Source organism: Pieris napi, chromosome 12, assembly GCF_905475465.1.
Source record: "Pieris napi chromosome 12, ilPieNapi1.2, whole genome shotgun sequence".
Lineage (NCBI taxonomy): Eukaryota > Metazoa > Arthropoda > Insecta > Lepidoptera > Pieridae > Pieris > Pieris napi.
Window position 1 is genome coordinate 8,464,278 of NC_062245.1, and position 72,089 is coordinate 8,536,366.

The window sequence follows — 72,089 nt, forward strand, 5'->3', positions numbered from 1 at the left end:
CCGAAATTATAAATCAAGTCAGTAATCAATATATTGCTATGATGGTAGTGATCGTGGCCATATTTCAGTCTGCTAACTTAGCCCCTCAAAATTATCCGAGTTTATCCTATGAACGATCATGTTGATGCTCTACTATATTTCTTACGTGTAGACTTCTGTACCCTTTAATAAAGATTGGTTTAGGTTTCAAAAGCATATCCTTTCCTTTTCCTAATAATAGAAAATGGGGAGTGAAAATTAAACCTTATTGCACTCTTTTAACGAAAGTACTCTTTCGTTTCTTTCTGTCAAATTTATTTGTTTATTTGTTTTTGCTGTGATGTGGTGATGAACTGTCTAAATCTTAAATATATAAGATATTAAATGTTATATGCAATTGATCAAATTGATTTTAATTTATTGATTTGATTTTATTTAAGTAGTATTTGTAGGAATTTACTATATATGATTATTTGAAAGTAGAAGTGATCATATCAAAAATAAGTAAAATACACTATTACTTTACGGTTTTTAAACTGTAAAGTAATAGTGACAAAATCTTACATTTATGTTTGATAATCGTTTGTAGAGCATACAGTCAGCCGTTCGCTCTATAAGTAGCCAATCTCGATCACAAATAATTTATGTCGGCGCATCACGAGAGGGTTTTGTCTTATGGGTTTTCATAATATCTCCTTCAGTTTGATACCTATCGTATTTTAAGTGGACTACAGAATTAATATAGTATTATACACACGAAGCAGTGTTGGCCTAGTTGCTTCGGCGTGCAACTGATTCATGAGGTCGTGGGTTCGATCCCCGGCTGTACAGTGTACACCAATGGACTTTCTATCTATATGCGCATCTAACACTCGCAAACGTCTTGTCTATGACATAAAAATGCTTAAAGAAACGCCACTGGATTATTATTATTATTTATTATATTCACTACTTCCTTGCTGTTTTAGAATTTTGTTTAATGCAGCTGAGATCCGTTTTTGCTCTACATTGACACATTGATATGTATGTTTTAATATGATGGCGTAAATAAGAATCAAATAATCAGCCTAAACAAACCTGGACTCGTATATGCCGTATCCATTAAGTTACAATTTTGATAAAACGTAAATACTACCTAATATACGATACCAGCTGACCCGGCAAACTTCCTACCGCCTAACAGTCAATGAATGTCGTGTTACAGATTAGGTGTAAATAATTTTTGATTTTACAATTTACAATGAATAAAAAACTAACATTAAGTTCATCACTTTACTAATTTTTTAACACAACAGAAATAAGCGTCTGAACGCTATTTTAAATATTTGACCAATATAAATGTCAATCCTTATTCATTACCGACATTTTTAAAATCTTAAATACGCCATTAACCGACTCTTGTGGATATATCTTTTCGATTCGAAACCTTTATTTAAATACGTTCTTTAATTTGAGGCGATTAACCGTATCGACGGGATGAACGTAAAACGTTTGACAGTTACGAAATCCAAGAACGTTTTATATTGAATTATTTTCTTGTCAATTTACCAAAAATCATGAAAATCCGTCCAGTCGTTCTCGAGTTATAAGAGTTCGGAAAAACTCGAGTTGTTTTATATATTATCATAGTACCTGAAAAGATATTACTGTAATCCATTGAAAGGGCTATTTAAGTTTATGGACTTCCAAAAGAAAATAATAAATAAAGGTCAAATAAAATCTAATATAGCGATAATAATCTTATTGCATTACCATGTATAAGAACCAGTATGGTTTTAATTCTCCAGCCCTCGGCTAATCGTCTACGTAAATATAAGATACACTTAATAAACAGCTAAACCCCGGAGAAACTTTAAATTGAATTTGAAAAATCCGGCCACGTTAGCAGTTGAGCATTTTTACTTATCTTCCTTCATAAACAGGGCTCAGAGCCTTACCCTTTCGCTATAAATCTGGTGACCCCCCCTAAGCCCCCGCCAGCCCCGGACGGGAGGTCCCGAGGTGGTTTTGAATGGAGATTGAGCCAATTAAAGTAATCGCCGTAACAGTCGGCGTTGCCTTGGATTAGTTTTGCGGGGAACAGAGCTGTGGAGTCGCCGTTCATTTGTTAATTAGGAATAGGCCTCACGATATTACCCGTGATTTTCTTCATACAAATATATTCTCCGATTTTTTTCTCGGATATGTTTTTGGTTAATATTAATAATTCAATAAAGCTGCATGGCGATATGCGTGTACAATTTTTTTTTTAGAAATTTGTGTATTGTATTCAAATTGTCATGTCATAAGTTGTTAGTTGATTGACATTCTCAAATTAAAATTTAATTGAAATTCAGTGTAGTAGAAGACATTTTAGTTTGCATAAAATAGTTTTTTTGTGTTAAATGTATGATTGTATTGTAGAAGATACTTATACAATGCAGTTATACATTTAACACAACTATCTCTAACTATATAACACTGTCAGTTTTGTGTGTACCTAATTGTATGTACACACATAAACTTTAAATTGTTTATGTTAATCTTCCTAAATCAATAACAAGTACCACGTAGTTAGAAAAAAAGATTTCCGATCAACGAAAATATTTTTTACAAATAGTCGTCTCCATGCCACTCCAGTTCCAAGGATTAGTATCATACAATACAAGCAACGAGTGAATCCTTTTATTTATTGCTATTTATTGTTATTGCATTCGCTCTGCTCATTTCTCTCATCTAATAATATTGTCTTGTAAATTTTGCTTAGCGAATAAAACATTTGTCTAATTAGCAATTATATTACCGTCTATTAATTTCTCACTATTATTCTATGGCTGATACCTCGTACCTATATATCTATGGTGATCTTTTTATATATATTCAAACACCCATTTTAGTGGTTGCGTTGCTTACCTTTGAGGAAGGAGTATACTCTTTCGTTAAACAATTGAAGGTCGAATCTCCCAGGGAAGACACCCACAGTGCACCGGTTCCACAGTTCGCTGGTTCGCAAAACTAAGTTTCTTGTGAAGCGGGCAGTGGAAGACTTCCAGCCATCCAGGTGATGTTGAAGACATTCTACTTATATAACAAAAAAAAACTATTTTTTAATGTTTTTTAAATATGAATCAAGGCAATTTTTAAAACAAAGGGTCAGAGAAGAGTCAGTACTGAGTGTTACTTCTGTTTATCAAAAGCATTGAACATCTTACCGTAAGACTAGCCAGGTTCCACATAAATCTTTTCTTACACCAAATTAAAAAAATATCTTATAATTTAGGAAGTAGGAGATTAAGAGGAAGTCACATTGAAACCTATAAAATCCTCACAGGCCACTATAATGTTACAGAAATTGAGAAGCTCTTTATTTTAAATGAAAATACACATTTGAGGGGTAGTTCTTTAAAACTTAAGACCACTCAATATAACACAAATTCCCTAAAGAACATTCTCTCAAACCGAGTAGTGGCCGTCTGGAATAGGCTTCCGGAAAGTGTAATCAGTGCACCTGATGATGTCCTCTCTTTTTTCTTTCCACTAGGGCATTCCAAGTGAGTGTCTTTCTGACCCATCATATTTCTTTCACCATACGAAAGGAAAGTTAATATAGACACTGAACTACTCGGTGAGGTAAGAATGACTGACTTAATTTACCTGATTGTGACATTTAGGTCGCTAGCAAGAAGGCCCTTTAAAAACGTTGACATTCGTAGTCACTTAAACTTACGAGAAAATAAATAGTATTATTATTATCATTGGCGAAACTCTTTTGCAACTACTTTTAATTATTCAGTTTTAATTGAATACGCTTTCCTATAATTTATTATTGGATTTTTAAGCAATCTTAAAACAAATACAGCCTAATATTGCTTAAAGTTTTAGCTATCGAATGATTCCACCCAAAATTTTTATTAAATGTAACTTTTTATTGAATTGAAAAAAATGATTTTTTTGATTCCACCCGTATTACCTGGACGTCCGTTGCTTAACAACTGAGCGTTTTTAGGGCAGTTTTTGCCGCGGTACCACCATTATGTAGAACCACTAGTGAAGTATTTCCGGATCAATTCGACTTAGGGTCCTTTGAATAAAGAGCATACTAATTCTGATAAGGCTGGCAACGCATTTGCGAGCCCTCTGGCAATGTGATTGCCTATGTCTATCACTTCACATCACATGAGTGGGGGCTCAAAAAATTAGATATATTAAAGCTTAGATTTTTTTATTTTTCAGGGCGACGCATTTACTGTGTCGAACAGTTACAATATAGGTTTTGAACTACGAAAATACTTGTAAATAAACATTATTTGTTCTCGGGCTTATTTAACATGATATGATAAAGCATAAAAAAATCGTCTACATTTATTCGAAAGCTGTTTTTATAAATAATGTTAAAAGTATAGATTACAAAAAATACGTTGGACAGTGGACATAGTGGCAATAGCGGATATAGTGAATATAGTGTGTATAGTGCTTATAAAGTAAATTGTCTTGTTAAAGTTATGCTTTAATTTCAAGTATCTCTCACATTTGGTGATTATCGAATAAGCCAACGATACATTACGCCGGAGCTGTGGCATATTATAATTTCAACATAATAATGTCCGTATTTTATGAGGACGTAAACAGTAGATCATCTGAGTACGCATTACCGGCGTTAATTTATAATAGCTGTTACATTATTTATATTGTCGTTAAGAAAATTTGCCGTGCTCGTTTTAATAGTTTTAACCTAATGTTATGTTTTTGTCTTATGAGATCTTGACAATTTATAAAATATATTTTCTACACTGTATTTCATAAACGTATTAATGTGACGGTCTGCTCCATGCTTAAGGGAAGTTCTACAAACCTAGAAGATACAAAGGTTTTTTATATATTTTAAAACAGGAGGCACAACTTGGACAAGAAGAGCTAACTTCAGAATAGGATGGAAGCAGCTGGAAGAGGCCTATGTATCACAGGACACGCTGATTACCAGAAACGGGTCATATGATGTATTAGATTAACTTAGGTTATGTTACTTAAATAAGTGTTAATAAACTGGGTGTCAGCAATAAAGGCCTAATAATAATAATATTATCTAAATCAGTAATTATATGATTTGGAAATGAATTAGGCTGACAGACAAAAAATTCTAATCACCCACAGTCATTTAAAAAAATGATAAAATGAGACGTTAGATAGATTTTTTTTTTAATTTATTTTTGTTTAATATATATATATGTATGTTTGACAGTGGGTGATTAGAATTATTTGTATATATATAAACTAACAGTACAAAAAACACTACCAAAAAACCACCAAGTGGTTTAACCTTGGTGCCTGAAGGGCTACACCACAGTACAAATTTTAAGTTCCTTATAAACTAAACTAATAAACGAGAGAGTAAAAACAATACAATTAATACAAAAAACTTAACGAAAACATTACAACAAACAGAGAGAAAGAAAAAAATTAACCTTATAGTTACATATATCTTAATTTATATTAATATTAATGTATTGCTAGAATATGGTACAAAAATGTTATGGCGGTACAATCGAAAGTTCGCATATCCTGCCATACACAATAGCGTGCAAATATGTCTTCAAAGCGATTTTACAGTATGAGTCATATCAATTAGTCAATTATTATTTTATTTGTAGAGATATTTTATCACATTGTTAAAATATATTATTAAGTTATCACATTAATATTAAATATAATGTTTCACGCAAATAATAATGTATAGAATAATACATATACTATATCTAAAGATATATTATGAACCGTTAAAACACAGAATTAAATGTACCAGGAGATCAGATATATTTTGTTATTATCGTAAAACCTCGAATAAATAGTGTAATCAAAAGCTTCCTCTGTTTTATCACTGGATCTTCCGCGGAAGCATTATCATAAAGAGAAACCCATTATTTAATCATTACGACGTCAAAAGGTCAGTGAAATGTCAGGGTGATCTTGACCGTTCAGTCGTGGGTTCAATGTAACCTGCCGTGTATGGTCCCATCCAGATCGTCAAAATCATTTTTGGAACTTATCATTAATATTCAGGCCTGTATTCTGTAACTGTCCAAAATTTAAATTACTTCCGAAATCATTTCATTTATTGTGTTGTATTTCGCGTCTTCGTAATCCGTTCTAGGATATTTCTACAAACTTGGCTTTTGTGTGGATAGAAAAAAGAATATTGAGTTGTTAAAAAGTGTCTGTTTTTATATCTTTCTTTTCCTTATTTGCGCTTAAATAAAATATATGTATTCTTTCTTTCGTTTAAAACACTCAAACAAAAAAATGTTAAATCAATTTTTCGATGGATTTCTGTGTCAAATATAAATATTTTATTTTAACAGTGATATAATATTTACAACGTAGTAGTAATAATAAATTAAAAATGTTATAAATACAAAATTAAAATAAATATAAAAAGTTTGGTCCTTGTGATAGTGTAACTTAAACGCTGGCAGGATTTAGGAGGAAAGCACCAGCTCTAGGGTCATCGGTACTATGGTAGGGGAGCCCAAGAGGGGATTTCGGGATTTACTAAAGCGCGGCAGATTAATATATAGGGGGATACCTTGTACCCGGTTAAGTACCTCCACAAAATATGAGGCCCATATATAAGGCCGCCTGTGAAGGAGACAGGATCAGATTAGTAAAAAAAAATTGACGCGTCAGATTAAGGTAGGGTGAGTATATAACTAATATCCTAAAAAGTGTATATTCCACTAATCTGACAATTTGAGAGTGACGGAAAAAAAGGGGAGGGCAACAAAGTTGTAAAAAAAAAACGTCATCTCGACATTCTCGAGCGTAGCTAATTTTTTTTTATTTTGAAGGAAATAATTCAAGAATAATGAAAATTATCTAATCTGACGATTTCCGCAAGCCGAAATAACAAAAATTCGTCGATAAAGTTAAATGCGTGCAGCTGCGTGATGCCTACATTTCCTTAAGCCGATCGGAATTTACTAAACGGCGTTCTAAATATTTCCCTCAAAATTACATTTCCTGTGAATTTGAACCGATTCGGACCGATAGATTTTGAGAAATTTTGAAAAATCTTAAAAAAATAAGAATTTTTTTTTTAAAGGTGGTTTCTTTATCGATCAACTTCAAAAACTAATCCGCCTTTGAAGATGAAAAACCACGTCGATCGCCACCAAGCTGGTCAAAAGCGGTTGATTCGTTCAAGAGATATCGTGAACGAAAGAAACCCGAAAAAGTGTTTTTTCGGGATTACTCCGAAATTTGTGGTTCGATCAATTAAAATTGCAAAATTACTTATGATGATAAAACTGCATCGAAAGCCGCCAACCGCGTGAAAATTTCTTGATCCATTCAAAAGTTATTGCGGTTTGAAAATTCCAAAAATAGTGTTCTATGAAACTTCTATCAGACTTTCGAGCTGGGAGAGCTCAAATGCATAGAAATGTTATTTCTTTGAAGTCAGCGAGCTCAAAATATCAATTTCAAGCGCCCAGGAATGGAATAAGCGGGAAGTTGCAGGGATGGTCCTTTAGGTGAACCGTTTTTCTAAAAAAAATTTGTCAGATCAGGCGAATCCCTCTAGATAATCGTCAGATTATGAGACAGTACGTTTAGAACATAAAGATGAACCATATATATCTTAATCTGACGCGCTTGAGTATTTCAAAATTGCGATTTTTTTTTGCAAATTATGAAAATGGCCGTGGGTTTGCGTCCCATCGAAATCGTCAGATTAGTGAATGAGAGCTTTTTTTTGGTGCACTTAACACTCCCTTAGAAAATCTGACGCGCTCGATAATTTTTATTTTTTTTTCATTTTCAACCCTTAAATACAACCACCCGCATCATGCAAACGATCAGATTAACATACGTACATTATTAAAAATACGTAGGGCATTGATGCTATCAATATCTGACGCGCTCGAGGATGTTCATGCAACAGTTTTTTTTTACATATTTAACAATCTATAGCCGCTTCCCCCACCGATGAAAAGGTTTATATATCATATAACATTTTTTTCTTCTTATTATCTAAGCTTTGCATCCCAATAGGTCTCTACGACGCTCGAGTAAATCCCCATTTAGCATCGTGGGCTCCCCTACCATATCTACCAGGCGCCAACTTAAATCTTATAGTAGCGCCTGTTCACTTGAACTTCACGGCCTAAGAGTCTCTACTCCACAGGGAACAAAATCAAACTTGACTCTTAAATTTGAGCCGAATATTATTTTCCGCCTGCTCTGCTTTATTATTATTACATAACCCGTTACGCAGTAAGCAAGTAGAGTAATTACCAGTTGACCTAAGTGTTAATTCAATTAGATAATATGTTTACTAGAGTTTAAAACGAGAATTACACCATTAACAACCCAAAATCTAGTACGTACAAAACAAATTAAATTATAAGTCTTGTATGAGCAGGTATTTTAATTTGTTTGCTCATCAAACACTTTAAAACAAGTTACTATTTGCATTAAAGTAACCTTGACTTATGTCTACACACAAATTAAATAGGATTTGCATTTTTTTACACGCGACTTCGTTTATCTAGAATTAATATTATCTATTTAGAACCTGTTTATTGTGTTGTCTTCATTATTATATTAATATCTACTGGGTATAGCCAAACTAATATGATAAAGAGGTAGATATGATTTGTATTTTTGTAAGAATCTCTAAAACTACTGGGCCAATTTCAACATATAGTACCGGTGACCTCAGAGGTGCTGCTTTCCTCGCGAATAAGTATCGCAATAATGCAGCCAGCGTTGAAGGTACACACACTGCCACAGGGACCAAACATTTTAAATTTGTTTTAATTTTCTTAGTAGATACTATATCATTTATTACATTTCAACATACTGTCACAATAATTATAATGCTACATTATTCCTGAGTAACAAATGCTATATTCATTCAAAAAAAATCAAAACATTAGAAATGTTATGCTTATTTTTGCACAAAATACGCAAATAGGCGTCTAAATACAATTTGAATTTATTTCATCAAAATCGGAAACTCTCTATAGAGCGAGAAGTTTTTACGAATACAAATTTGGCGCGAACAAATTCTTGGATAATTGTGTATTACTTTGCGACATGCAAAATAGATTATTTCTTAAATTAAAAATTTAAATACATGATTAGCCTTCAATACCTCCAAACCGAACTAATTATTGTCTGTGTTAACTACTTCATGTTTTTTAGGTGTCTATATAATCTATGAATCTTAATTTTTTTTCCCCAAAACCATTATCTGTATGTTTTTGCTGACATTTGGATTAATTTAATGAGCCTTTTTGATTTCCGTAGCGATTTGATTACTTAATTAGTTGTTATTTCAATATTAAACATTATTTATCCATAATATTTTTTTAAAAAATTGTAAGTAAGTAATTATTACATTTAGCATTAAGAATGTGATTTCCTCCAATTTTGATTTTTGCCCCTATAGAGTGGAAAATCTTTGGCCGTGGGGTTCAAGTGCACAGGAGATAATTAAAGATTATATTTTAAGTATGTGCCTGGTAGTTAGTACCGGAGCTGGTGCATTTGTCGCTCAACCAATAAGTATCGCAATACAGCGAGGAAATGCTGCCAGCATTAATGACTTCCACAGAAACCAAACTTTTTAAATTCGTTTTAATTTTCTAATTATTATTATTATTACTATGTAGAATGTGAAATGCAATGTTGTGTAATGTGGTTGAATAAATCCTTTCCTTCTTCTAAAATTGGATTGACCTTTATTTTTAGGATATTGTGATATTCCACACCGCTGATGTGCGATATTCCACATCTTTTATAGATATGCATAATTATCGGATAAGCGGTATTTTTGGCGACGGCATTTATAACTTTTATTATATCACAACATACATTTTTTGTTTGAGAGCGTACGGCATTTAATAATCTTTTTGGTTTTTTGCATATATGCAGTCTGTGTCATAAATATTCGCCTACATTTCGGTAGCCCCAAATGAATTTATATTTACGTAAAAAGCAACTTTCAAATAATAGTACTTTATTAGTTATGTGTATCTCCTGACCCGCTTATAAGATAAGACAATACAAATAAGTCTAAATGTACGGTGACCATTCACTTTCAACGTTGCGTCATCGTCCGGTCTTTGTTTAACAAATTGAACTTAAGGAAAGGTTTTCGCTTTCATTATCTTAATAAAAAAAAATACTTGTTCTAACTTATCAACACAGATCATAGAGACTTGAAGATTGACAGTTGACAGTTGACATTTATAACCCATTATGAATAGTTTTAGGCCTTATGGTTCAAGACTAATATTCATATTGTTAAGAGGTCATGTGTTCAGACCCCAACAATGGTTTTTCTGTCATATAACTTTTGCTTAGAAAACTCAGTCTGACAGTCGTAGTGATCATAACTACCTAACCTAACCATATTTTATATAACCCTAAGTTTCGAGTTACTACTTTTTTTCTGTTTGTTTTACCTGAACACAGAATAAACATACTAATACTATTAGTATGCGTTAAAATTATTATTTTGTTACTTTGTATCATAGCTTTGATTTTTCTAGATGGCCATGCCATGGAGAACATCGCAATGTGGCTATGCTAGAAGTATCCCTGTAGTGATAGTGTTCACCCAGTTTGAGGATCCGAGATATGGAAAGATCTCTTCGAGATAGTTTTAGAGCACGTCGGATGTAGAGAAAAACCACTCAAGAGACGTTATAGCGGTCCTCAGTTGTATTGTTTCGGAAATACGGTTCCTAACTCATATTACTTTTGATTTGAACTATCTTCAATCGGTTTGTGAAAACTTGGTACTTTAAATTAGCATCATTAGCAGGACTATGCAAAATCCGTAAAATTTTCGTCATCGTGTTGTAATTCCCCGTGACCGCACTCATAGACACGTCATACAATGTGTGAGTTTTTACGAATATTGAAGAATATATTCCCCCAACTGTAAACGTATTTCATACTAATATTGATATTTTTACATTTAACTCCATATAACAAAGAAATCGTTATTCCTATTTAAAATTTAGTAGAAGTCCATCTGACTCATAGGGTTTGTATGAGGAAAAGAAATACCGTTCTCAAAATTATTTCTTTCAGAGGGACACACTTTTGATCGCTAATTTATGTTAACCGATACGAACTTATTGTTCATACTTAAATTGTTTATATCGTATAAGATTGCATATTGCAACAAATTTGGCAATTTTATGGCCAGGTTGACCGACTATTATTTCCTTATTACATAATATATTAGATGTCTTTATATGCAAGACGCAATCCTTTGTATTTGGGCACAGTACCGAAATAAATTATGTTAATACATCCGCGGTAATAGACTTGTCCACTCTGTATTTAATTTGAATATTAATTTTTTTCTTAATTTTAGTTTATTAAAATGCTTTGGATGATTTGGTATATGTGTGCTAACGTTAATTAGTAGACAAAGGAGGGATAGTGACGCAATACACTAAACGAGTCTATGACTAATTAGATACCACAGACTAAGCATTTGTTTGAGGGTAAGATTCACACACGTATTATCACGAAATGAGTCTCTCGTCTCTTGTCTATTAAACATTTGACATATGAAAGTGATACTTCTTCGCATGATTTATTTTACAGAATATTGTACAATCTAAACTTCACATATTCTGCCACACATAATGCAAATTTGTCTTACTTAATTGAATGGTAGAATTTATGTATTATGTTGTGTTCTACATATTAAATAACATTATCAATCATATCATCATAGTAAATTTTTATATTATTTTAACACTACATCATAACATTATTAAAATATATTATTACTTTATTTTTTTCATCACAGGAGACCGAAGATCTGGCAGCTACCTTGGACAAAGAATTAGTCTTGCAATTCAAAGGGGGAACGCTGCCAGTATCTTCGGAACCTTGCCTAAAGGGACTCCTTTTAATGATATATTTTAGTTTATGTTAAGTTTAGTTATTTATTTCAATGTATATTATTTTATTATTAGTTTTATGTGTCTATAGTTACTACTTTATCAAATTAATATAATGTTTCATTCACTAAAGTATTTCCGAACCAATTTGACTCAGGGTCCTTCAAGAAAAGAGAGTACCAATTCTTAAAAAGCCAGCAACGCACTTGCGAGCCTTCGGCAATGTGAGTGTCTATGGGCGGCGGTATCACTTAACATCAGATGAGCCTCCTGCCTGTTTGCCTCCTAGCACATAAAAAAGAAACACGAAGGACAAAATTTAAGGCAAGAGACGGGCTGGTAGATGAAAGAAGTCGTCCCGTACGTTCTGCAACCACGAACCTGAAGAAGATGAAGAATATATATAAACATAGCTAAATTCGCGGTCCATGCCATTCTTACTGTATATTGTAATTACCTACTGTGTTTTATCAGACAAGGTAGAAATCTCTAATTTACAATAAATCAAATCGATCGTCGTAGACAAAGGTAGTGAATTAAAGCACTACGGAAATTTGATAATTATATTGAATTAAAATTGTGTGACTATGCTGATCAAATATAGCGTATTAGTCATTGTCTATATGTAAATGATTTATATATAGCCCTTACTTCAATACTTTTGCATTTCACACACTAATTAAATAGTTTTATTTGTCTTTCAGGCGCCACTAAAGGTTGGCTGATAACAACTTGAACTGCCGGGTATCTTGCGCTAGTCTAAACAGTTCCTCGGCGGCTGTAATGCCGCTGCACTCATGTTCCGCAATCAAGACTTCTTCGTTCTACCAGTCCGTCTTTTGCCCTGAATGTTGCCCATCATTGTGAGCTGCAACAAGTATTGATGACGATAAAAGAAATTCACGCCTGTGCTTTTAAGAAAAGACTTTATAACGACTTCTCCCCATCAAATCACCATGGCAACTTCTATGCAGGCAACGATCGGGAACGTCGTTCTAAAGAAATGATGTGCCAGTCAATACTTGTTCTAAAAAAGCGGAATACTAATGCAAGTGAATCAGGTGCACTTTCTAGTGTTACGTGATGATGAGTGAAGCGGAGATGTCGCGATACAAGCTTTTATTACGTAAACAATGACCAATTTGATCCATCTCAATCGCCACTGCACGAGACTTGCATGCAATCTGATATTCATGACATAAATAAACAACGAAGTTAGAACATCATTAATGCGCTCGACACGTATGCAAAATAAAAATCATTGCCAAAATGTTTCGCACTTCCGAGATAGAAACACGCATCGCCCGTGTCCCCACCCCAGTTAAGCTTTTATTTTAAATGAGGCGAAAATGCGCTTACGCAGGGCCGTGTCAAGGAGCTGGACGTGGGGACTGTGGGGCTGGGTATACACTCAAAGCCCTCTGCTATTCAGAAGGGTAGCGAGACGCTATCCGCTAAAAGACCTCAGATTTCCACACAGCCTTAAGTTCAGCCCTCGGGCATTCGCCAAGGCATTCAACCCAAGGGCGTATATCCGACATAGAGCCCAATCAACACCAGTTTCGCTAATCAGCCTCGGATGGATGCATGGGCGCAGTAAGAAGACCCCTGGAGTTCTAGCGTTAGTAGTATTCTATCAGATCTCACGGGCATCCTTTCTCCATTTACTTCTCTAATCCTTAGGCAATTTATTGATCAATTCTAGTGAATCTCTCTAAACTAATATACACAGCTTAAAAGATCTAAGTCTAAAGACGGCGGAAAGAAACGTCACCTTACCGTATAATGACCTACCAAATAACGAAACTTCGCCACTATGAAAGTTGATATAACCAAATAAAGACATCAGTGCCAACTAATGATGAAGCAGGAAATTGATGTGAAATCATAAAAACAAATGGTTACACATATCATAACTGTATAAAAAGATAATGCGACTTGGACATTTTATATGTTAATGGAGGTGCAAAGTATAAGTGAGAGCGTTTTATGGCTTTCGTCATAAGTTATGGCGAGTTTTAGTAATACGTAGGGCTAGATTTCATGTAATCTAACGCTCTTTGTTACATTGGGAGTATTGTATTTTATCAATCTTTCGACAGTTAGATATTATACTGTTACTAGTAAAATTGTCCAGTTTAAGGAACCAGCTGCCATTTCACATATGGGCCTTCAAGAGCATACCAATTAAGCTTAAAGACCTGCAATGCACTTGCCAACCTCCTGGTGTTGCGATGTCAATGGGCGGCGGTAAGCACTTAACACTTAACGTCGTCCAATACAAAAAAAAAACTTTTTTTACAAGTTAGGATAGGTAGTATCAGAATATAATGTGTATCATAGATGCTGTCAAAGTAATTGAAAACGTCAAAAATTGTTTAAACATTTACTTAAATTAAGTTGAAGTTGAATAATTAAAACATAATAGATAAAAAAAAATCTGGATTGTATGAAGCATAATTATTCATTTAATAAAACATTTTACCCTCCATCAATATTTCATATTAATTTTAGCAATTCCTAATTGGATTATAAGTAAGCACATCCAAAACGTAAGATGTGTATTTTTAATCTTAATATATATAAATTACGTGTCACGTTGTTTGTCCGCTATGGACTCCTAAACTACCGAACCGATATCAATCAAATTTGCACACCGTGTGTAGTTTGATCCAACTTAAAAGATAGGATAGCTTACTCAATTTATACCCGCAATATTATTTTATTGCAAAATATTTGTTTATTATTTGATAGTCACAATTCTAACAGATGGCGCTGTGTTGAAAGTACCAACGTTTCAAATAAGCTACAATTTAATGGCATTACCACCAGAAAAAGCATGATGGTCCCCATGACTGGTGTTCTCCTACCGTTTCCCTTGAATAGGTTACTACTATGTAATATAACTAAAACGTTAGCCACAGCAACGCTTGGCCGGTCTGCTAGTGTTATTCTAAATAAAGACAATTTTAGTATGATTTTCATAACATTTCTTAATACCCGTTCTGTAAGTAATTTATTAGTTTTTTAATGTCTCGCGCTGTCACCTTGTGTAAGTGAGCGTAAGGAATAACTTTTAACCTAAAATCTGTGATAAATTGCTGTAAATAATGTCAAATACTATCTTGCTTAGTTTACACACAGTGGAATATATCTGAATTAATTTATGAAATCTAATCTCATACTCATGAAAAAAGATGTGCAGGGATCTCTTTTATATGTATATACTTACCTTCTGACCTGCATTTTCAAAATGATTAACTATGGTGCGAGGCTATACGAGTAACGGATACATCAAATTATTCAACAATTTCAAAGTAAAGTGCCTGGTATATTTTTAATGACTGCATTGGGACCTAATGTAGAGGAAGTTGGGACAATAATAAGGATTGCTGAAGAAATTAGGTTCATCATCACGTGAATGTCGAGGCTATTCAAGTTCTTGTCACCACGGGCCTAGTGAGTAGATTGTAAAGGCAAAAGCTATGTGTGCTAAGTGAACTAGTTTGTTAGGGTTAAGTGCGAAACAGTGGTAAGTGAAAAAAACAAATGAACAGAGTTTCCTTAAGAAAGACTGTAAGTAGTGATATTCAAAATTTTCTCATGTTAACTATCTTAGTAAATTTGGTTAGACTTAAATTACTTATTAGTTAGGCTAGATGTCGTAATGTTCAATGGTCTCTTAGTCAACAGACATCTTATAAAAATGAGCAAGTGTCATATATATATTAATTACACTCAATAAATTCACTACACGGAAAGAAATTTCAATGCTTTTATTGTGTAACACAAAGCAAGCGTTCGTTGGCATTTTAATATTTTAAACGCGAAATAAAATAATGATAATATATAAAATTAGTATAGTAATGCTGGGATTGCCATGGCGCTGTAATGCAGAATAATAAACTCCTGCGCAGACTGAATCTGACTGATCAGGCGGAAAAATTCTGCAGACGTGCCTTAAAAATTGTGATAACCCTTCAAGCTTGGCTAAGTCAATTGAACAAAGCTCACACCACAAACAAATTTTTAGTATAGTGATTTTTCTTCTAAAGATCTTTTAAATATGGTATTTCCTTATTAGTCTATCGTGATATAGGGTTATGGGGCGTGTCGTAAGTCAATTGTTCTTTGATAGGTGTACAGTGTTGGGTCACAGGTTAATATATAGGAATAAAGTAACTTGAATTATGACGTAAATTATATACGTCAAAGTGTCAAAGGTAATCTTAAAATGATCGACAATCTTAGCAAGTTCTAATTAACTTTCTAAGTAAATGGAATGCCATATAGGGTTATCTAGACATCTATTAAACAATTATAAAGAGGAAACTTTTATATTTTTGTAGGTTTGTAAGAAGTAAACTCCAATATTTTGTTCACCATTAGAATCCATTTCGAAATATTATCCCTAAATAATATAACCCAGAATTGAATATAATTATTTTAAGATTTGCATTTTATGTAATATTTAAATACCAATTTTCAATGTATTTAATAAATTCTATAAATAACTAACCTATATAACCTAACATAAACTAAAATATATTATTAAAAGGAGTCGCTTAAGGCAAGGTTCCGAAGATACTGGCAGCGTTCCCCCTTTGAATAGCTAGACTAATTCTTTGTCCGAGGTAGCTGCCATAAGCCTATATTTATTTCCTTAATATTTTATAAGATATGTCTAGCCGTGATAGGCCGTTATATATTAAAATATTTTAACAAATTTTAAATAAAATTTAGATTTCACAACATATAATTTTTTTAAGTGAACTATTCCTTCGCCTCTTTTTGTGTTTACTTTAGTCAAACCGGTAAAATTATTTTAATTTCGTTTTATGAATACACTTTATTAAAATAATAAGTGATGTTGTATTTACCAATACTTACAATATTCTTCACCTAACAGTAATAATTAAAAATTAGATAGATAGAAAATTAAAACAAATTTGGTCCCTGTGGCAGTAAACCTTACCTTTAATGCTAGCAGCATTTCCACGCTGTATTGCGATACTTATTTGTATGAAAACTTCAATATACAGCCTGATATGATTCTATTTTTATAAACCAACTTCCAGGCAACCAGAATAAATTAAATACAAACCACCTCACGTAGATCGTGCTGACCCTTAAGCGTTGACACTTAACCTTGAAGTCGTGTGTTCGAACACCGGTAGTTCACGTATGGATAAGCATGAATATACTAAAAGAAATAAAGCAACAGATGCAATCTTTAGCACTGCTTATAAAATGCGCAGAGAAATAACTTCAATGCGCGAGATATTTATTAAAAGCATAATATATTTTTAAATTATAAGTGTTTTACCTACTTTCATTAAGAATTATAAAGGTATAATTTTTATACGTTAAACCCAAAAAATGGACTGGAGCTACCGGAAGGAGATGTATAGGAGGACAAATGCCGTTATAGAACAGAACTAGCGGGGAAAAAATAAATGTTGCTCAAAATAAAGAGAAATGGAAAAATATGGAAGAGGCTTTAACCCTAAAAATACAAATACTAGAACTAACCTTAATTTTTGGAATTCATACTAATACAACTCATCCTTATACTAGGAAAAGTATACTAAACAGTTATTATAAGGATATACGAGTAATAAAGCTTTCATAATAATAATAATTTTTACATTTTATGTTCATTAATGACAGATGGTCAGATAAACACGGATGGACAGAGTTCCTTAATACACGGAATACTTTCACATGAAGTGGACTGATTGATGGACGGAATAGATACTATTAGCTGTAATAAATTTAAATTAGTTATATACAGACGTAGAAAATATTATACGTTCACTTTTGTCTTCGAAGTAGTCATATATTTATGACTACTTCGAAGACAAAAACGCGTGGCAATAGTTCTAGTTATAATTTGTTTTGTTATCTTTGAAATGTGTAATGGTGAATGTGGTAAATCACAGAATAGATTTTAATTTTTTTTACTTTAATGACGTTGTGGTTTATGACATTTTCCTTTGAAAAATTGTAATGTAGAGGGAGGGTTTCCTGAGTTTCTTGTCGTTCTTTTCAGAACAAGGCCTCCTGGTAGTTTTGCGAACGGATGGCGTAGTCCTGCTCTTTCGCGAATTTTGTAAACGTTTTTGACATTCATAAGCATGCCCTAAGACGCATCTAAGCTTAATAAATGTATGATTTGATTGATTGATATGAATAGTTTATATTTTATTTAGATTTTTGATAATAGAGACGAGGTAATACATACAGCCAACTTATGAATGGTTTCAATGTTACCATAGTAACTACGATACTATTTTAAGTCCACGTTTCCCTTATGTCAAAAACGTATTGAATATTGTCGCATGGGAGCCATAGTTATGTGACTCTCAATCTTACCCATTTTTAAAACTTCGCTCCCATTAAGGAAAAAGTTGCAGTCACTTTCTAGTTTACTAAAAAAACTGAGATATTTTTTTTCAAAACTGGATGCTTTTTAAAATCAACAAATGGAGTTATATAATTTTTTATGTAAATAACAGAACAAGTGGTCATTAATATAGCGTAAGACAGAATTCGAAATCTATGTGAACCTTCCCAAGAATTTGCATTGAATGACTCTCATGCGAGAAAGTTATATCACTTAAGTTTTTTGCATTTTTTACATTCGCCAAATTATTGTTTGCACATTCTATAAGAGTTCAGTGAAGTGCAAGTTAAGTGATGTTTTTTATACTTAAACATTAACCCAAACTGTTAGACTTATTCAAAATTGTAAAATATATCTACTTTATATAAAAATAACGTTGTGCAACTGGTCTTGTAATAAAGCCATTTTTCCAGGCAACCCGAATGTAAGAGGATATAAAAATGATTATATAAAAAATGTGACGGTAAAAAAAGCGTAAGTTAAACTTTAACTATGAGAAATAAAATCACTAAATCAGAAAGTTGTTTCTGTCTCTGGCTCTGGCTAAACACAGTTTTGATTTATAAAAAATGGTAAAAATTTCAAATTTCGAGTTTGCTAGCCTATATTCATTACTGTTGCTGGAGTTCGTATAACTTCAGGGTTAAGAATCACATGCTTTACCAATTGACCTACTGCTCCTCGGTACAGAAGGCTGCCTTGCGATTCTGTAACTCACTTTTTCCACATTACCTATTTGGAATCTACGGAATTTCATATATAGTTTAATATAGTTCCATATATTTTCAACATGTGTTCTTAATATTATGACACGCAATTAGCAATCAGAGTAACAGTGCAACAATATCTCATACAAAACCAGTGTGACTACAATCTATAGAAAGGCGAGATGGATTGACCTGAGATCGATCCACTATTACTCATGGTTCCTATATTTAACGAATTATGAAACGTATTTACGATACGGTGCAATATAACGTAACAAGCTTAGGTTAATATATAGTTAATATATAAGTAACTTTATTATAGGATCTGCGAATATGTTCAACGGACTGCCTTTGCAGCTGCCGGAGATATTGCCCTCAGTGCTGTAATATCGTTGCCAGTGTTAACACTTAGCAAACCTTTATTTATTTATTTATTAACACTTCGTTGCATGTACATAAATAAAGTACAATTGACATAATTAAATAAAAAGGAGAGCAACTGGCGGCCTTATCGCTTTCGAGCGATCTCTTCCAGGCAACCACTGTGAGAAAATAAAAAAAATGTATTAAATTACATAAAGTAGGCATGAAGTGCAAAAATACATGTATGACATATAGTTGTTAAGAAAAAGAAACTAAACAGGAACAAAAAACAAACTAATACGGGTTCATGAAAAAAAAAAAAATAGTAATAAAAACTGCACATGAATCATTATAATTTAATTTAAGATCAGTCTCACGTCAGTTAGTAGGTATTATTTAGTTAGGGATACGATGTGGACAGGTAATGTTTGTACAGAAGAAATTTAAAGGAAGATAGAGAGGGAGCTAAGCGAATAGGGACTGGACTCGCCAAGAAAGGAGGAGTTATGACACGGGATTTCAAGGATATTGTTTTCGGAAGAGCGTAAGCTATAGTTATGGGATCCCAATTTTTTTACCGAATGTATAATGATAATAACAGGGTCTAAAGCAGTGGCAGCGCAAGTGATCTTTTGTTCACGTCCCTGTCTGTCAGAACTGAGTTTAAAAATGGAATTAAGAGTGATTATATCCAGGGGCCGCTTACTGACGTATCATTTCTAGTAATAATTGTTTGGTAGGCATGAAATGCAAAGTAAATTTTTGTAGGGACGATGTGTAAAATATTTACCTATAAATCTAAATATTCTTTTTTTTAATAGAAAACACAATACGATTTTTTTTTCTTCTTTTTTTCCGTTTATAATTAACAGATTATTTATACGTGTACATATTTTGACAAGCTTATGGAGGTAGCTCGTTTTAGGAAATAATTTTTGTCCTTAAGACCATCATCGTAATACCGATAATTAAGAAAGCAAATGCCAAAGTTTACTTTCCCATATATATGACCAAATAGAATGTTCTTCATACACTGTCGTAATCACTTTTAATCGTAATTTTATGGCATTCGTTACTTAGTACGCACTTAGCTGTAAGCCAATTCGTTTTTGACAAACGGAAATCCTACGGCTTGTCTGTAAATCTTACCCAAAGACAGAAGCATTTCTTTATATTCTGACGTGACGCCTATCTATTCTAGATATTGGAGATTTCTTTTAAAACAGTAACCAAATTCTAGCAAAACTAAAGATGCAGCCTCCGTATTCTGTAAAAAGCGATCGAATTCATTTACAAATAAACCTCAACCAGTGCAGTAATTGGTAGATTACTTTTAGATTTAATTTAACTTCTTTTCTGACTTTCATAAGTGTTCTTGTTTAGTTATATGAATAAAGTTATTTTGAGTTTCTCTCTCTATCTCTCACAATAATAGATAACATTAAGTTTATTGTGTATCATAAACCTGTATCATAAACTCGTACAATGCAATATTAGATTAGATCAAATTAGTTATAAATGTTTACTAACCGCACTTTGTACACTAATTGTAGACCAATTATACAAATAAATAAAAATAAAAAAAAAGTTTAGTTTGCCTTAGGTACTTAAAGAATCGACTGATCAGCAATCAGCCTCACTCTCTCTCTTCTGACTGGATTATGCATCTCTCTGTTATGAAGAATATTAAAAACCGTCGCACATTAAACAATTTGTGGCGATATTAAATGTATCACTTGGCGCTCATCGCCGGTGGCAAAAGTTAAAATTTTTGGCATTAATTCTGAATTGTTTTGCCAATTACCACCATGTTTGTTTTATTTCATTACAAGGTACCGTGGTAACTTGATTTATTTTACGACCAAAACTGCAAATATTTAAGTTGATCTTAACTGCTGAGTTAATGGATGAATGCAGTTTATCAATGTCATTCAATTTTCCTTGACTTATTGAGAAGATAAGTTTATACTTTGTATACAATTAAAAAAGGTCACATTTCCTGTGTCAAGTATAGTAAGTAATATACTTTTTTCGAATTATGAAGCTAAAGTTTTCCAAAAAATTTATTATAATCATTGAATTAAAACTTATTTTAAGTTTGCTAATTAATAAATTAAATAGAATTATGTATGAACTCAAGACTTTTGGACCATCTTTGTATAGAAGAATGTATAAGGTGTATGTATGTATTAGGAAAATAAATGAGATCAAATTTTAAAAGTGGTGAGCGGATTTTATGTATTTTTTTATATATAATAGAGGGGGCGAACGAGCCTGCAGGACGCCCAAAAAGGGCAGTCATCTCAGCCCATAGACACCCATTTTTAGTGGGTGTGTTGCCGGCCTTTGATGGAGGAGTACAATAAATTGTAATTCTTATTTAATAATATTTCGTTTTCTATTCGTTCAAGACAGATGCAGCTTTTAAATATGTATTAACTGAAAACACTGACTAAATAAAAATATTGACTTCGAATAAACAATTGGTACCAGATAAAACATACATTGCCCCAAATATCGCCTTTTAGCACCATTTTACGCAAGAAGGCTCGTTACACTTTCGAAAGCTCTTCGAACTTGCAGGGTCATAACTGGTTATATAACCCTATATTTGCTGGAGAAAGTGCGTTAACCTAGGTAACCTATCAATGACGCAAAACCTAACTGGTTTATATATAGGTAATGTTAAATGCAATTATGCAAGTAACGCATGTGATGGGTGTAGTTATATAATTAGCTGCAAAACTGTTATAATTCGATATAAAATTTCACACTTAGATTATACTGAGATGTATGCTTAGTACAATTTGTGCCAATGTGCGTTACAGCGATAAGTAATTATTTTAATACCTTATATTTTTCATAATGTTTCGCGTTAGGTCAGTATTTTTATGTTATGTGTGGAGTTTTATTAATAAGACTTTTTATTAGAGCGAAACGCTAAAAGTGTTATAAATCTTTTATGAATTTAATGCGATGACGCTGTATATGTGTCTAGCTAAATATAATTTACATAATTAAGATAAGTATATCGAATAAATTACGATATAATTATTGGATGAATCAAGGATTAAAACGTATAAACCAGTTGTGAGAAAGTAAAAGTAGGTTTAAAACAAAAGTGAAATGCGCAATGCCACATTTGATATGTTAATTGGATCATTATTGGCTTACTGTTTTCGATACCAAGTAGCATGTCATGATGACGATATTTTGATTATTTATAATAGGGAGATATGTAAAAATCTTTAATACAAAAATAGAAAGAATTTATTTACAGAAACTTAAAACAATTCGATCACAATTGACTAATTTGTTCAGTGGGGCACGCCGTATGATGATGATGGGGAAGGGAGGCCGTATGAACCAGAGGGGGCGTTGATGGTCGAGTAACCTTGACCGCTGGAGTAACCGCTTGGGTAGCCGCTGGAGTAACCGCTGGAGTAACCGCCGGAGTACCCGCCGGAGTATCCGCCGGAGTATCCGTTGGAGTATCCGCCGGAGTAACCACCGGAATGGTCCTCAACAGCCTGGTGGTATTGAGCAACTTGGATACCTTGTTGAAGGGATTCTAATTCCACACCAACGATTCTGTCATGGGGTACTCCGTAAACGGGAGCGCCGTAGTGAGATGAGATTCCATGGCCGGAAGAGGAAGACTGGTAAGCCTGGTTGTGGATCTCGTCCTTGAGGATGACGTGACGGATCTTCTCCAATAGGTGTGGGTCAATGTGGTAGCCTTCTGAGGTCTGGTGTCCAACTGGGACTGAGCTGTAGTGCCCACCGCCGCTTAGGAGGGATCCAGAACTGCCGTGGCTGATCCCTGGGGCAGAGTAACTGTACCCAACTGGGGGTTCGGCAACGGCACAGCCGATTAATGCCAAGGCGACCTGTTGACAAAGGGTTAATTATAATTAACATTTATTTATAAGCGAAATAATGATACCTGATTCAATTGTTTTTGACTTGATTATAAAATTATTTTTGTTCTAGAATCGAAAACTAAAATTTAAAATTCGAACGCTAAAATTCCAAACGCTTAACCCCCGATCCTTTGAAAGGATGCAAGGATATTTCACAAGGACACGGACACTGAACACTGACACTTGTCACAACACTGCAGTCCACTTACGATTGTCCACTGAGCCATGATGTGACCGGATCTGTTGCTCGTAGGTGTATGATGCCTCCAAGACTGGTCAGCGTTTATATAGCAAGTATTCTGCCTTAACTTTTACTTACATCCGCGCAGATGAAAACGAACGCTGTGTACGAATAAACTAGTAAACGTGTATTTTAAGGACTACACAAGACATATTTTATTTTTTAATGTTTGGGTGACTCAATCGAAATTGTATACTGCTTTAAATTTAATTTTGATTTTCGTTGTACATATATTTCACTCCTTTTATGTGTAAGTGAGTAATATATATAACATGAATTTAATAAAGCTCATGCATATAATAATCCTTTTAAAATTATTTATAAATTCAATTCAAGGTCAATTCTATTTTCTGTGTAAACATTCCGAAATCACAATAAATAATGTTATTGCAGATTTATAGCTTTATTTTAATTACGAATGCACATACATTAAAAATAAAATAAATAAATTATTAAATTTATCAAATTGTGTAATAACATCCAAAAGCCAATTTGTGCGAAAGTGTACCAAAAAGATTAAAAATGTATATTCTCAGCGATTGTACTAGAAAGGAGTTTTGAGTAACACAATTACGCAGTCTCACATATACTTTAATATGTATATATAATATTAAAACAAAACTAGTTGTAGATCATACGATATAGATTGAGCAAGCGTTGCTTCTTTAATACACGGTCGGGTGAACCCGCGATGATTGTATCCATGCAGTTACCAACATAAAACCTGACATGGAAATTTGAAACCAAATTCTTTGGCATGAGATTTGATCTCAAGTGGTACCGCCACCAGATGGTCAGAGATAGTCAGGGACTCTCCATTGCACTGCTGGCCTTTGACGGGGTGTTACGCTCTGTGTATACTTTAATGGGTAGCTGCTTCTACATAGCGGCGGTGCTGGCAAAAAAGTACAAAAACGCTTTCTTGTTCTGCCAAAAATCTTTATCGTCTAAAAAGGAGAGGACCTCATTTAAAACCTGGTTACATTAAATTGATTCGACAAGAACGTAGATAAGAGACGAATCTAGATATATAACCTGTAGATGCTCGGTGGTTCTGTCCAAAGTGCCAGTAATTCCATCAGAACGAAGTTCTAAGTTTAAAGAATATGTGGAAAAGCACTGAAGGTTAACGGCTGAGTTTTTTTTCATGACTTGCAGCAATTGGTCAGTATAAATATGAAAAACTGGGTCATACCTGATTTTTTTATAAAATATTGTGAACTGTATTGTCCTAGTTGTTTAGATCTTCCACTGCAGATAATTCTCTATTCTGGGTTCAAATTCTGGATTGGACTTCTACTTATGGACTACTATACTTTGCGGTTAACTGAGGTGTTAACGTTTGTAACAGTGCATTTGAATTGAGTCTAAAGACGTTAAGTTAATAGGATAATTAATGGTTCTATCCAAACATTAAAAATCTGCATATTGCGTTTAAATCTACACAAGTTTACAAAGATTTAAATGATATGCGAGAACATAATCATTAATTACCTTACATAAACAGGTGTAATTGTTTATTTTTACATAATTTCAGAGTTATGTGTTAGTTTTTATTCCACTCAAAATAAAGAGCGGAATTAAAACTAGGCTGTGTTCCAGTCAATTGTCCTTTACAAGTCTCGATCTATCTCTAGATACATGAAGTTGTTCTGGTGTAAATATAACGGTGTGTTATTGAATTTGGTGAAAAATGATAGAAAATGTGTTGCACATTTTGGACTTTCATACTCATTAACTCAGATCACACCAAGAGTGTGATATATTTTTTGATCCAATCCTTTATTTATAAAAAAAATATCAGTTATGCTTACTGATAATTTCAAAAGGCGCAAACATAATTTAAAATAAATTAAGGGACGATTTTTTTTTCTAACTGTAACAAGACTAATAAAAAATAAGCCTGCAACAAACAAAACAGCGCTGCAACCTTTTAGGTCTGGGCCTCAGATTTCTGTATCAGTGTCATGATCATTATTTAATTAATAGGCAAGTAATTGATCAACCTTCTGTGCCTGATACACGCCGTCGTCTTTTGGGCATACGAGCGCACTCGCTTGTTTTGATCAAAAAATTAAACACTTCCAATGCACACATAGAAAGTACATTAGTGCATAAGACAAGTATAGGATTTGCTCTAATCATAATACTTTATTACTAGCAACATGAAACGGGTTTAAATAAGTTTTTTTTATTATTCTGATCACGAATAAAATAACGAACTTTTATTTTACAGGACATAATGTTATTAAAACTATAGAAACTTCAAGTTTAAGTAAAGTATGTAAACATGATTTATTAAGCTATAATTTGCTATACATCTCATGCGTCAATATTTCAAATTAAAAGCAATTAAAAGTTGCTTCGAAGGTAAAAAAGTTTGTTAGTTGTCAAGGTAACCGTAAATGCGTTATGTAGTTAAATAACACCTAATTTATTCACAAGGTAACTGGTGGATTTATTCATATAAAAAATAAAGTTGATTAGATTAGGTCAACCTATAAAAAGATTATCAAAAAACATCGGTAGAAAACTGTTGTATATTTTTAATTATATTTTAATTGAGACCAGCCATATGTGTCCGCAGACACAATTAGTGTATCCTCTATACCGTAAATCTTCGGAAATGATTAGATAGAGATAGATAAGAGTAGATTCTTAGCGCTAACCATAACTCACGTTTGTCAAATTCAATACATTTTTGACGTCCGACAATACTGGTGGTATCGCGATATCGAGATTGACTGACCAACTAAATATTATTTACGTGTAAGTCAATTTAAATAATAGACAATTGTCATTAAGGCGTTGTAATCCGTTAAAAGATGTACTTTCTTTAAGTAAAATTGTAGTGTATATGGAATAAAGGTTTAGGTGGTGTTAACTCCTGTAAATAATTAATCATAATTTCCCTAATTACTTCTGTAATAATATATTGATAAATATTCTTATTTATTAAATATAAATATGAAAACAGGCTAGACATTCCAACAAACATTTCTAAAAAAATCTATTTTAGACTCCAGTTCTAAAAGAATTTATGAACTCACAACTTCTGTGACATGGAGTGCCCCCAAAAATGGAACGACAAAAAGGACATAATTAATAGATAAATCCTCAATGAAATCACTACACTTCATAGCTTACAACTAAATTACACATTAAACTTCGGAAAAAAGCAAAACGCTATGACATAACTTTTAATTACAATTAAAAAGCATATGAGTAATTGCATTGGAGTAATCTAGTTACACAAAGTGCCTTGACATACTTCGTCCATCCTATCGGATGCTGCAATCGGATATTATCTATTAATTATGTTCTAAATGGCTTTATATAATTAAGGCTGTGGTGTGGTCCTCTAGACTTCGTCACGACTTTATATTTGACAATATATTAACGTTAAATTGCGTAGGTAGGGTTTGCGCAAAATGTGGTCATCTCTATGTGCCTATACTTCCGTATAACCTCCATCAGCGTTTTGTTAATACGTAATAAAATTGAAATTTATGATGCATTAAAATTTATTAAAAATGATCTTTTGTTTGTACATTTATAATATGGAATTTAAATAATTAGACAGCTGGTAATGTTAACCCATGTTGGTTGCTAAGAAGGAGGGATCAGAGTTTTCCATGGAGAGGTCGTATTACGTATGATTCCAAAAACGTATGTTATTGACCGTTTAGTCAACTGTCAAAACGTCTGCCTTGCGATTCTGTAAGTCACTTTTCGAACTCACACAGCGGTCTCCACAGCGGCGGTCGCGCTCGAAAAGTGCTCGAGTGAGTTCGAAAAGTGAGTTACAGAATCGCAAGGCTGCTTATGTAATTTCTAATACTGTAAGAAATAGCTAGTCTTTTTGTTAATATTTGAATTACTGTTTATTATGTTGTGTAATTTTTTCTTTGTGTATGTGTGACTTTGCCGATCATAAGTTAATTTTTTTATTATTTACAAGAAAGTTCTAAAACATATTACTCCAATGCGACAACTACTTACATTTATATCACATACAAACTCGAAACCGATGCTCTAATACACAGGCTGCGTTTGATCCGTCCACCGTATCAATCAGCGATTAACAAGCACTCCCAGTCGCTGGGATTAATGAAGGGACTGGAGGAGACTATGCACTAACGTGACCAGGACTGGAGAATGCGATTGACAGACATTTCACATACATCTTATTAGGAGAAGATCAATTTCAGCAGTCATTTTACGATTTGGCATTCTGATAAGGAGGGAGCTTGTAGTTTATTGTTTATCAGAATGCCAAATCGTAAAATGACTGCTTTACGACTGATTTGAGCGCGACCGCCGCTGTGAAAACCGCTGTGAGAGTTCGAAAAGTGAGTTACAAAATCGCAAGGCTGTTTTTCATTTGGTTTTATACAAGAGATATGCGTGCAAACGATTTTCACAATTTAAATACTATATCTGTCAGTTATATCAAAATAAATTAAGATCATAACATTGTAGTTAACATGACTTCGTGTCATGTCACCAGCTACTCAGAGTAATGTGTAACGGAGGTGTATCATATAGCTATTTATTAATTTTGGGCATTGCCACAATTACTTATTTTCTATATGGCAAGTTCTTTTTCTGTATTAATTTTTGGTACTGTTAATAATTAAATGTCATGTGTCAATTGAGTGAGTGTTACTGTACTTTATATTATACTAAATATATATTTCTTTAGCGTGCTTTGCAATACTGCCCACTCCACTTCACATACTGTACGCTTTTTATCGATTTTATTGAGATTTAAATTGTATATATACTAGATTTAATAAATATCTTAGAAGGCGGGAAGATTAGTGCTACCATATTATATATTGATACTTCATATTAAGTCAAAAAACAATAGTCGTTCTAAATTAAATTTCCTGCGTTGCTTGCTGATAGCTTTCGAACCACATCGCTTTTCATATATATATGGAAAGAAATATTTAAATACCTATCTAACTTTATTCAATGCCAATAAACTTAGAACAAAGGTATAGATGGATCTAAATGCTTATTACTCTGTGCGCAGAGGCAAACGACACGCGTCCGGAGGCTCTATTGTGTCAGAGGTCAATGGCACGATCATCTCAATCATGCGATCATTCATTCGTATTTTCTATCGTATTTATTCTAATAAGAAAATTGTCTTGTAAACAGACTCAGAAATGTATTGGCATTACTCTGTTCTTCTCGATCGTCTTCCTTTATCTGCGAGGTGGACATTCCCTGTTCCCAAAGGTAACTGGGGTATGTGGGGTTACTCATACATATGAATCTCTACTAGTCAGAATGCTGGCTGGGCCCACTAAAACCACCTCGAATACTTCCAACAAGACTAGGAAAGCTGTATTGATTGGAGTATCGCATTCCATGAATCTTTAAAAAACAATTATTATAAAAATTATACTATTTCTTTGTAACTACTATAATAATGTGAGATAAAAATGATTCTTCTCAACTATAAATCCATCAAAGTTATATGGAAATTAATCATAACTTTCAAATTGCTAAATAGTTGTAAGTATGACCTCTTAAAAATGGCAATTAAACTTTTACTATCACTATTTAAATTCTCAAATATATTTATGACGGCAATTTGCGAAAGTTGAGTCTATTCTCCGAGATGAACTACAATTATTATATTAATAATAATTAAAAAATGAATAAATTATACTACTAATAAATAAACGTGAAGTATAAGGTCGTGAGTTCGAGCCCTAGCTACAGTTTTATTATATGTTTCCATGAACGCTTTAAAGTTAACACTTATACAAATTACTTAGACGTAGCCGTTGAAGAAGACATCAAAGAACTGCATCTGCCTTGTCCCGTTCCGTGTTATTTATCTATATATATATAAAAAGAAAATGGTGTTCGTTTGAGGCTCTTTCACGCTTAAACCACTGATCGTATCGACATGAAACTACCACTATTCGATGCGAAGTTTTTCCTTAATGGTTTATGGCTATTTATTTTTTTAATTCCAACGTTCCTTCATTTTTTTATTTCTGTTTTACTTTTATGAAAATTTTTCCCGCTAATAAAAACAAAAGAGGCTTCCTAGAACCGCAAAACGTCAACATCTGTTAAAAACTCGATTTTCGAAATATTTCAATTTTCTTAGCGGGAAGTTAAAAAGAAGAATAATAAAAATATGAAAAAAAATAAAATAATGAAACATAAAATTTATTTTAATTCGTCCAGCAAAGCGGGCGCGAAACGGCTAGTTACAATATATATACTTTTTTGACGTTCATAAGTGTACATTGTGTTACCAAAATGAATAAATTATTTTTGACTTTAACTTTGATATAAAAACGAATTTCTGTTCGTTTATCTCGCTAAATCTCGAGAATGGCTGGACCGATTTGGTTAATTATAATCTTGAAATATTTGTGGAAATTCTAGGAAGGTTTAAACGGCGGGAAACAATATTAACTAAAGAAAAATACTAAAAACGACAATGAAATTAAAAAAAAAAGGAAAATATTTCATGTCTTTTGTCTTTTTACTAACAAAAATTGGCACTTGGGTATTTAGATGTCGTCAGAAATTTGTGTTTCATAGCTGAAGTATGAGGTCAAACCTCTATGGTCTGTTAAAAAAAATATATAATATTAAGTTCACCGAATCAAATCAAATAATTAAACACAATAAGCCATTATTAGTTTACTTATTCCCAAGTCTTTTTTTATTTTTATTGAAATTATTTAATACATTAATTACTACTATGTATTACAACAATTCATATGTCTCTCGATAAAGGCCACCGCCAAATATAACTATTTTGATCTGACCGCTATTCATTTACACTAGAGATGGAACATATAAGGAAGAAGATACTTAAAGTACAATAGTGATATTTGTGATAATCACAGATCTATCTATAAATCTGTTTACAAAACCCCAAGTTACGTATGTATTAGTGAAAGGATATATTTATCAATTGGTTAAGCTGCTCTGTCGTGCAGTATAGAACGGCCGGTTTAGTTTGTTTTATCGTACATTTGATCTTATGAGTTCAATATTAACGTTTGGTGATATTTCAATGAATTTCTACTTATGGTTAGATTTGAGACTACTCTACAACTCCGAATTAATAGATATATTTCGAGTTTTATTCGTTTTTCTTTTATAGATATTAGCAATTATATGACATATTTATATATTAAAACCAAATAAGTCAGGCAATAGTTTAATATGTAACGGGGTTTATTAAGCTAAGCTATACGGCGTACAACATTATAGTCGATATTATTTAATTTTTTGAAAAAATTATCGAAGTTATTGCTTTTCGGTAAAATCTTCAGTAATTACGTTTGAGTGACGCGTGTACTCGGTATCGCTCTAATTACTTTCATTCGCAAGCTGAGATCATCTCAACCGGGAAGGACGTCGGTTCCATTATACGAATTCAAGCTTTTGATACAATCATTAAAAAATTGTTGATTAAGTATTAAAGGATTGTTGACTGTTGGACTTCGTACTACTGAATCTAATCTAGCTGAATCAAACCTGATTTTGCTCCAACAACGTGGCTATATCGTGTCATATATATGTATGTATGTATTCTATATAACACGGAAATATTGGAAAGATTGGGGCTGCGAGTGCACACTCGGCGTGGTACGCGGTAGCAATTGCTAGCTGTGACGCGAGTGCGTACAAATTTTCTCAGGGAATCACCGTTTCCGCGCGTCTGCGGAACCTGAATATTATTTGCATATGAGACGGTCAGACGGATATATTTAGTTGCACACTGGCTGAATTCACAAGGATTGCATTTTTTATAATTTGTTATAAAAAGGTTGAATGTTTTCTTGTTTTGTTTATAGGTATGTAATATTATGCTTTTAAAAAAATAAATTTTTCAGTAGCGCTACAACCTTTTTAGGTCTGTCCCTCAGATTTCTGTATCTAATTTATGATGATTTGTCAATCTAATAGTCAAGTAGGTGATCAGCCTCCTGTGCCTGACACGCCGTCGACGTTTTCGGTCTAAGGCAAGCCGGTTTCCTCACGACGTTTTCCTTCACCGTTCGAGCGAATGTGAAATGCGCGCACATAAATAAAGTCCATTGGTCCAACCTACGACCTCAGGGATGAGAGTCACACACTGAAGCCACTAGGCCAAACCTGCTCTGATATATGAATATTATGTTCTTAGTTAAATTTTTATGTTTATTTAGTATCAATTAAGGTACTGTAAGAATAGAAAATAAGGCAAATATACAATGATAAGTATAATTAAATATATGAAATATGAAACCGGTATATAATGGAAACACTCAATCGAAGCGATACACTCATACGCAGACCACATTCACCGATCATTATGTAAAGTGTATTTTAAGTCTGAAGGTGCGGCTTAAAATTTCGTAATAGCGATTGTTATAATTTACTAAAGTGAACGTTTTCGAATATTGTATTATCGCGTAAGGTCATAAGATTTATCTGTATTTCATTATCTATAAACTATATTGAAAGGAGAATTGTCTGTGATAAATAAAAAAGTGGCGCAAGAACCTTTAGGTCTGGGCCTAAGTTTTTTATATCCGTTTCGTGATAAGTTAGGAAAGTATGGCATTAGCAAGTGAAAGAAAAATCCATTGGCGATTTGAAGGCATGACCTCAGGCTTGAGAGGCGCACGCGCAAGCCACTAGTCCAACACTGCTCTGTCTCTGTAAGGTTGGCCAATTATTTGAACTGACAGAATTGACATCGTTAAGCGTTTTTTGAGACATATTTACGTACTTACGAAATACGCTAAGAAACACGTAACACCAATTTAGAATATTTAATTAAATACGCAAAACTCTTTATGGGGCAAAATTGGATTAGTTTCACTAATCTATTTAATAAAGAACAAATCAAACTGTTTCAGATACAGCCACAGCTAATATCTATTGAGAATTGCCGTCTGATGGAGATTTAACAGTTTACAGATCCTAGTTAGAAAGGCATACATTCCTATATATTTTGTCTAATAAAATTTTACTTTCTATATGCTCGGATACTAATGTCTGCGGCACTATTGGAATATTTCTAAAGCGCAGGAACGATTGCTTACTATGTGACCACAAACAACAAACCTTTCTTTCAAACATGGCTGACATGACAGCTAAGGAGGGGAACACCTGCAATCTTCCCTAGAGAGCTCAACATGGGTTCCTCCAAGCGCCGGACAAATAGGAATCTCCTGGATAACAGGATTGCGGCCAATGTCTTTCCAGTTTTGTATAAACGACATTTTAATAATTATTTATTTTAAATTAATCCCACACTCTATGTCCACGGGATCTGATATCTGCAGGGGAACATGTTATAATAAATAGGAAATAGATAGTATAGTTGAATAGATAGTAGGATAGATAAATAGCTAAAACTTAAACCATACACAAAGACCTTGCATAAGTGATATAAGCGTTTTGTAACAGATGTTATCTCAATCAAGAGCTGCCTGTAATGACAGCCATGACGGATTGAGCCAGCTGAAATGTTTGCAACGCCATAGAATACCTTTCCCACCGATCTTGTGCTATTATGAATTTTTATATATTATTTATCTATTGTCGTCTAGAATCGAACTATGAATCCAAATATGAACTCTCAAAAGCTTTATAACAGAGATTTAATAATATAAAGTAGTAAAACCTAAAAATTCAAATGATTAAAATTTTTGTTGGCACTATTGTTTCGCTCTATCTGCATATATATACTGTGCAAGTAAAGCACCAGCTTTGGTATCACCGTCAATATATATTCTATGATTTATTAATGACTAAACTTGGGTAACTAACAACAGGCTATGATGATGTTAACATTAGCATATTTCTGCAGCTGTTTTATGAACTTTTTATGGTACAGGGGGAAAACGGGCAGAACTGCAGGGTCATCTGATGTCAAATGATATCGCCACCCATGGAGACACACTGCCAGAAGACTCGCAAGTGTGTTGCAGGCCTTTTGGGAATTGGTACCTTATTTTTAAGGAGGTTTATACTAACATTCGAAAATTGACGACTCATTGGTCTACTGGTTAGTACCCCTGACTGCGAATCCATGGGTCCCGGGTTCGATCCCCGGCTGAGACGAACATCGATGTGATGAGCATTTGGTGTTGTGCTTAGGTCTTGGGTGTTTAAATATGTATTTATATGTCTATCTATCTATAATATGTATGTTTATCCGTTGCCTAGTACCCATAACACAAGCTTCACCAGCTTAGCATAGGACTATGTCAATTGGTGTGAATTGTCTTTAAAAAAAAACCCAGACATGGAACCTATTTGTAACGGACTACAAATAGATATACATTTAAAATAGAAACCAATTGATGCGTTATAGGAAGTCACAACATAAATAACTGGTGGGCGTACGAACGTCTGTAAAATCGATTATTCCAATACGGATATTATATCACTAAGGTTAGGCTAGTTGCTTAAGTAATAACCAACTATTCGATATAATTCAGATTTTAATATCGTCGAAAGTTGAAATATATACATTCCTGTATGTGCTTCCTCTATTGCGTATCTTCATAGACAATATTTTGGGATAAGGGATATTCTTCTTTAATAATATCCCTCTTTTATCTCTGGTTTCTAATAAATTTAAGAAATGTATTAAAGAAAAGCTGTGTAAAAAGGCTTACTATATACGATTATCTAGTTGACAAAAGGGCCTAGGACTAGTGCTAGACAGGCTACTTCTAATTAATTTGAGATATTTGTTTTAAACGAAGTGTTGTTTGATGATTTGCTATTTTAAAAGAGTACCGAGAGTTTTTTACGCCGTCTTTGTGTCTCGGCCTACACACTCTGTCTTCTTTGCCAAAGAGTAGGGATTAATAATTTAATGACGTGGAATTAGTGAATATCTTATGTTCCATAAAAAACATATTTTTTTTATTCAATAAGATCAGACTTCTAAGACATACATAGTTGTATGGGTTTTTTATATGAACAGTTTTCTCACTATATCTTGCGCGTGATGATTGCGCACATAGAAGGAATCTATTGGAGTACCGCAGCATTACTTGAACATCTCACTATTGAGAATCGAACTTGTAATCGATTGACAATTATAAAGTAAAAGTAAAGTAAAGTTAAAAATCATTTAATCACATAGGTAACATAATTTACACTTATGACATGTCAGTAAAGAAATACATATTAATGCTTCTAATTTTACATTTACTGCCAGTTCTCAAATCAAGGGCGTAGAACGGGAGAGAAGAACTGGCAATAAACTCTCGTCCACTCTTTTTAATCGCCATTTTTTTGTTTTACAAGATGTTTGTAAGGAGCTGCAACCATTACACCATGTCCCATGTGACATTTTAAGTAATTAATAATAATAACATAAATTAAAAACAAAGATTTGTCCTCTATCAGCAGGAGGCATGGTCAAATAGGAGCACGCACTTACATTCTCTTGGGAACAACACGCAAACACATAGTCCAAATAACCAACATCATACACGAATTCAAGTACGACCAGTCACCACAAGCAGCACCCGTTCACGAGCATGACGCATGGCCAGCCATCGGCCCCTCGCCATATTTTATTTTTTATAAAAGCTTAGCTTAAAAGCTCAAACTTTATAAATAGATCCGTTCTAGATTTATAATTCAAGTAAAAAAAGGTCTTGAATTTTTGTCGTAACTGCTACTTCTTAAGTGTTACCAAAGGTGGGCAATATCTGCTAAACGGTTGCGCGATGCGTTAAAAGCCCTTTCTCCCAATGATTCTAAAGTTGTTGAGTAATGTGTATTATGTGTATTACAGATTCGCTTACGAACCCAGTTATAACAATTTAATAATCATGTTACACAATTGTTCGCATTATTCAAAGTTTGGTACTTAATGCTTTCGCTTGATATATCCACGAATCAGATCTAAAGAGTTTCCCATACATATAGACAGACACATACCGGATTACAAGCACTGTTGAAACTAAAGTACTCTTTTGTCTCTTTCAGTCAAAGTATTTTCGCTTTAACGAAAAGAGACAGAATTGATTTGTTGAATTGGTGAACTGATTTGCTTTTTATGATCCGTAGTCTATTTGAAAAGTTTAAAAAGCAGTATAAAATTGTTTATGGTTTGTTAAAACCTACTTGGCAAAACGGTGGTTGATGAATCGCCCCGTCTTGACACCCTCAAGAAAAAGTATCCCCATAATGACTATCTATATAAATAAAAATTAGTCGCAAATTAATTTTTAATTTATTTCTTGAACTCTGAGGAAGGTTTTTATGAAGAGAAAAATTAAGTAAAATCTTCAAACCGTATTTTTCAGCAGCAAAATGATCCATATGTAGGTATGTAGCTAATAAAAAGGTAAGTAAAAAAATCATATTAAGGCGAAACGAAGTTCGCGAGAGCTAATATTTATTATTATATCACCTTGTAACTTATTGGTCATTGGACGAGTAATTTTTTCGGCAAAATTAAAAAAAACAATAAAAAGACGCAATAAGGCAGCCTCCTGCCAATTTACGGCACTTCATTTAACAAGAGACTTATTTTAACATTTGAGTAACACTCTCACGGTCAAGTAAACGTTCATCTCACATTAAATGATAAATAAGTTCCATTCACCTTTCGCAATAAATTTAAAATTATTCAGTGCATATCCCGATAGTTACCTATAAGTCCGTTTTATTACATCTTGAGAAAGCATTGTACGGTCTGAATATACAATGGCTATAACTCTGATACGATCATGATGACCTAGTACTTTTGTTTGATAGCCATGCGTAACACTTTATAATTTTAAATATATAAAAAATTTTAGAGGGAGTGTCCATCATAAGGTTGATTCGAACCCTGGATGGACCAATGGAATCTATATATGCAACACACAACAATACATGTTGTGTGTACCTATATACAATGCAGGATATGAATCTCAATTAAAACAAGAACTGACTTCGCAAGACGCAATAGCCAGGCAGACTTTATCTATAGTAAATTCAATAAGCTGCTAATAATATTTACCTGCACAATTAAACAAAAACAGTTAAAGGACTTATGAGCACACCTCACGCAGTGTTGGAGATGGTTCTGAGACCTAACATGTAGTTAGATATTACACTCACTCATCCACTCACATGCTTTTTGTCAAAAAAAAATTGGGAGAAGATGTTGTAAACAGTTAAAAAAAATGTTAAGTTTGTTTGACGACTCATTGGTCTAGTGGTTAGTACCCCTGACTGCGAATCCATGGGTCCCGAGTTCGATCCCCGGCTGAGACGAACATCTATGTGATGAGCATTTGGTGTTGTGCTTAGGTCTTGGGTGTTTAAATATGTATTTATTTATATGTCTATCTGTCTATAATATGTATGTATATCCGTTGCCTAGTACCCATAACACAAGCTTCACCTCACCAACTTAGCATGGGACTAGGTCAATTGGTGTGAATTGTCTTAAAAAAAAAAGGATCTATTAAGTTTGTTCTGGAAGAGCTGACACAGAGTTTTACTTATAGGGGTTCCCAAAAGTTACACATTAAAATGCATTGTTATAAAAAATAAACAATTTTTTATTTTTATTTATTACTCGTACAATTATGAGCGACATTTGTCAAAAGACAGTTCATGTAAAATCTTTACTCTAAACAATCTTTGTATCTCATCGAATAAGGCGTCTTAGACAAGTCAAAAGACATTAATTAACATAAATATGCCATAAAATGCGCCAAAACAGATCGGTCACAAAGAGGTAACGGTGTCAATAGCAGGCCATTGTTAGTGATTGTGCGTTAAAACCCAAAGCGCGTAGTACAAATAATAACATTGTGGTACAAGATACACGCGAGAGAGTGTTGTCTTATAAGTAGCACGCGACGGAATTTTTTTATCTCAAAAAATTTAAGTTTATTTACGCAATGAACAAGTTTTATTGGCGTTGCATTCACGTATCAGAATGATACTTGCAAGACTTGTCAAAATATTCTCGTATGATACAAGAATAAGTGCACAGATAGATAATTAATAATACTAAACATCCCGTTTTGCACAATACTACCATGTAACGCGTTACATTTATATTAATGTCGCGTCAGAAGTTTCTGGGCTTTTTAACCGAGCAACCAAAGTAGGAGGTTAGCTATTCTACATACCGATCTGGATGGTCAAGATGTCAAATGCTTCGGATATTCAGCGATGTATATAAGTAAAAAATAAATAATAAAGCCTTTTATTTCAGATACTAAACATTACATTTACATTTAAATTTGGCCAAACCCTCCTCCACTATAACTTAAATTCCTCGATACAAATAAAACCTCACCTCTAACGTTTGCCTAATTTTGTTTTTATTAAATCATGGCGAGTATTATGGAGCCAAAAAATAATTAAATTACACCACATTAGTTTGGCCGAGAGCTGCTACTAGCGATTTTATTAAATATTGTATATTTTAGGTGTTATTTAAATTAAAAGTATTTTGCGCGAAACACTGTATCGTCTGTCTCATCTCACGCGAACTTCAGCCCTGCGATTCTGTAACTCACTTTTCGAACTCACACAGCGGTTTTCGCATCGGCGGTCGCTCTCAAATCAGTCGTGAAGCAGTCATTTTATGATTTGGCATTCTGAAAAGGTGGGAGCTTGTAGTTTATTGTTTATCAGAATGCCAAATCATAAAATGACTGCTTCACGACTGATTTGAGAGCGACCGCCGATGCGAAAACCGCTGTGTGAGTTCGAAAAGTGAGTTACAGAATCGCAGGGCTGGCATACGTTCGTTTCACTAGTCACTAGAGCGGGCGGAGGGAGACGCGCGGGTGAAATCAAGAATTTCGCTAGCCTAATGCGCGCTCTTAACCAGACCAAGCAATAGAAATAAGAAATATTATTATTTTATATCATTTAGTGCATTTATTTAAACTCGCTTGCATCATATACTTTGTACCACATATGTGACAATAAAGTGATTTTAACGTTACATAAGTGCGCCAGTTAGAACACGTAGTCATGCGGGGTTGGGTAAGACAATAAAGAGGGTAATGTTCACTTTCGAAATTATACTGAACATGTAAGTTACCCGAGATTTACAGCCTTTTTATCCTTGGACTAAATTTCGAGGTAAAATAAATAAATGTTGGTTCTACAACTTTTTTAGGTCTGGGCCTCAGATTTCTGTATCTGTATCATGATCAATCTATCAGGCCAGTGAATGGTCCTGTGCCTGACACACGCCGTCGACTTTTTGGATCTAAGGCAAACCGGTTTCCTCAAGATGGTTGGTTTCCTTCACCGTTTGAGCGAATGCTAAATGCGCACATATAATGAAAGTCCATTAGTGCACAGCCGGGGATTGAAGCCACGACCTCGATGAGAGTCGCACGCTGAAGCCTCTACACAAATTTCTAGTCGTATCGTAACAAACATTTAATATACAGTATTCACAATATTCTTTAGAGACTCTTGGGCCGTGGTGTACATAGTACCGTTGACCCCAAAGATGGTACTTTCCTCGCTCAACGAATAAGTATCGCAATAGAACGAGAAAATGTGAGCATTAAAGGTACAAAATATAAGAATTGACTACAATTATATGACTCTTAATGTAATTGTAACTTCTATTCTACCTTTTAAAACTAATTTGCACGCCATTATGTGTGGCAGAATATGCGTACTTTAGATTGTACCACCATAATATTTTTGTACCATATTCTTGCAAATAAATTATTATTAATATTATTATGCTGCCAGGGACCAAACTTTTTAAATTTGTTTTTTATCTATCAATTTTTAATTATTATTATTATTACTATTTAATATTTTTTTATTTATCAATTTTTAATTATTATTATTATACATAGTATTTTATTTACACAATCCGCGCCGTTTTAAGATTTAGGTCCATATGAAATAATACAATTAAATGCGTGCACACGCTTGCATAGGTGACTGCTAATGACCAAAAGGCATTTTAAAAGGAAATATTTTAAAAAGTCACCACCGAAAAAACGCAGTTACATAATAGGTAAATTGAAAGTATTTTTTGCTTTAACTGAGAAACCGGGCAGTACTGAGTACATTCATTTTACTATATTCGTACAACCAATAAATGAGTTTTTTATCTAGGTTTTCATCAAAATATTGACTTTAAACTTTCCATTACGGATTACTGTAGTAGAACCTCGTTAAGTCGAACCTCGATAAGTCAAAAACCTCCAAATCTCGAAAAAATGTTTTGTTCCTTTCCCTTAAAACACCAAAACCTCCATTACTTGAAATCTTGACCCTCTGTTAATCGAAATAATCACCGAGTCCCTCCAAGCCATTTCGGTACATATTTTCACTCTATAACTCGAAAAATTAAATTTTACCTCTGTATCTCGAACATAGGAACGTTTTATTTTACAAGCTTTACAACTTGATCATTTGGAATTTATTATCTCTATTGTTTGAACAAAAATAAGTTACCGACTTTAAGAACTTGCCGACAATGTGAGTACACTATTGTTTCTTAGAAAACATTTTAGGAGTATACAATAATAAATTTATGACTCATGGAAACACGTGTTTGCTTGCTTTGTGTCAGGTGTTCAATTTTGATTCCCTTTGAAATCCTCCATAAGTTGAAAACTCTATAACTCGAATTTTTTGGCGTCTCCCTTGAGGTTCGACTTATAGAGGTTCTACTGTACTAATTTTGATTAAGGTTCCGAAAAACTATACATATTATTATAATCAAACAAATTGTCCACCTTATTCTGTTAACTTAATTTATCTGTCTCTTTTACTCGTATCATAAACACAATTTGACAAAAAGAAACAAAAGATTTTGTAACTGTTTTTATGAATAATCCTGCATTTAGCCCTTTTTTATGTAAAAAATGGGCAGGAGGCTCATCTGATGTTAAGTGATAGCGCCGGTCATGGACACATTGCCATAAGGCTCGCAAGTGCGTTACCGACCTTTTATGAATTGGTACACTCTTTTCTTGGAGGACGCTAAGTCGAATTGGTTCGGACATACTTCAGTGGGCAGCTGGGTCCACATTGTGATGCCCGGCAAAAACCGCCTTAAAAAACGCTCAGTTGTGGAACGATGGATGGCCTAATTCTTTGATTATTGGGTAGAATCTTTAAGCAGTCGACGAAACGTTATGTATTTTATCGTATTATGATATAAAAATGTAAATAGCGTCAAACAAGCCTATCATTAAATACATCATTACAATTATATAGATAGCACAGTTACGCTAATTTCCTGTGAGGCCTTAAAGGTCAAAAGTGGAGGCAAATGACAGGAGATTGTAAGTAGAGCTGCGGTTGCGTCGACATTCTTATGTATTTGTTAATACTTGCCGGAACTATACAAGCTGATAATACGCGTATATAGTTTTTATTTTTCATTAATAATTTTAATTTTACATAAATGTTTTTACTATAACATACCATATAACAGACATATTAATGTGGTACTGACACACGCCGTCGACGTTTTTGGTCTAAGGCAAGCCGGTTTCCTCACGATGTTTTCCTTCACCGTTTCAAAGAATGTTAAATGCGCACATAGACAGAAAGTCCGTTGGTGCACAGCCTTGGATCGAACCTACAACCTCAGGGATGAGGGTCGCACGCTGAAGGCCAACACTGCTCAATTTAATTAGATACTATATATAATAAAATAATTATTAATAGTAATTATTTTAATATTTACTCACTGTAAAAATCCATTCAGTATTCAAATAATACATTTTAAAAATGTATATGATATTGATAAGATAAAATAAACTTGTTTGCTTATAGTTTGAAACGGTCACTGTTTTGATAACAACATAATATATTATATGCATACAAAATATATTGTTGTAACAACTCTATGAAAATAACAGGTAATCCATTCAAAATTGCAAGTGAAAGCACAAGACCACTTTAAATTTGCTATAATTCAGTATTATGTTAAAATGCCACAATTTAGCAACGTTTATTATAATTTTGTGTAATACATATATCGTAAATATGACGATAAAATAAAGAATTATATTGAACTCTTTTCATGCATCAATAGTACCATTACCGAAAATCCCTTCAGGCCCAAGATGAGAAGATACGACAGTAAACACTACCTGATCCCGAATTCACATACAAAGTTATGGAATTAGTCATAAAAGGTATGCGTGACTCAAATATGTAACCTATGCAAGGGCCCGTACAGCTAGAAACAACATAACTGCAATACTACTCACAGAATTAAGCTCTTTATCTCATTGCGATAAAGTCTGTTTTCCGATATCCAAGTTATAATTTAAGATGTTTAGATTCTTTATTCAAATGAGTTGACATTCGATAGGGCTGTGACGTCATTAAATCAGTAAAGTAACAAAATTTAGGGGTTAAGCGAGGGCTGAGATTGCTACGGCTCTAGCTTTGTACGTGGTTTATTTGTTGATACTCATAAATTATGGCTTTTCATTATACACCAAATTAACATATAGTATGAATTACGATTTTATATATTACTAGCTGATCCGGAAAACGTCGTTTTGCCATATATATCATTTATAATAAAAAAGGGCTTTATCGTAGAGGGCTGAAAATTAGGGGTTGTATGTATTTTTAATGCTGTATCATAAAAAAATAAAACTTTTATCTAAAAAAAAAAAAAAAATTAGGGGTGGACTACCCTTAACATTTAAGGGGATGAAAAATAGATGTTGATGTCCGATTCTCAGACATACCCAATATGCACACAAAATTTCATGAGAATCGGTCAAGCCGTTTCGAAGGAGTTTGACCACAAACACCTCGACACGAGAATTTTATATATATTAGATTTTTATTATCTTAGAAACATTTTCGATCTCTATCGATTGATGTCATAGAAGTATAGGTCCGCAATTGTATGCAGTTTTGTTTTTTTCAACAAAAAAAATCTAAAACAAGGCGTGGATATTATTTTATATTTATAACACCATTATTCTCTGATTATTATTTATGTAGAATTCTAATAACTATCATTCTTGACATGTAGAGATAGAGGTTACAATTTTTTTGGCCGGGCACATTTTTCAATTTCAATACGAGTCGGAACATCTGAGTCTATACAAACATTTTATTTAATTCGATATAAATTTTTAATCTGATATATATTAAATATTTTGTTCGTGATATTGAAATATTCGATATTTTTGCAATAGGTAACTTGAGTAAGTAAATATTTAGATTTACCTTTTTGTAGGTAAATCAATAAAATACGCCGCATTTTAATTTCTATTGCCCTCAAATGGGTCAAATTTGTCCCTTTTTCGGTGGAGAACTTTATTAGCAACACTGATGAAATGTCAGAATTCTACGGAATGAAAAAATCAGAGTTTATGTTATAACATAAGAATAAAATTTCGCTTTTACCTCCTATACCTAACTATCGTAATTTTTCTTCTTCCGATAATTGCAAGGCTAGTTCAGAGAACGTCGAAGCATGAGAGTAGTAACTCTCTTTTTCTGGTCCAGATGTCGGACAAGACATGACAATAATAAAATCTGTACCTAACATTAATACATTTCTACAATAATTAATAAATAAATAATTATAATAACGTATAATTAAAACTTAAATGGACATACTTTTAAATCCCCTAAAATATTGCCTAATTAGTCATACCCCTAACTAACTAAAACTACTTATTTGGTTTCAAAGTCGAAGATAGAAAAATACTTAGTTTAAATAAGCTTGCGATTGATATAGAAAGACTTTAAAATGGACTATATGAAGCCAATATTGTATTAACACAAATTTAATTAAAATTAATTTCAATTATAACGTTCCAAAACGGTAAGCTAGTGTTTAAATCAAAACAAAACAATATTACACGGCGGTGATAGACATATTTTTGTGCAAAAAGGAAGCATTGCTAATTTGATTATCAGTTCAAAAGGCCGTCATACGCAACGATCCTTTGATCGGCAAAAATACAAATATGTGCTCTACTCAACTTGTCGCATGCCATAAGTTATAAACTTGTCAACGATAAGCATTTAATTAATATAAAGAAATATATTATTTTGTGATTGAGCAGTGTTGGCGTAGTGGTTTCAACGTGCGACTCTCATCCCTGAGGTCGTAGGTTCGATCTCGGCTGTGCACCAATGGACTTTCTGTCTATGTGCGCATTTAACATTCGCTCGAATGATGAAGGAAAACATCGTGAGGAAACCGGCTTGCCCAAAAAGTTGACGTTGTGTCTTAAGCAGGTTGGCTGATCACCGACTTGCCTATTAGATTGACAAATGATCATGAAACAGATACAGAAATCTGAGGCTCAGACCTAAAAAAGGTTGTAGCGCCACCGATTTTATTATCTTGTGATTACATAACTAACGATTATCGAATAGCTACAATCAAATATAGAATAGCGTCAAGAAAAGAGCCTACTAATTCTTAAAAGGCCGGCAACGCATTCGCGAACCCTCGGGCAATGTGTGTCCATGGGCTTAACATCAGATGAGCCTGCCCGATGGCTAGTTCTATAAAAAAATTGCTGTTAATTTACAGATCTGGTAATATTAACAAACAGTTTTTCGCGGCACCGGTTCTGTGTCGTTTATTAAAAATAAAACTTTTGCCGCATGTAAGTTTTTTTTAATTTCGTATCATATAAAAGCTTTGAGGCAGTCCGTTAATGTTTTGTGTTTGAAAGACAAGTTTAAAGTTGTAAAATATATTATGACTTATTTAATTAACAACACAATGCACACTAATAAACGTTAAAAAATCGCATCTACTACCAAATCTCAATTCAAGGCCATAGAACGACAGAACAACTGTCAATAAAATATCCGCCACTGTTTTTAATCCATGCTTTGTTAATATATAAACATTATACATATTATCAAAGATTTATTACTTTGCATTAATTGTCATGTACTTTGGTCTTTACCACCTCTGCCTTTTCGAATGTAATGTGAGACAAGAGTTTGGGAAAAGAAATTTACACTGTGTCAACAAACTGATTAAAAGCCACAAAATCCTCATGACACAGCTTTTTCAAGACCTAGCTAAATACATCGTCCGTTAAGCGGATCGCTTATCGCCAATAACTTAAAACTTGTACCACACAAGTAGTGCCTGAGGCGTATCGTACTCGCTAAGCTAATGAGATGTCAGTACAATCATTTGTGCTTAAACCTCGCACGACCAGGTTTTTGGCCCGTCTTTATTCTAATATTAATTAAACCATCAAATCAATAAGATGTTTGCGAATATCGTTTTAGTAAACATTTTCTATAATAATATAACATAGGTGAGTTTGGACACGGAAATCCTTTACGCGGTAAAATAAACATATTTTTTGTAATTTAAATTTTATAAGAATTGGTAGTAGAAGTATCATTTTTAGTAAAAATATTTTCACGTTCAATTAAATTTACAATTGAAATATTTTTGTTATTTAATAAAAAAAATAATCTATATACCACAAAATCAAGCAATAGTTATTCATTATTATAAATAAATAATTTTCTTCCTTCTATTTAGGGAAATGCTTGTTTCTGCGAGCTGATGAATGTTAAAGGTAAGAGGATGACTGCTTTGGGGATGACTGCTTTATGACTGATTTCAGCGCCGCTGTGAAAACAGCTGTGTGAGCGACCGAAAAGTTAGTTACAGAATCGCAAGGCAGGTCATCAGGCCTAATAAAGGCATCAGCTTTAATAAACAATTAATAAATTCATTTTTAATTCACGTAACATTAAACTTTCAACCGACATTTATAAAATACATAAAATGCTTAATTTATTGAACCCACACAGAGATAAACACATTAACTCTAAAATTAATATTTGAATTGCCAAAAAGCAAGCAAACTTATTTATATCTGAATCTTTTCGCTCGTACCCGCGTCCCTAACGTATGACGATTACATTTTAAAAGCCAAAGAAAAGAACAAAGGAGAGGAACACAAAGTGAAATAATAATTATCCCTCGCCTAGGGCATAACCCAGATACCTGTGAGGAAAACATTCTTATAAGATTATGGAGTACATATCTCTATAAAACAAGAGCAGTTTTAGACGTTGTTTTTAAGCTATTGCATAGATTTTATCGCGGGCTTTGAGCGCGGCGACCGAATCAAGAAATTTCGTAACGAAAAAACCTAACACAAGATGACGTAATATAGGTGTGGCAAACACGCGTTAGAGTGGGACAGACTATATAGGCGTTTTAGTCTGATTCTGGTAGAGTGGTAGATTGAAATAATATCAAAGAAAAATCTTGAATTAATATCAAAGAAAAACAAATACTGCATAAATAAAAAATAAATAAATTATTATAACTGCATAAGTTAATAAAAAATGCTATGCAATAGCTTTACTGCGGCAGTCCCCGAGTGCCACACGTTTTTTTTTTTGTTAATTCCTGTGCATTTTTATTGTGCAATATCACTCAAATGTGAAAATAAAACTGTGTCTTAAAACGCTACTGAAGGTGCGCGATACAACGGCAGGTCACGATTATAATATTACTAGCTGACCCGACAAACGTTGTTTTGCCATGTATATTATATCTAGAAAACATTTTTTTAGTTCATTAAAAATAATTATCTACTATAATAAAAAATAGGGGTTGATAAAAAAGAAAAAAAAATGGGGTACGACAACACTTATCACTTAGGGGTTTGAAAGACAGATAGTAGCCGATTCTCAGACTTACTGAATATGCAAAAAAATTCATAAGAATCGGTCAAGCCGATTCGGGGGAGTATGGGAACGAACATTGTGACACGAGAATTTTATGTATTAAAAGTATGTGTAAACAGGTGTAAGTAGTATTTAAGATATTGTTTTATAACATTTAATCGCATTTGAATATTGCTCTGTTCTATTCATTTATCGCTTCAATCAATGTGGCTAAGACTCCTTCAAGGTCTTAATTATCGATAGCTTTGAGATAATCCCACCACCTTGAACCTTTGAACCTACCCGTAGGGCTTCGTCTGTTACCTTAGGTCTCATGGTGCAGACATCCCATCCTTATATATTCAACAATGGCAAACGTTGTTTTGCCACGTACATAATATATTATTTCTAGGAAACATTTATTTAGTTCAATAAAAATAACTATCTACTTAAAATATATAATAAAAAATAGGAGTTGATTGTTGGGGGGTTGGGGGTTAAAAATAGGGGTAGAGGGGTGAAAATTAAAGGTTGTATGTATTTTTACGTTTTTGTATGCTGTATCATAAAACAATAAAAACAAAACATTTTGTATAAAAAATAAAATTGAGGGGTGGACCGGACCACCCTTAACATTTATCTATTTATTTATTTATTTATGCTTTATTACCTTATTCACAAACATATACATGACAAAAATACAAAAAAAAACATGTTACAAAAGTTATAAGGCAACGGGCGGCCTTATCGCTAACAAGCGATTTCTTCCAGACATTTAGGGGGATGGAAAATAGATGTTGTCCGATTCGCAGGCCTAACCGATATGCACACAAAATTTCACGAACATCGGTCGAGCCATTTCGGAGGAGTTTAAATACAAACACCGTGACACGAGAATTTTATATGTTAGGGTACATATGTACCTATGTAGCCCTACGGCTAGATATGTTCTTAGGTATCACCCTCTCATATGTCTAGTTATCTAGTGCAGCTTGCTAATACATACACTACATATACCATACAGATCCTGACAAAAATTACATTTAAATTTAAACACACATTTCACAGACAGACTGGCAAGCTGTGCAGACGCAATAATTATTGAAGTTATACTTCTTTAGGCGCGTTATGAAAAATTTATGAGAGTGAAATTTTACGAAGCGCGCGCACCGTGACACAAAATTAACAGAATGAAGTTGCCCACGGAAGATGCTACGGCATTGGATATAATTTAAAAACAACATTCGAATAATAATAGAATTTATGTTACACTAAATGTAAGAGAATAATAATAAATATTTATTTATTTAATTTTTCAAATGTAAACTGAACTTTATTGACTATAATGACTCCTTTTCCAGTCTTTGATTATTTAATTGTAATAAATTATTTGCATGCAATCAAAAACTATTTTTATTATTAAAAGAAGTATAACTTTTTACGCGCGTACATAAGTACACGCACCCTTTTTTTAGTATATGTTTACATACACGTTATTCGGCTTCGTTGTATTTAATACTATTAATTAATTGACGTACTAAGTAAGTTGCAGACGTTGAGTAGACGTTAACGTTGCAGCGCCGAGATGAAGCCGTCTACGCGATTTGTTGTTCTAAGATTGACGTCTTTCAAAGAATCACGGGAATTTAGTATTCTGTGACTGACATTATACACATAGCTGCACCTTATGCTAACTTATACCTGAATAGCCTGCTCCATCCTTAGCGAGAATAGATATTTAATGTAACAGAATGGTAACAATATATATTTGTATGGAATACTTAAGGAAATAATTCCTTAAGTATTCCCACATAAGTGCGTATTTGAAACTAAACGAAAACATGAACTTACGTCGTTCGAAAAGTTGTCGAGTAGTCAACTTTATTTCGGACAAACCTTAAAAAAATACACAGAAAAATCTAAATACCAGTTAAACAACACAAAAAAGATAAAAGAATACAAAGAAACAACAAATAACACACAATTTTCTAAGTTATTGTCTATTACGAGACGTTTCGATTTTGCGTCGACGTAAGTCGGTTATATTTGTGCAAATTTAATTTTTGTATTTTTTATGTGTGGTTTCATTCCATGTTACGTGGAGAATGGTGTAATGGTTCCAGGTTCATACACGTACCTTTTAAAAATACAATATTTAACGATTTAAAAGAGTTGCAGACGGTCTCTACCGGTTCGTCTCGTCTTGTCATTGTTCTAGGCCCTTGACTTGAGCCAATGAATATAATTTAATATTTCTTTGTTAATAAATAATCAGTCATACTCTTTGACGTACACGCGTTACCAAAATGAATAAATATATTTTAACGTTGACTTGGTCCAGTTATTAAATTAACAATGTTAATTTAATAACTGGACCGTGTTTTGACGTATATACTTGACAGTTTCGTAAAGATAATCTATAGTCGTATTTATAATAAGACGAAGCCAACTGACAGTAGCTAATGTCACTTTGTAAAATAATGTTGCCATATTTAAAGTAATAGTGATACGTTCAGTTCTTGTTCAATCAGATAAATGAACAATGAGTGTGAATAGTTAATCATTTCAAACTATAAAATAATATTATTTCTATTTTAAAATTGTATAAAAGTGCTCTGATATAAGTTAGGTACTAGTAGTATGTAACTACAATCAGTTTTTTGACGGATTATTACAAAGCGCGGCGTGGTGACTAGTGTCATCACCGAACATTAATTCAGGAGTTTTTTCAATCATTCACTTTGTCACAACACTATTTTTATTTCATTAAAAACTGACAACACCGTAGGTAAACGTCAGTTGACTTCGTCTAATTAAAAATACGACTATAAGTTATCGCACAGACTAGCAATAAAAGGATGCTCTGTATAGACGTGAAGTTGACATATGAAAACATAACTGACTGAATGCACTTTTATTGCGACTAAACCCACTCGTTTTTTTCGGGATTAATACTGACAATTCACGCGATGCAAACCTTCTCTTACACCGTAACGTAATAACTTATACCAATTACGATGGATTTAAAATTACAATTTTATCATATCACATATATCGGACATAAATATGTGTGTTAGTTACTCAAGTACCTATTAACAAATGAAAGGTTTATTTCATTATATTATTCCAAATTCGTACTGAGTACTTAATGTTAATTCTCATTTTCAGTGACAGCCGAAGTTATTGTAAAATTCTTATTTTGACCCGTTAGGGTTATCTGTTCAATGTATGTATCTGTGTATTTAAGAACCCTTTAGTAACTCAAGGATATGCTTAGATATAAATAGCAAGTGCTAGAAAACGTCTGGTGCAATTACTAAAACTGTAGATTAACTAAATTGTTGTACTATTTAAAGATAAAAATTCATCTACAGTTATAATCTTATTTAAGATTTAGTAAGGTTTTAAAGTTGTTCTATAAATTTTTGATCGATAAGAACCTGTTTGAAAAGAAGGTGAACCTGAATCTGAAAAGAAGGTAATTTTATATTAAACAAAAATTGAGGATTACTAAACGGTGTAAAAACATCCGTCATGTAAAAAACAACACATCATTGTACACCTCTTTTCCATTGCGTTTATGCATCGAAGGTTACACAAATAACTCATTCAGCACGCGCAATGTAAATTGCACAGAACGAAAAATTCATTTCCAAAAATGGAACATGTCACATTTTAATAGCTTTATCGATACAGTTAGAGGAGTGGTTGATTTTTTGCAAAAATAAATAAAAGCCGAAATCTGTTGCATTGACGAGCCACTATCGTCCGTTGACAGCATCTGGCTGAATACATAATTTTTTATTCACGCTCATATTAAGATTGACGGCGGTATTTTAAGAGTTTGATATCGTTTATATTAAACTACAATATGAATGGAGTTATTCTATATTATTCTTACTGAGATAATAATTTAATAAGAATGTTAATTGTACGGTTGCTGGGTCAGTGGAGATTTTTTAAATATTGTAAAAATGTGTATGTATATTGTAATGTATTTTGTTTTTTACTTTGTTCGATCAGCGTTGAACAAAATGTATGCTATGTCATGATAATACTAAAGTTAAGAATAATTGGCTTATAGTACATACTCTCTCGTACACATACCAATATTTAGATTATTTTTTACTAGGGTATACCGATGAATAACTTTTTCCTGTTATATATATTTATTTAGATCTGTCATATTAATATTCCTAATTAATTTGAATTACCATGTTTACTTCTGTATTTGGTAAATATGTCTAATCACGGTTCCACCTTAAAACAGCTTAAAAGCAATGGTTTACTATGCTATAACATGGTGGCGTATACTCTTTAACCCCATAGAAATTAATTAAAACATCATGATTTGTAAAAAGGTTCATTCCTTGAGATACAAATTTTTGGCTGAAACCTAAGCTAGCTAACCTGATCACAAACGCCAATTAGAATAAAAAAATACGTGTGGCACTCGGGGACTGCCGCGGTAAAGCTATTGCAAAGCATTTTTTATAAACTTATGCAATATAATTATTTATTTATTTTTTCAGAATTTTTTTTCTTTGATATTTATTCAATCTACCACTCTACCAGACTCAGACTAACACGCCTACCCGATCACGCTAAACCGATGTGAGACGCCGTATGTGTTCTATCCCGCTCTAACGCGTATTGGCCGCTCCTATATTACGTCATCGTGTGTTAGGTTTATTTCGTTACGGAATTTCTTGATTCGGTCGCCGCGCTCAAAGCCCGCGATAAAATCTATGCAATAGCTTAAAAAAACCTAACTTAACCTAATGTAATTAACTGGGAACTGAGACATCATGCATGTAATGTTAACAGTTTTTTAATAACTTATTAAGGGTTCCAAAGCCATGCGCCCCCTGAGTATTACTTGGGGTACTAAATACACGTCGTAAAGAACGATAGAAAAAAAAATGGAGCTATTTTAAAATGGAGTTCGAGTTCGACAAATTTACTCTGTATTCAACATATCTTACTATTTATCTGTATTTATACGGACATTATTTATTATTTTATTATTTTTTTTTATTGAACAAGGAGAGATTTTAGAGACTGTCCAACCTCAGCAATTGAAGAGGAACCACCAGAGAGATTATCGTAAAACATCAGTGGCGCTACAGTTTTGGATTCAGATTTCTGCCACTAACGTGGGCAAGGTGATCAGTCATCCATGTTCATTATTAACATATTTGAAAACCTACAGGACTGTTGATCCTACTGTTCAAAACACACTGTGCCGATTCTTATTCCGTGCACATCAGTACGTAAACGCTGAGTCAGCACAACCGGCCAATTTACTGGACCTTAATTAACCCTCCTTGACCCCTGGACATCTCCCAATATGCTGAGCTTAGAATTTTCCTTAGTGCCACGTTAGGCGTCGAGTTTTGCAATTATTAACTTGGACATTTTAGACATAATGTACTTATGTAATGTTTCACACGTTATTCAGGAATATTCAATGTTGTTATGTATTTCAAATTGTTAAGAATATGTAGAATATACGAAACATATGAACAATCTTTCATCTTGATGCGTGATCTTTTTATACTTCTTCGTCTTCTTGAAGTGCCTCTCCACTACTGGAGGTTGGCGGTCAGCTCATACTCCTTCTTATTTTTCGCCAAGCGCATCAGCTGTTCTACGCTGGCCACTCCTGTCCATTCTCTAATATTGCATGGCATGTATAAAAAATAAAACCATATAAGAATGACTTCGGTGACATTAATTTTTAGTTTTAGTAATCCATTGGCGCTACAACCACATATGGATCTTGCCGTTAGATTGAATCTGTTTCTATGACCAATTTTATTTCAGCAGGTAGGATCAGCCGTTTGTCTGTCGGCCATTTTTGGATTAAAGAAATGTCGGTTTCCTCACAATGTTAAGCCCCATCCACACGCTTGCCAAACAATGGCAAACAGCCAACAGCAAACAGCAAACACGGACGTGTGGATGGGTGTTTGTCGTTGTTTGCCTGTTTGTGTTTGTGTTGGGCAGTGTTCGGCATCGGTGTCGGTTTATCTTGCCAGATCAAAGGATGTTTGGCAAACAGTTTGCTACGTATCCACACGTTTGGCTGCGATCAGTATGCGCGCGAGCTTGCGGGAGGCGGACGTATTTACTTGATACACTTTTTCGTTGGCGCGCAAAGCGTAAAAAATGTCTGATTGGTCAGCACCTACGATTTTGACATTTTGGAGGCTTATCAAAATGAGCTCATTAAATTTTTCTTCTATAAATTGTCTGAAACGAATAAAAACTTTTAAGTAAAATTAAAATAGGTCTAAATCTTGTCTTGTACGATTTCTATGTATTTTAATCATCAACCATCGTCTTTACTTTCTTCTTTTTTTCCTTTTTTCTTTCTCTTGCTTTAATTTATAATAAAAATATGTCAACCCGAAAGTAATAGCTGCCACAAGCTCGTCGTCCGCCATGTTTGCCGATTCGGAATGTTATGAACGTTCGCCAAGCATGTGGATGGCTGTTTGTGTTGGGTGATTGTGGTTGGTGTTTGGTAACGGATGCCCCATTATGGGGCGTGTGGATGCCCCATAATGGGGCATCCACACGCTGGCTGTTTGTCACAAACACCGCAAACAGCAAACGAAGTACCAAACACCAACCACAATCACCCAACACAAACAGCCATCCACATGCTTGGCGAACGTTCATAACATTCCGAATCGGCAAACATGGCGGACGACGAGCTTGTGGCAGCTATTACTTTCGGGTTGACATATTTTTATTATAAATTAAAGCAAGAGAAAGAAAAAGGAAAAAAGAAGAAAGCAAAGACGATGGTGGATGATTAAAATACATAGAAATCGTACAAGGTACTGCTTTAGACCTATTATTTGGGCTTTAATTGAAAAAGTGTAGCAAGTAAATACGTCCGCCTCCCGCAAGCTCGCGCGCATACTGATCGCTGCCAAACGTGTGGATACGTAGCAAACTGTTTGCCAAACATCCTTTGATCTGGCAACTAAAACCGACACCGATGCCGAACACTGCCCAACACAAACACAAACAGGCAAACAACGACAAACACCCATCCACACGTCCGTGTTTGCTGTTTGCTGTTGGCTGTTTGCCATTGTTTGTCAAGCGTGTGGATGGGGCTTTAGCCTTCACCGTACGAGTGTAAGAAACGCACATAGACAGATAGTCCAAGCACAGCCCGGATCGAACATATGACCTTCACGTGTTAGCCACGGCCACGATGCGTTCGTGAATATAAAAAAAATATGATTAAATCCCGGCTGAGTTTGTTCTTCTCGGCTTTGTCAAAGGTATTCGACAAAGCCGAGAAGAACAAACCCTTGGTCATATAATTTATTTATTTCTTTTTTTTTACAGTAACGTAATACTAATACGATAAATTAAACTAAAAACATAATATAAACAAAACAAGAAAACATAAAACCTCAACCTTTTAATAACTTAAACTTAATGTAATTATAAATAATTGCCAGTGTGCAAATAAATATATGCGACTAACATACACTGTTTTATCTAAAATTTTAAAAAATGAGTTTGAAAAATAAGTAAGCCTTATATAATGATTGTTATTATTATTACATTATTAGTGTTAGTTTCGTGTAATTTTAAAAGAAATATCAAAAATGCTACAGCTATATAACAGTAAAAATACTAGTTATTCATGATTATGAACACAGTACGTGTGACCAAGCAACAGATTACAAGAGTCCTCGCCAACAAATAACTCACCCGCGAGATTTGTTGTCGCCATACATCGCCGCGGCGACACAACACTAATGAAAGCCGCTTATCTGCGCCACTGTACCGCTTATCTCCGTCACTGTACCTCAAGACGGCTAATCGAGCATATTTGAATAGAAATTAATGTGTACACGACTGTACTGTACGTAAATATGCAGCCATAGAGCCTTACTTTAAGAGCATACTAATTTTTAATAGGCCGGCTACGCACATGTAAGCTTTCTGCCAGTGGAAGTGTTCATGGGATGGGTGGCGGTATTATTGTACATCAGGTGACCCTCCTGTTGGTTTGCCTTCTATTCTATTAAAAAAAGAAAACTTTTATAGTCATTAACACTCGGGTATCGAAGGAGGGATAAACATAGATTAGATCTATAGTGAACCTGTTTAAATGTTTGCTAAATAGCTTAAGCTAATTCTTAATTAACGAAAAAGGTCTTAGAACAGCTATTAGTGCTATACCGGAAATAACAAAAGAATTCGTCGTTTTTTTTTTTCAGTTCATTATGCACCTGTAAATAACCTAATATACCATATTATATTATTTAACATAGGACACATTTAAAGAGAACAAATATTTGTGAGAATTAAATACGTTTTATTCCGTAAAATTGTTACAACTAAAACGCCTGCCAAATACTTTTTCTGTTTCCTGCAAGTTTCGACTAAGAAAGAAACGGACAAATTCTTAACATTAAAAAAAATATATATATATTTGCAACTTTAAACAATTATAGTTTTATAGTACCTAAGTAATGAACGCATACCCTTTCTAATTAACCGCCTATATGTGACGTCACAGGACATGACACTTGTCTCGTTGACAGTTGACAGCTGACAAGCGCGAAACGCTGACACGGCCAGGAAATTGGCAGAACTGACGAGTCTGTATTTTTTCCATTCACAAAAGGACAAAGCGAGCAATCGCTTTAAGGGTGAATGGGAATGAATGATGTTTGTATGTGAATGAGGAAATAAGAGCTGGCGATAAAATTTATATTTAAAATCAAATTGTTAGTACTGTTTCCTTTTTTCGTATACAATATTGAATAGCTATGAATTGTTAGTATACAAAAAATTTTGGGTAACTGTAGTATCACGGAAAAAAAACTGGTCATCTGCCATTTGCCACCGTGGAATAGCAGCTGACATGATATTACTAGTCCTAAATTTGATTTCCGGTGTCACAAAAATAACAAGTCATAACATACAGGAAACTCTGAAACAGATGAAATCTCCACGAAAAATAAATCTATCCGTACAGTTTATTCTGACTCTTATTTCAGAGGACCTCGTCTGCCGAAGAACTTTGATGGAAGATAGTGACGATCACAAAGTTACAAGCTAGTGGAGATTTCGAAAATGATAAAATCCAGTTCTAAGGAAGTAAAAGGAATTAATGCAAAACAAAAGTGTTCTATCTGTGGGCGTCGCTGGCAGTAAATTACGAGATGGGCGTCACCCCACCGCCATGTATCAATCAGCGGCAGATTTATGGGACAGCGTGCTTCGGAATCGTTAGCCTTCGCGACGAAAATGTAACACTCTTATCCGTCTTTCGTGTTTTTCTCTTGTTTGCTAATTTCTATTGGGGCTTATGCCGTAAAGGCGTAGGGTGGCGTCGATTACCGTCAAGGCTTTTCACAAATTCTGTTGATTTAGAAATTTTCTCTTACCGATTTTCCCTTAGTTCCATTTTTGAAATTGTCGATTCTGTTTGTTGAGTTTATTTACTACTTATCATTATTCGTTTAGTTTTTTTTAATATAATACTATGTCTTATATATGCTATTGTGGCGTAGCATTAACCGATTGCTGAGGTGCTACAGAAATATAATGTTTCTTTTAAGTTTTATTTAAAGATTTAGCAATCAATTTTAGAATAAAGATTTTATGCATATTTTAGTTAGCATTGATAGTATTTTTCTAATAAACCTGTATTTAAATAGTCAAGTAAACTGTTTATTGAGAAAAATCTTAGCTAACATACACTATTTAATAGAGCAAGTAAATATTTTAATTATTATATTTATGGGCACATTGTATTGGAACTCGTGGAGTCGACCTCGCTTGCTGTAAAACAATTGTAACCGTGTTGCAATCCGGTAATATTCAGTATATTTTAACATCATAGGTATTATAAAAAATAGTGCTGTTTGGCTTATGCATGTGACTCTCATCCCTGAGAACTCAAACTTCGCACCATTGGTCTTTCCATTTAACTCGCTCGTACGGGTAAGGAAATAATCGTGAAGAAACCTGCATGTTTCAGACACAAAGTCTACGGCGCGTTTCAGACCCAGAAGTATATGTAGTGTATTAGAAGAAAAAACACATACACTACTTTGTTTTTTTTTACTTCAATAAAATAGGCCATTATACAGTTCGTAATAACTTAGGTGAAAAACTTTCTTACAAACCACACAAGTCTCCATTCGTACATGATTAAAACTCAACCTACTGCCAATAAGCATAAAAAATATTTTAATCAAGACACAATCACATCACAAAACAGAGAATAGTTTCAACTTTCAATCTACTCTTAAAAAAAAGTAATTCTGCTGTGCACACGACACAGGCGCAATGGCTTTCTTAAAAGCTAATCTAAGACAAAAGCGTTATTACGACTGGCCTCGGGGTGTGGGACGAATGCTCGCTTTGTTTATTTTAATTTTTGCATGGCGGACGTCTAGATGCTACTAAGGAGATTGGTATAGGATGTTCGAGAATTCGAATTTCAAATATGCACTTTTGAAAAATGGAAGTGCATCGCCTCAAGGTGTTTGCTCAACTACAAGTACCTAAAATTAAATGATGTGTCGTGCACAGTTATAGATACTTTTGAAAACCTGTCTTTTTCTTGGAGGTTCAGCTAAAATAGCTAAATATATATCTTTCCCTACACGTCATCTTAGCTACTTTGATTTTAACATAATTTTTTATATTTTAAGTAAATTTACGCTCTTAAATTCAGATTTACTCAAGTAATTGTATTTTTATTACAATTAATTTTCGTTATGTTTATTATTGGTTATTTTCTTAAATTGTAGTCTTATATAGCTAAGTAGATTCTTGACAAATATAGACGAAAATAATGCATGTATATTTTCTTTACATATCATCATTAGCTAGTTCTTCACATATAAATTTATTTCATAATAGCACCCTGTATAATGCTGGAAACTGTGATATACAGCGCATTGTGAGCCCAGCGCTGGATTATCAGCGACGCGTGATGTCCGCCTTTACCAATGATTAAAATAATTTTTCTTCTATTTATGTAAATGTATCAAGAGGATTGTTACATTTTTCATGCTCACTCATTTCACTGTCGAAAAGTTTTCATTAAAAATACGGTATTGTTCTGATTTTAATAGGCTCAAAGAGGCTGAAATGTCATACAGTCTTATAAATAAAAATAATTCCTTAAGCTCAACTCAAAGTCATTCATTACGAGTTAATAGTTACCAGAAGCTGAAAAAAAAGATCGGCATAGGTTTAATTGAACCCAAAAGCCTTTCCTTTAATACGTTTTTTATGAAGAACAGGGGGCAAACGGACAGGAGGCTCAACTGACGTTAAGTGATACCGCTCATGGACACTTTCAATGTTAGAGGGGTCGCGAGTGCGTTGCCGCCTTTTAAAAATTATTACACTATTTTATTGAAGGAAGCTAAATTGTGGAAATGGTGGAATTTAGTGATACTCAAGCATAGTTACGAAAATAATATATAAACTAAAAACGTTGCGTTTTAAAGTTGTATCTAAATAGGGAATTTTATTTTCATTTATAGCTGTAAGGTTCATTATTTAATTGCAGTGTAAAGATTCATTTGTTTAATAGAGTACTGTGCCTGGCTGTGTTGTCTTTTACAGTACGTCTAAGATAACTCTGTGTGAATGGCGCAAAGAACAGATAACGGGCCTCAATCGAGCAATCAGTCATAATTTTACCTCATAAGTAAGTCTTTGTAATATAATACTTACTTTCTACTGATGCTTGGACTTATTCTACTGAACAAGTAGCACGGTTACCCGATTATCATGTTCTGCATATAGAATTGCGTTCACCAAAGTTACTAAATCTCTAAGCAACCCAGGGTACACATAAGTAGTGAATATACTTAAGGTACGCCGTAGCTCATGAGGTTAGTCAGTGGTTTAAGGGGGTGGAATTTCCTCAAAGCTATTGGACAAGCCCATTAAAAATTCTCGTAATTTTAAAGCACTAAACTTGTTAATAAAATTTGTCTCGTCTGTATAAATATAGCGAGAATAATCACCCTTATTTTTGACAGACAATGTGACGCGAACACTGTTGCCAGTGGCTTCAGTAAGAACAATAGTGTTTTCATTTTAGTAGTTTTTCATATGAGCTGTAATATGACTGGGCGTTGGTTTAACAAAAAAATATGAAGCTCATTTTAGGCTTTTATTTTGAAGCATGTTTGGATGCACTTTTGATTTATAAAAACGACTAGGTTTGTGACGCGGTGATAGTGGGGTGTAGTTATAATTAGGACGCTTCGGGGGTACTTTTTGTAACTATGTTTTGAAGACAAGCGTCAAAAAGTACATTTGTATCGCACGTGATCGCGTTTGAGGGTTTGGGGTAGACACATTTCTACATGTATTTCCTAGATATTTTGGAGTTTTACTTCTTTTGGCGCGTTTGGGAAAAATGATGAGAGTAAATTTTTACAATGCGCGCGCACACCGTCACAAAAAACCGACACCCTGAATATCTGCTCAAAGGTCGGTACAACAGTCTGGACCGCAAGTTGGTGCTTGGTCTGTTTTATCGACAAGTTGCATTGTCTGTCATGGCGTAGTGTTTTTCAGAGTCGTGTTTATTTAAACCAAAATAATGATTTCTATAAAAGAAATACCGTTACAATGTAATAAAAAACACAGTGTTTATTGTAAAATATCATAAGTAGTACATATTATACCGTTTTAATTGGAAATTGACCATTAAAATGGACAAAAATGCAATTCGAATAGGGAAACGTCCCTCTAAAGTGCTCAAAGAAAATTATTACGCCAAAGAAGTATAACTTCTAACGAATGTACTCTGTTTTCCTTCAAAAACATAAAGTAACGGCATGCCTCAGAGTTTTGACTCTGAGGACAAGTGTCAGACACGACTGACATGTACAAACGTGTCTGGCCAGTCCTATTGAGCCCCTAATGCACCTTCCAACACACAACTTGATTCCGTCATCCTCTTTGAAACTACGCTCGTCTGGAAGCACGCTGGAGTTTCATCCCTTCGTTGTTGCCATCCCCAAGTGCAACACTACATAATTTGGATCGTCGTATCTTGTGAAAACAGTGATGGAATGGAACTCATTGCCCCGTACAATCTTTCCTATATAACATGGCTTGATAAAATTCTCCTAGGCGTTCCTCTCAGTCAACCGTATATCACTTAAAATCAGGTAGGATTGCGGCAAAACGGTCCAGGCCAAGAATGAAAAAAAATGTTTGAACTACATGATATAATTTTACACACGTAACCTGTCTCAGTTAAACTTTAAATAGTAGTAGATAATAAAATTTAAATTTATTTGCACTTCACAACATTCGATTTCAGTATATATTAAGAATAACTCTGCAAATAATAAAAAAAAACTCTGATCAAGAATCATGCACGCCGCGAACCACGGAGTACATCTATCTTATTATGATTATAGTGGCCTTTATATATATTTAACTTTTTTACCCATAAAAATTTCGTTGCAAGTCAAGTCAAATTCAAATCATTTATTTCAATTAGACCACCTAAAATGGCATTTTTGAACGTCAAATAAAATATAAAGAGGATTCTAGTTGCCCCTTCCAAAAGGTAGTTTCGTGTGGAGAAGAATGGACAAGAAACTCCACACTTACTCTTTTAAAATAGGTTTATAATATTTTGTTTACATTAGTTAAATAATGATATGTGAAGACAATGTACTCTTAGAATAAAATAGTTGCTATATACACTACCGTTAAGGAATTTTTTCAAATGCATCTTAGCTTAAGATTCTATTGTAACTTTTTACTTATTGTATCTTAGTTATAAACATATATTTTGAAAAGCGACACGAATTATGAAAACAAATTCCATAGCAATTATTCTTGGGATGTACTGCAATATGTTGAGTAGGCAAGTTCATCTAATGTTAAGTAATAACGCCGGCTATGGACAATCTCAATGCCAGAGGGCTCTCGAGTGCGTTTTAACTCTATAAAACAAAAGATAAAGAGTTTATAGCTCACTTTTATTGGCGAATTTTATTTTAAAATAGGAATATACATTTAGTTATTAACTAAATGCTTGAAAGTAATTACGAAACTCAATGGAGCTTGGAAATAAGGCCATGGGAAATTCGCCTGTAAATATATGGAATAAGTCAATATATAGCTTGAAGGTATTTGTTTGATACATTTGGTGCAAGGTGTTAACACTCGTGTGTAGCAATGCAAGTTTAATGGCGGTCACTTTGTGAGGACACGTCGCTCCCTGAGGAGAGCCTTTCGAAGAGTGCGCTTTTCCATCGTACAATAGTCGGAAGGTACCTACGCTAAAAATTTACAAGAAAAATATTACTTCTATGGATTAAGAAGTGTCATCAGTCTTTTTTGCTTGGAAAGTCTGAGTCTTCCAATAAGAAGTATATTTTTTAAAGTAAATTGAAGTTTAAGTTTCGTGCTATTAACAATGAATTAATGAACTAATGTCTATTAAAGCTAAAAGGTAATCAGGTGGTGTAAAGTGTCATGCAATTTAGGCATTATTAAAGCAAGTCCTACTGTAACTTTATGTACACAAATCTGTAATGTATTTCAATTAATTTAATAATACCTAAAAACAATATAAATTGTATTTAAACGCATTATTTGTCGTCCATTTGTATGCTTCTTATAAATACGTATTTTTGTGCCCTTAAAAACAAAGAACTAGTTTTAGTTTTTCCATTCAGACAAGTGGTTGAAGTTGTTTGTAATTAATAGCGGTTAATTTGTAATTTGTAAATTGTAATCAATTTATTTATTAGTAATCTTACAGCTATCATACATATTATGAACACTTAAACAATATACAAATCCAAAAGAGATTACATAGATAAACAATATATATGAAACAGAAAAACTCAAAAAAAATAATGAAAACTGAAATTTAACATTAAACAAACGACGATTATTTATTTTATTATTTCAAAGATTGTTAATGCTAAGTCAAAGTCTTGCCGTCTCTTCAAATATTTCCTTACATCCTCTTTGGTGAGGTACAAAATATCCTCATAAAAAGTGTCATAGTTAGATAAACCCAAAACATTGGCGAATTATGCAGGTACGAAGTACATCGAACGATAGTGAGTATCTTGTTGCATACGAGGAAGGGATTCTTAATGAAATTGAAATGAATATCTATCCGCCATTTAATACAAAATATTTTAAAGCAATGGAAACAGTCTCACAAATACGAAACGTCTCCATACTGTCTTACGTAGCTCCTTTGTAAGGGTCACACTCAATACCATCTCTGCATATTTCACCCACCGCGACCACAGCTAGCTCTAAACGCTATCTTTACGTTGACCTCCCAACTTATTCCTGCACATTATTCGCACCAAAATACACCTTATTTCAACCCACATACGACATATATGGAGAATTTCAACCGCGATTCATAAATATGTAGATAGCAGACGCGGTCGCGCTTGAAATATTAGCTGGTTCAGTCTTCTAGATGCATTTAAAGCACGTGAGATAGAGAATTTGATAGTCTTTGAGTGCTCTCAGGTTTGGGTAATGATGCAAATTGATAAGGGAATACGTACGTGATTTAAACAAGGTATGGTCGCCAAGTGTCCGTTCGAGAGTGCGAATATATTTCAAATAGATTCCGAATTTGAAATGTTCATACTAAATTTGTACTTAGCTACTCCATTACAGATTTCTTTTGAGATTTAATTCTAATAAAACACATCTATATATTATTTCTATTCTAAACTTTTTTTTTAGCAAAAAATATTATATTTCTAGCGCCAAAGTTTACTTGTAAAATGTTACTTGCACACAGTATCGCGTAATTTTTTGATATACCTAATAATTAATGAAATTACTTATCGTCACTGTAAAATGATTAATCACGTCACATTAATAACCTCGTATGTCAAAAAAAACATTTATTTTGTTATTCCTAGACTCTTGTGTCATTTAACTGGTATAATCGTGAAATAAGGACTTATTTATGTTTTTAATAAATAAGTCCTTTTTAACATCTAAAACTACGGACAAAAATAGATATAAATATATTTACGAATATTGACGAAATGAAATTTTTTTTCGTTTCCTGTAATGTTTGGTTGTCTGGCCATACGAGGTTATCATTGTACAACGACGATATGACATACAACATATGATAAGCGATCTTTATATTTCTATTTGTTTCATAGAAGTAACACGATATATAAAGCCATACTAGAGTCGCATATAAATTTCTTTTAAAGCTCTAAAGCGAGCTTTAAAGCGTAAAAAATATCCGGAAAATGCAACAATGACAATATGAATATCTGACAAGAGGTTGCACTCCTCTCTCTTGTCAGATGCACTGCAAGGATAAGCGTCCGAGCGAGCGATCGATGACGTTTGACCTCCTTACCTGCCCCCTGGACGTCTTTGCTATTAAGGGGAAGGTGTATTTTTCACGTTTTTTCATTAGACTAACAATTCAAAGTCCCAATGATGTCTTACTTAATATTATTGAGATACTTCAATAAAGTATATAATCTGATATTAGCATTGATTTTGCACGCCTGTTTCTTAAATGAGTCAAGACTAATTTGATGTAATTGCAACCTTTACTCGTTTAGCTATGTATTTTTTGTTTTCATTATTATTAATGTTTTGGATTTAAAAATAAAATTATGGTAGAGATCGCAGATTATTTCTTGTAAGATGACATACCTGACTTACCTCTTCTACTTCCCGCATTCAAATTATCATTCGCCTCACGCAACCATCAGTCAGATCAGTACTTTTAGAAGAACGTCCTCCTTCTGTCCAGAAACGTATTCCAATTAAATTCTGTTAAAAGATTTGTTAATATTTAGAACTAAAACACTAATATACAGTCATTATAATATTCTTAACCTACATACTGATAATAATGATAATTAAAAATGGATAAATAGCAAATTTAAACAATTCTTAAAAGGTTTGGTCCCTGGGGCAGTGTACCTTTAATTCTTGCAGCACCAGCTCTCAGAGTCACCGGTACTAGGCGTGTATGCACTTGAACCTGCATATCCCAAGAGTCCCTACTCCGAAGGGAACAAATACTACACTTTTACTAAATATAATTTAAAAATATTTCGAATAAGTTCTAAGCTACCCCTTAACACCGATAGTCGAGTCTGCAATCTGCCATCTTTTATACAGTTCCGAAATGAAGCCAGTTTCAATACACACCTTCGCTACTTGACTTTTCAATCGAGAATCTACATTTTTATCCTTCATTTAAAATATTTTGTTGGCTATTGGAGGCTTTATATGAGGCTGTAGCTGATAAATTAGAACTATTATTTTTCGGAATTAGACAAACAGTCATCATTTTAGTTAATAAAATAAATAAACTATAGAAATATCAGTGGCGCTACAACCTTTTTATTTCTGGCCCTCAGATTTCTGTATGTGTTTAATGATAATTTGTCAATCTAATAGGCAAGTAGGTGATCAGCCTTCTGTGCCTGACGCACGCCGTGGGCTTTTTTGGATTGACAAGCCAGTTTCCTGACTATGTTTTCCTTCACTGTTAGAGCGAATGATAAATGCGCACATGGAAATTAATTCCATTGGTGCACAGACGGGGATCGAATCTACAACCTCAGTGATGAGATTCGGACGCTGAAGCTACTAGGCCTGCTCGTATTTTAGTTGATAGTTTAGTAAATATATAAAATAACGTGTGTAGAAATATATTATATAAGATATAGTATAAGATAAGACAAATATTATTTATATTTGCAAGCAAATGTAAATGAAAACAGCTTTAGCGAAACTCGTAGGCGTGGACACTGGACTGAAAATTCAGTTGATAATTTGACTTTTATTTCATGTTTATACAAAATACAACCACGCTAATGACTACGGTTAATCTAAGTAGGAATAAAACATTTACGTAAAAAACATTGACCACATTTAAATGAAGTTTGTATACCTTGAGATATAAAGAATAATGAAGATACACAAAAATATTCTTTACTACCTTTATGACTAGAAAATAATAATTCGGGAGACTGTTTTCATAAAATAATATCTTTGTTTCCCAAGAAGCTTCCGCAATTGTCTCCTATAATATTTCCTATATTTAAATTCACATGAATTTAATCTAATCGTTTTTATTTACGACAACAATGGAAAACAATATGTGTACATTCGCTTACTTTTATACAAAATATGGAGCGCACTATTGCGTTGAAGCTTGCCAAATCGAATGCTCAGCTTAACATTATTAGGCATAGTACACACTGCTTGAAATAAGCTTTCAACATATAAAGATCTGTTGGATCTAATTGGATTTTTATCTATGTTAACAAATCGAAAAACTTGTGGAAACCGACTGGTAAGTTTATAATAATTATGACTACTAGTCCTAAAGTCCATTGACTTATAAAGAATTAATGAAACAGAGGCAAATACGTAGCCGGCCTATGTCTTATAGGAGCGTATTTGTTTAACACACGCCTTTAGTACCTTATATCACGGTTCATGGTCACGTTAATTTTCAATACCCTTGGTACTTATATACGTACGTATTACGTTACGTTAGCTTTTCTTTAAAGCTTTTCGTATGGCTTTAGAAACGTCTCTAACGATAGAAATACTTCAAAGTCTTACTGATATCTTTCATAATGATGTTCTTTATTAGTAATATTTTTATGAATATACTAGTATCGTTTTTTGAAGTGACTACATTGGGAGTAAGTTTAAGTAGAGATGTTATGTGAACGTGCCTTTATCCGTTCAAATCGAGTCTATGGAAGTAATTTGCATAAGGCCTTATGAATCTAATACACGCGTATTTATTTGTTTTTACAATGCACCTTTGCCTTTTCCCCACAAATGTGGAAATATCCCCACAAATGTCGTATTGTGGATTATATCAGTCCCTATACTTTACATAAAGATTGTCTATGTTTTATAGAGAATCGAAAAGTATTACTAAAACAATGTTTATTAACTGTTTTAATATGAAATTATATATCTTTATTAAGTAATTTTTGCCTCAAACACACGTTAAAAAAGTATTACGTTGTTCCTATGTCTTCTTCTCTTTTCATTTATTTAAAACGACAAAAGAATTTACTTTACTTTGGTTAAACATTAAAGTTAACAGGAAATTTAACAATTAAAAATATAACAATTTAACAAAAGTTAACAATTTGGTTGTCTAACTAATAAAACACTAAAAGCTCATCCGAGACATTAATTAAGCTTCATTTTTCTAATAGTTTTAAGCTTGTTCTCGATTAGTAGTTTTAGTAAACATCAATATTAATTATTTCCGTTAAAAGACATCACATATGAAATACATCAGTCTACAAAAACAGTTACAAAAACCACCCAACCCCATTCCTAGACTGACCCGCCCCCCGGGATGAGGGGGCAGAACGTCAATGCTTGTCACGTGAGAGCTTAAAGATGCTCAATGCACGTAGACGTTACGTAGCGGAATCTTGAGAAATAAAGTGATTTTTGTGTCCTTTTAAAATTTAATTTTTTGGGAATGAAATTCTTTGTTCAATTGCGCGATTATGCAGAAAGTGTAATTGAAATAGAAAAGGTTAGCCAACAGTACGCTCAGCCCTGCTTTTGTCTAGCTATGAATATTTTTATAGAACAAGGTACAATTCGGTAGGAGGCTCACCGGATGGTAAGTGACTCTCAGTCTCAGACTTGCGCATACGTTGCCGGCTTTTTAAGAATTTGTATGCTCTTTTCTAGAAAGACCATCAGGCGAATTGGTTGCTATGTAGCTATGTATACTTTAGTCTATTGCTTTCCTTCTATTGTCGTTTAGTTGCATTGAAACATATCTTCAAACACCAATTATCGAACTGAAGTTCCCTAAGTTTTTTTACTTCATTCTCCTATTGCGGACATCTCCAATACAGTTCTGGCTTAAATTCCCCGAGATCATAAGTCTATATCAATTTGTTAATTTTCATTTGTTTGTGTTTTGTTTGTTGTTTGTGTTTGTTTTTAGAATAAACATAGGTAAAATAAAAGAGGTGTAACACACATCAATAACGCTGTATTCACGCCCAATGGAAACCAAATGACAACTTCAGCGGTAGGCGGCAAATACATGATTTTATTAATTGTAAAATAAATTGTATAGAATTAAATATATCCTAGTATTATGAATCATCACAATTATAATATGTTTGCGGATGTAGTTATTTGATTTTGTTTTATTTATCTTTATATATATAATTCTTCTGTGAGTGTGTATGTCACTGAACTTCTCTCAAACGACTGGACCGATTTTGATGAAATTTTTTGTGTGTGTTCAAGGGGATCTGGGAATGGTTTAGATTCACAAATCAGCCCGCCAGATGGCGCTGCAGTCGGTACTTTCATACTTTGCTTTACTAATTGCTTGAAATATAATGCAGGACAACGTCTGTCGGGTCCACTAGTTCCTATATAAAAAGATTATATTGATAGATTTATCGTTGTTACATAATGGTGATGCTGTATTAAGCGGTCTTTATCCGATTTTTATTTCACTTAAATTACGAAAAAAAATATTAAAAAGGTTTATTTTTACTTTTTTAATAAGCTACATCATAGCTTATCAGGCATATGTGTGACCAACAAGCTAGGCAGCACAGGGGTTTCAGAATCTCGCCTTTCCTAAAAAGGGACTTTATTTACTTAAAAGTTGTTAGTTAAAATACTAGGATACGAGAGTCAAATAGCTAGTTATTTTGACACTTCCTTTTGAACTATTAATTCAGTAAATTAGGTTACGCAATTACATAGTAATCTTGTAAAATGCAAAGGACATCAAAGAACACAATACACTCGCTATATTCTTATTGAAAACATTTCTTTATAATCTTATTTATTCGATACAAAAACCGTTGAAAAACAATAATTACATTCCAAAGCGTCTATTCCCGAACAAACGTCCCTTATCTACGAGCAACAAAATTATAAAAGGGTAAATAAAACAGAAAGCTTACACAAGTCATAAATTTGATTTATAGAGATTAAAAAAGGCGCTTTAGACGCGGCTCGAACGAAAATTTTCGGTAGGACGGATCGACTTGTCGTACGGTCTGAATATATTTTTTGTATATAGTTGTTTTGTTTATTCATTATACTACAATTATTTAAGATTACTTTTTGTTAAAGTTAAGTTCCTTACAAAAAATAAGATAGTCAATATTAATTTATTTTATACTAAGACAGACTGTGTGACTAGTGTATTAGTTTAGTTTATACCAACAGGGACCTCACATTTTTTTTTTCTTTTGTATTATGTTTCGGGTTACTTAGAGTTAACTATTCATGACCACGCATAGACAACTGCAACACCAGGTTTGCAAGTGTGTTGCGAACTACTATTTTTCAATAGTGTATGAAATAAATATATAGAAAAGTATTTTATATAAAGTCTACATTAAATATTTTATTAATCTATCTAACATAAGAAAAATGAATTATAATTCATTAATTAATTAATCATTTTTCTCATTTTTCTTATATAATATTGTTTATCTATGTAATCTGTTTTGGCTTTTTGTACTGTATAAGTGATTGTTTTGTAATATTATTTATGTTAGCTGTAAGATAACTTATAATTAAATAAATAAATAAATAAATAAACATTACATAATATAATATATATTTTTAATTTAAAGGTAGAAAAGGCCTATTTTGCTATCGATACACTTCATTGCTGTCGATGCCGCCGTCAGTGGGGGTAAGAAAATTTACCGCCACCGACATATTTCAGCCGCGCTAATCCACCCCTTAATGCGTCGCTTTGTTTACCTGCTGACCCTACAACGTTTAATGAACGATTATTTCATACGTACCGTTCGCAAAATCACTTTTCATATTAATTAAGAACATTCAAAGACCGCAAATTTATTGAGGTGATAATTTAAGAATATTGATTTTTTTTTAACTCCCCTGAATAACATTTGCTATGCATTTTAATGCTCCTTTACGATATAAAGGCACAACAAGCAACAACAGGCAACAACTCTACGGCGTAGAGTAGTAGAATATAGAGACTCTGATACAGTCCAAAAAACTGGAAGCATTTGAGATCTGGGTTTATCGACGTATTCTTAAACTATCTTGGACAGACTGCATACGAAGTACAACCGAATGGACAGAATGCAGAAGAACAAAGAAGTGCTTATGGTGGTTAATAAAAGGAAACGAGTATTTCGGGCAAGGTTTACGTAACACCAAGACATACGAGCTCCTTCAAGTAATCATACAAGGCAAAGTGGCGGGTAGAAGGAGACCTGGCTGCAGACGCACGTCTTGGTTGAAAAACCTAAGACAATGGTTTGGGCAAAGCACCAAGTCATTGTTTAGAAGCGCGACGTCTAAAATTAAACTAGCCATGATGAGCCAACCTTCGCAAGGAGATGGCACTATAAGAAGAATAACTGTTTTGTAAAATTATTGACTGTGTTATAAAAAGGTACAGTATATAGCTGACACATTTCTACGTCTATCATTGGATTGCTGGATTCTGTGGTATGTTTGTTACGCCATGAATTGAACCAAGAGACTTTCGCGTGTATCGCTAAGCCACGAAGACGGTCATTGCGGCGATATGAAAAGTTTACAGAAATGTCTGACTATTATGCCAATTTTCGGCCTATTCATTTTTTTTTATTTATACGTACAAGAAAGTGTTCATTATACAGAAAAAAATCTGATACACAACCGATGTTCAAACACACGACGTATACAACACATATAATCATGATTAAATCTTAAACAAGCTTCTCACATTTCCAAAACATTGTTAAAATAGTGTATATTAGCTTCGCATTCTAAGCGCGCATACTAAAAAGCCGTTGAATTTAATATCTGTTTAGTTGTGCTAAAACCTATTATAATTCTCGGGGACCGCACAGTGCTCGTAAAGAGGGCTATACACTTGCAGTTTTTGTCTAGTGAGCTCGTGGTCACCGCATAGTTAAGGCGAAGTACCTACTCTAAAAGTGTAGCCGAAATTGGAACGTAATTTAAATAAAATATCTGAAAAAAAACGTCGAAACAAATTAATAATGTATAAGTAAAAACACTTGACATGACATGACAAAAATAACATAAGATCACTTGACATAGACAAGTTAGTTTACAAACTGAATTAAATTAAATTAGAGGGTTCTAATTAATAAATAAATAACCTTAACATATAATAACTAAAATATATTATTAAAAGAACTAATATAGTTATTGTAGTTTACATAATTGTCAACAGATGTCTCTATAAACTATTTCGATATTATTATTTGCATCAGTAGTTTACGTATGTATTCGTTGAATTTTTTTTAAATTATTTGTGTACTCTTTAACCAACGGTGAAAATTATCATTTTTTACATACTTATATTCATATGCTATTTGGTTTATATTGGCAACAATTTCTAATAAAAAGGAAGATGAATCTCTGAATCTTTAGTAATATTAATAATCTATTATATTAATCAATAAAGCTATATAAATTCAAATTTCTTAAACAAACTTTGTTTAAAAGTTTTCTTAAATACAGTTACAACTATAAGATTAGATACGAAACGATTAAAACTAAATAAAATTGTTAAATATTTTGTCAAAAAATATTGTCAAAACCTTCGCCTTAACAGGTGGCCAGGTATTTAGTTGAGTATTTATAGAGGCGTGTTTAAGAGTCTGAGCCAGCACAGATCTTCCCCCCGATATTACGTGAATATGTGACTCCTGTATTGTGCGACCGTTACTGATAATGTCCATCGACTTTAGCCTATTTTCACTTTGGAAATCTCCGCTTTATATGGTTTTAGCTTTGTGGTTCAACGGTTTATCTTAAGTAAGGTTTCCTGCAATTTATTGCAATTTATTGTTTATCGACGAGTATAATGTCTTCTTGTCTTTAGCAGTAAATCAGATTTTTTAATTACAATTTAATAATTTAAATATTTATTTATTTTTTTGATGTAGCCAACAGCTTCAATACAAATTACAAAACCAAATGTATAATAATTAACAAGGAATTTCCATGAACGGGCCGGGCCTAGAAAAATATAATATTTATAAATGTGTGTGCGTTATTGAGTGTGTGTGAGTATGACTATTTACTTACTATATATTATTCAATACAGAAGTTCGTATTGTTTGTAAAATCAGCCTGTATAACAAATACACTTCTGAGTCATGTCAATTTCCCCGAACCGTGCCCCCCGGTACTAAAAAACAATTCCTTTATTCAATACTTAAACGTTATTTAGCTTCATCCAAGTCGATTACAAAACTCAAGACGGGGGTATGCAAATATGAAATATGAAAATGAAGATGGCATGTAATAAAAATGATATAGCGGGCTCCATAGTGCCATTCTGGGAGGGAAGTCTCGTCAGGTTTATGCTGGGCCGTCTATCATGGCCTGACATGCCTCCTAGGGGGTGGAGGGGGAGTCCACTTCAGATTTATGATTGCAATGTTGACGCGAGAAGTTTTATTCGCGGTTGATGTTTTTGTCTTCAAAGTTTTAAGGGTTAAATCGATTTTTAGTTTGACATGCAATCGTTGTACGTGATTATATCGATTGTGACACTTTGTTCGCGTGAGGTAATAACAAAATTGCTTAGTTGTTTAAAAAATTCTTGTTATCGACGGGATGTTGTTATATGAATATTGGTAACACTTTTCGATTATTAAATTAAAAATTGTAATTATTTTATATTACGATGTTATTCAAATAAACTAAGTCTTAATTTTGAATAGATCATCGTAAGATATACAAAAATTATGGGCGCTAAATTCGACTCTGTTTTATTCCATAGACCCCAATAACTTTTTATTTTAATAAAATATGTTTTAGTTTTTACTAACAACTTACATTCAAATATCCCATTGGATTATATTATAGGACAGAGGTGGAAAAGCCTACCTAAAAAAAGATTTTGGGACGCCCATGGACACTGATTTTAGAATTTGCGTGGCTAGCCTTTGAATTTTTAAACAATTGGAGGTCGTATCTCCCAGGGAAGACACCCACTGGTAGTCGAATCCACAGTTCGCTAGTTAGTAAAAGAAGACAAGTGTAGCGGACCGTGGAAAACTTCCGGCCAAGGTAATGCAGATAAGAATCGGCTCATATGGTGATGAAATGAGGCAGGAGGGATCAACACAAACAACTCTTCAAGAAATCTCTTCTCTTAAATTAATGTTTAATGTTTAAAGAACTTTATTTCTCATTACAAAAATTATTTTTTTATTTACATGAGAAATTTAATATTAAGTATATACGAACGAGATACACGTCGTCATCAGCTAACCCAATTTTATTCTAATGGACCCATTCTGATGTGTGTCTTTAATGCCCTTTTGAACTGATCAAACACGCTAATGTTACGAACCTTAGACGGCAACCGATTAAACAATTGCACACCCTCATACCTAATAGATCTCTTTAAATAATTTGTGCGCGGCTTTGGCAAGATAAGCAAACTCGCTCGACGAGTATTGCGTGTAGTGGTGTATTTGATTTTATTAAATGATAAGTTACTATGTAGAGAGTTATTTAAAATTTTTTTAATAAGGATACAGGTGCTATAAACATATAGTTGTTTAATCGTCATAATTTTAGTTTCTTGGTAGATTTTATTAGTAGGTGTTAAAAAATTGTATCTGAATAGTGCTTTTATTAATTTATTTTGTAGTGTTTGTATTGTAGAAATTTTGTTTTTGCATGCTGTACCCCATATTTCAATTAGGTATATGAAATGTGGCTTGACTAAACAATTATAGATCAAATGACGTACAGATTGCGGAATGCATTTAGATATTGACCAAAATCTGCCTATAAGTGATTTTAGTTTGGTAATTATGTGTGATATATGAAAGTTCCATTTTA

The 72,089-nt window shown here is 33.4% G+C and overlaps 1 protein-coding gene across 1 annotated transcript; it reads right to left on the minus strand.

The window, feature by feature from the left end:
• Positions 1–22,613: 22,613 nt before the first annotated feature.
• Positions 22,614–23,630, minus strand: LOC125054789 (probable peroxisomal membrane protein PEX13). The gene is made up of 2 exons (XM_047656888.1): positions 23,494–23,630; positions 22,614–23,251 (listed from the first exon to the last, which is right to left on the minus strand). The coding sequence occupies exons 1-2, from the start codon at positions 23,509–23,511 to the stop codon at positions 22,679–22,681; spliced, it is 591 nt and encodes a 196-aa protein (XP_047512844.1). The 5' UTR covers positions 23,512–23,630; the 3' UTR covers positions 22,614–22,678.
• Positions 23,631–72,089: the final 48,459 nt, after the last annotated feature.